The 58,867-nt window shown below is 38.1% G+C and overlaps 1 protein-coding gene across 1 annotated transcript; it reads right to left on the reverse strand.

The window, feature by feature from the left end:
* Positions 1–2,222: 2,222 nt before the first annotated feature.
* Positions 2,223–56,544, reverse strand: LOC309799142 (uncharacterized protein C1orf141 homolog; the record flags this gene model as incomplete). Its single annotated transcript, XM_082612142.1, is given in 9 exon segments — positions 2,223–2,258; positions 2,260–2,811; positions 4,540–4,693; positions 9,025–9,167; positions 16,608–16,652; positions 16,656–16,675; positions 32,268–32,380; positions 52,523–52,680; positions 56,331–56,544. Coding segments are annotated over 9 exon segments (1,296 nt in total). The 5' UTR covers positions 56,406–56,544.
* Positions 56,545–58,867: the final 2,323 nt, after the last annotated feature.

A 58,867-nucleotide genomic window follows, 5' to 3' on the forward strand; every position in this document is an offset into this window, starting at 1 on the left:
CTGCTAGCTAGTCCCTGGATACAGCACAACTTCCATTATTACCTTCTAACTCAGAGACTGGTTTCCAGCGCCATATTCAGATCTCAGCATCAGAATAGAAACCATGTCTAACCTTGCACCCTACATCTTGCAGATGCCAGCATCTATTTGGCTGAGGAGATAATAGATTAAATCTGAGAGTGGAAGAGAAAGGTGCTGAGCTTATGTCACCATCTTCCCAGAATCCACTGCTCCCTGCTGTCCAGCTATGTCAATGGCCAATCCTCAGCCAAATGGAATTTTTAAGTTGATTTAGTGCCTTTCTAAAGGATAAAACACACAAGCTCCAGCAGAAACTTCCAAAAATAACATACAAAATCCTCAGTTCTAATTTGAGTCTACTTTGGGCTGAAGTCTGGACACTGATTGTAGATAGGTTTAGCATTTAATTTAGAAAAGATGGTAGTAAGACACTTTGGGGAACATCTTTTAAGATGTTATGCTTACACTAAGAGCAGGAGGAAGGATGGGAATAAAAAGGGAATTTTAAATGAATGCTTACCATACTCAAGATACTCCACACTGTTGCTTTAATCTTAAAAATGATAATACAGTAAAATAAGGTATCGTTGTCCTCATCTTAAGGCAGGGATACAGAAAAGTGAGACTCAGATAGTTTACATTACTTGCTCAAGTTTACTCATAACTGCCCAAACCCAGGGCCTACACCTGTTTCTCTTGTACTGAATATCAGGGAACCCTACCATCATTACTTGGGCTATTATTAGGTATATTTTCTATTTCCTGTCATTTTTATTGTTAGTGGTTAAGAAGAGTCTGCGTTTTCTCTTCTGAGCCAGCAGGGTAGTTAGGGAAACTATTTTGCTTTGCAGTGAGCAAGGGAGGAGTGAATATGGGGGTGGGGTAGAGGTAGGGGGAGAATGGATAAGAGCAAGCAAAGAGAGCAAGAGGATCAATCCCTGTTTTCTGGAAAGAAAGAAAGAGGACTTCATGACTTTGAGTTGCTGCTGCTGCTGCTTCTCCTCCCCAGCCAGTAACAAAAAGAAAGGTAAAGAGCCAGGAAAGCTTGTGTGTTCCCACCCTACTACTTCCTACATACCTGAACCCACCACCTTATCTTGAACCCCTTTTCTCTTGCTCTTCCCTCATTTACAAAGTCTCCAGTTACACTATCTTTCCTTCATCTCCATTTTCTCTCCTTGTTATCCTATTTGAGAGCCAAAATCTGCCTCTACTGTGAAAAGATGCCCAAGAGTAACACTGATGACACACAATAAAGAAAACCTCCAGTCAGTGGAAACAGAGAAGCCTGAACAAGTTTACCTCCTTACCCTGGAAAGTTTCCAAAAGACCTTCAAAACCTTCCTTTAACTGAAATACTTCTAATTAACCTACTTCTCCTCAAGTACTAACAGTTAAGATTTTTTTTTCAAAGTCCTTAAACTAGCAGATTACCAACGAACTCTTCAAATGCAACTTGTTTCTAAGGTGAATTCCGTCTTTATAGTGTTTGGGTTCATGAGAAGTTAATGAGTAGATAAAATAGCAATATAATAATATATTTAGAAATTTTAATCCTTTAAGGATTTGCTGCCAAAATTATTTAGCTTATTAAAGATAAATTATTCTTTTAAATTATTTAACAATTCAGAAAAAAGTCAAAGTTATACTTGGTAAAGGCATTATATAGTAAAGAAGTTCCAACGTTTACTAACAAAAAGGTATTTGAAATTTTACAAAGTCTTTTAATTGCATAAATTGCTAATGTAATACTAGTTTCCAATTATTATCCAAAATGCTGCTACGACGATTAATTCCACATGCATCAAGTTAATGGTATATTTGTCTTGTTTGATATCCAATTATGGAGCAAGGTTATTGACGTTATTTGGCTTCCGATAGCAAATTTCCAGAGTCAGTCTATGCCATTCTTGGTCCTGAATCTATTTTACTGTAGGAATGCTGATGATTGAGGGATCTAATTGAGATAAGAGAAATTCCTGAACTAGTTCCTCTTGTTGATCATTATTTCCTAATTTTGTCCTCTTATTTACTAAAAATAGTATACCACTGTTTGTTTGTAATTCCAATTTCTATGCTTTGTTTCCTTCTACCATCCACTAGAACATTACCATTTAGACAAGAATTTCTTCTGTGATCTAGGAACTTTATTTGCTTCTTGTTATCCAAATTTTCTGTATAAACAATATTTTATGAGGTGCTTAATTTTTACTTGACAAGTTTAACAAATCATCCAAATGGTGTTACAGTATTTATTTTATGGACTTTGAGTATATTTTTTGAAGGCTTTGAGCAATATTTGAGAGGTGAGGCACTCAATTTGTTTATTGGTTTTACTGTAGAAAACATTTTTTCAAATTTGCCAGTTTTAGCACTCATTTCTTGAATAACAGTTTTATCAAGGAAACCCACAGATCTTCTTGTTAGGCTGGAAAAAGTCTGTGAAAAGTTATAGAGTTTATTCCAAGATATGTTTTCAAATGTGTGCTCGCTAGTTTTCTTCCTTAGTTTATCATCTACAACTCTACGGCTTACTTCAAAAGATACTGCTTGTATAGCTTTCTTCTGTGTTGTAGGCAGAGTTCTTTTGGGTTTGGAAAGAGTAATAGATTGACCTCTAGCTACAGATTTGAGCATTTCACAATTTCTTTCTAAAACAATATTTGATCTTTTATATGGGTAACCATTTCCATTTTTCATAGAATGGGGAGGAAGCCTGTTTTTTGTCAAAAGTAACATTTGTACATATCCAGTCTCATGGAAAATTATGGGATTTGTATCATTTTGTTCCTGTGGATTAAAGAAGAGAGTATTCATCATTAGTCTATTGAGGCAAGAAGGCTATAATTTTTAAAACATGAAAATAAAATCGTGAAGTATTCTAGAAATGACTACATAGAAGTTTTTAATATAAACAATAATGGTATTTAAACATATAAAAAAGATGTCCTTGTATGTGACACACTTCTTTCTCTTGACACTCTGTTGAGATGTTAGAAGTAAAATCTGAACTTTTGGCCTCCTAAAACCCTTTTTGAAATAGAGTGAGATATAAAGAAATGTTTGGTGTTGTCACTGGGAAATATGAAAGTTGGTGGGATGGAACATTGTTCTGTCATTTCTTAGGTTTCCATGTCCAGAAATAAGCAGCATACCAAAAAATGGATTGAGTCAAAAATCAAAAGAAATATAACTGATTATAAGCCAAAATTACAGTCTGAGTATCCTAATAAGTTCAGAAAATGTAAATTTTTCTTTAAAATAATTATATTCATTACTATACCCCAACATTTAGCACAATACTTAGCCCAATAAAAAGTGCTCAATATATATCTGTGGAATAAAATAGCCAAAGTAATAGACTGACTTAAAAATAGATTACTTTTATCACAGTAGTAGCAAAATCTGTATGTATGAGCTACTCACTGAACTCTTTTTCACATTTCCATTGTAAGAAAAAAAGATTAACTCCACAGAAACTCATCAAATATGAGTATTACTAGTATTTAGTTTGTAAACTTTAAGTCAATGATTTCTACTTAGATCTCTACTTTCTTTTAGAAATATAATTAATGAAGTAAGAAATTAGGATCATCTAATTGTATATTAGTGTCCTTAGTGTGAAAGGCATATTAATGCATATGATTACTGAAAAAATGACAAAAGATCTAGTTTTGCAATCCACTGGTGATGCCCATGTTACCTATTTAGTGATAGTAGTAGAGGTTTGTCAAATTTTTGGTCTGTCTAATCAATACCTTAGGGAATTTTCCACCTTCCGAGTCAATGTACACTTAGGTAGAGGCAAAAACTCGCTTTATCAGCCTCCCTTGAGGTTAGGGCATAGGTGTGTGACCTAGGCTCTGCCACTCAGACACACCTAAGACAGTCTTCAGTTCAGAAAAAGCAAGCATTTTGAAAAGTAGGCATTGTGAAAACTATTCTAGCGAGGATGGTGGGAGATATATCTAGCTGAAGGGCAGCACTGGCAAAGATCTTAGACACAGTGTCCCCTGCCCAGAGTCAGAGCTGTAAACTTTTATCTGTGACAACAGCATGGGCCCCAGTAGAGCAACCTGGGGCTGTAACAGGGTTAGTCCTGATTGGAGAGCTTTCAAGCCAGATTGTCTCTCCAGCATCCTAGAGACTCTGAGCTACCAGATGGCCTTTAATAAATGTATTTTCTGGTTGAAATAGTTAAAATAGATTGATAGAAAAGTGAAACATAATCCAGTCATTTAAAAAAATACCATCTTTATATTTCTTTTAGAATCAAGAAAATTTGATAAATCGTTCTTTATAAAGAAAAACACAAAATTTTCAGCTGGTGCAGAAGAATCCCCAGATTTGGGGTGGAGGTTCTAAAAAGAACACTAAGAATTTGTGTTGTTGTCACTTCAGAATATGAAGCCAAGAGGTAAAGAGAATTTATCAAAGATTCTGGGCACTGGAATATGACATTCCCACAAGTAGTAATAATACACATTTTTACTGAACAGTAGTAGATGTTTTTATTACCGTGTAAGAAGTTGCTGTCTTTGCTGGACTAATGTCGATTATCTTGGCATTTGGCTTTTTCAGTTCATCCTCAAAGCACAAGGGGAGCAAGCTTTTCTTTCTTACTGAATACTCATTTAATTGATCATTTCTGATGGATTTATTTTCTTTTGTACTAAAATCATTCATCTCTGGAGGAGATTTTATTCTGAAAATGAACACAAGTTCAGCATAAACGTTTATAGGGCTGATTTCAGCTTGTCTGTTCTTGTCTGCCTTTCCCATTCCTCAACATCATTACTGTTAGAGAACAAACGTATGGACACCAAGGGGGGAAAGCGGGGGCATGGGGGGGTGGGATGAATTGGGATTGACATATATGCACTAATATGTATAAAATAGATAACTAATAAGAACCTGCTGTATAGCACAGGAAACTCCACTTCACTGTACAGTAGAAACTAACACAACATTGTAAAACAGCTATACCCCAAATTTTTAAAAAATCACTACTGCTAACATCTCCCTCAAACCCTCTGCTATACTTTCAACCTGACAAGACCATCCTTTCCTGCTTGGTTTGTGGGGGAAAATAGCAAAAGCAGGGGTGGAAGCAAGACTGTAGTATGTGTGCCTCTTTGGTTTTTGAGTGGAGAGGAAGTATATTATGTAGGTTGAGGAGAACAACAGAGGAAGAGAGATACATTTGCCACATCCTTTGTTGAGATTCTGGGATGAAAGTGCTTTTCAGGGCAGCTTCCTGCCAACACAGGGTGACCCTAGCTTTGTTATCAGGATGAAATGGTGTGGTTAGGCAGAGAGAGGATATAGTTTTCATTCCAGATCTCCCTTGGTCCACATGTGACATGGACACTGAGATTAGGCTTGCAACAAGCTTGTCATTGCAGGGGTGCAGTGACCCATAGCAAAGGCTTGACTTGGGTGAGGTATAAATAGACAGTCTAAGAAGACATGAAGAGAGCTAAATGAGTTCTACCTTACTAGTGATAGTTGAGAGTGGACCCTATCCAGGTTCAGAGAGAATAGACTATGCGTTCATGAAGCACAAATGTCAGTAGCCACAGAACATCTAGGAATGAGATCAGCAGTACAAGGGCACTGACCAAGATCCCTGGCCAAGTACCTTTTCCTCAATGTCACAAAGTCCAGTGAGCCCCTCACTCATATACTAAGATACCATGGTAGAAAGAAACAGAAGGACTGTGTTAAACCTAAAGAGGCTGTGCATTTTTACTCCAAACAAAGTTTAAAACACAATGGATTAATATGAATTTTTTTCATTACACAGGGTTTGAGGATCTCATGAGAAGTATCAGAACTATATAAAAATAAAAAGCTACTTTTTTTTCACATCCATGTTGTAGTGTAATTAAATTTGTATCTACTATAAAAATGCAATTGCATTCTCTCCATTCATTTTTCATTGTCTTCCTCTCCATTTGACTGTGAACTTGCAGCAGATAGAGCATGTGCTCAAGGTCTGAATGTGACCTTGTGTCACATGTGTATGACCTTGTCTGAATGTGAATGTGACTAGCTGAGCAGTCTTAGAACAGTCATTGGATTGTAGTATGGGCCTAGATGGCCATAATAAGCCAGAATAAGTTCATTCTGGTCTACAAGAAAATAAAAGGCAGAATTCTTCTTCTTAGAAACATCTTTGAACAAAATAAAATTAAAAATTTTAAATAAATTACTTTTATTAACTTAATCTTCTAAGTGACCAACAAAATCAAATGATCCCCTAGGGTTTTTTTTTTTTTTCAGTTTGAGATGAAATTATAAAAGATTTTCATAAAAGACACATACATATTATGGTATTTAGAAAATACTTTATATAAAATATTTTTCAATGTAAAATAACATGGAAAGTACTTGGTATTCTGCTTGATCTGTAGTAGCTATTCAGTAAAAACTTCTTAAGTGAACAAGATAGAACTGGAAAAGACTGATATCAAGGATCTAATGTTTGGCTAACATAAAACTGGTCTTGTTGAAGAGAGGCATTCCCAAATTTGCAAATCTCTCTAAAATGTAAAGTCATTATTAGCCAGTAGGAAGCCTCAGATGGTTAAACACTTGGTATGGAGAGAGGTCAGTTAGCACATGCCAGACAGACTTTGCCACCTGGCATGAATAAAGTGTCCAAGGCAGAACTCTTCCAAATATGCCTGCTGGCCACTCCAGCATTACTCTACTTTCTTAAACATGTTCCCAGACACACATGCTGTTGGCAATAAATTCAGTTTTTTTCTTGTCCTCAAGTAGTTTGTATCCTAGTGCAATGTTTCCCAACCTTTTCCACATAATGACAGACATATTAGTTAATAGTCTTTGTTCAGTACACTGAGATAAACACTTGAGAACACTTGTAGCCTGGGTACCATGGGGCCAACTCCGCAGTTTTGAAGGCCGAAGGATCAACATTTCAGCACACCTATAACCCTCTCTGAGCACAAAATTACCACAGTTTATTGGTTAGGAAGCTCTGTTCTAGAGAGAGGAAATAGTCAAAAACCAAACAAACCAACCAACAAAACATATATATATAATAATTTCAACTACTTGTAAGTATTACAGAAAAATATAAATATGATACTTCATCTAGGGTGGCTATGGGAGACCTCTCTCAGGAGGGGATATTTGAGCTGAAATCTGAGAAAGGGAAGTAGGCATCCAGGTGATAGAACTGGGGGAATAGCAAGTGTAAAGGTCTGAGTATGAAACCAGCTTGGAATGCTCACTGGAAGGCCAGTGTTGCTGTAGTGTAGGGATTAGGAGAGTGGAGTAAGATGAGATGAGACAAGTGTCAGGGGCCAAAACATATAAGGGCACATGTAGAACAGCCCACAACTGCTATCAAGGAACATTTCAGAGAAAATGTGACATCTGAGTAGAACTTAAAGGATAATGCGGTAAACAGAGGGTTGCCTACTTAAGAGTCTTTCCCCCCCCTTTTTTGTTAACAGAACTCTCATCCTATTCATTTTTCTCCAAGCAACCCTGTCCTCCAAGGGAGGCTGAGCGCCTTCCTAAATCAAGAGAATGAATCTGGAATAATCTAAGCCTGTGCTTTTCAAAATGTGATCTACAACCCATCAATTTAGACAATAAATCAATTTAGCATCTCCTGACCAACATTTAAAAAAGTAGAATAGAATACAGTGTGTCAAATAGATCCTTAGTAACAATTGTTCAAAATACTGCAATCAATTTCAACTAACAGAAAGACAAATAATTAGGGGTCTATGAATCTGAATCTTCTGCTCCACAGGTAGATAGATTGATAGATAGATATATATAGATATCAATCATTGTGATATAAAAAGTATTTCATACTGTGGGTTGTGTTAAAAGCTGTTAATGATTTACTGGGTTTTAGATATGAGTGTATGAAGCTATTCTAGCCAAGAAGACACCAGGGGAGGCCTGCTGGATGGCTTTGGGGGGCATTTCCCTCATTCTAACAAAAAGGGTCAAAGAGGGACTTCCCTGGTCGTCCAGTGATAAAGAATCTGCCGCACAATGTAGGGGACGCAGGTTCCACCCCTGGTCAGGGAACTAAGATTCCACATGCCACGGTGCAACTAAGCCCATGCACCACAGCTACTGAGCTTGCACACTTCGACTAGAGCCCATGTGCTGCAAACTACACAGCCCTTGTTCCCTAGAACCTGTGCACCACAACTAGAGAGAGAAAACCTGCACGTCACAACTAGAGAGAAGTCCACGCACCACAAGGAAGAGCCTGCACGCCGCAACAAAAGATCTTACATGCCTCAATGAAGATCCCACATTCCAACTAAGACACCACACAGCCAAAAATAATAAATAAAATAAATCCTTAAAAGAAAAAAAGGGTCAAAGAGCTTTTCTCCTTTTCAGTGGGTGCTGTTACCAGTTATCTTGAATAGTGGTCACCATCTTGTACAGCAAGGCTAGGAGGACAAGCTAGTTGCTGAGACAGTAGAGGCAAGTTGAGGAAAAATGGAGAAGCTGGATATTTGATGGCATCATTAAACCCCTGAATTAACCTGGAGTTGCCTTACTGATGGACTTCTTGTTATTTGAGATTATAAATATCTTTTTTGTCTAAATCATATGTAGTTAGTTTTCTTTTAATTGCAGCTAAAAGTGTCCCAACTATTTAAGATGAATAGGAATCTATCAGGAGAAGTATGTTCTGAGCATAAAGAACAGAGTGGGTCAATCAGACAGTAGTTGGAACAGACTGTTTGTTGTGATTAGACTCAGTATAAGCAAAGGACAGAAGAGATGACTGGAAAGATATTATATGCCATACTAAGGAATTTAAGCTTTACCATTTTTGTTATAGAGTCTTCAGATGTTATTAAGTAGTGAAATAATGTGGTAATATGATTAGATACTAATATTCCTTGGCTAAAGATTTTCTTAATGCCTATATCTTAAAGTTAGATGCAGTTAATTTTCAGTTATTTCAATATAAACACACAATGTGTATACCTGTAAATAGAGTCTTTTTCATTCTTATAAGCATTAGACTGAATGCTGGGTACAGGAGAAAAGATTGTAGAACCCAATGTTCTTCTACATTGTTGTTGTCTATGCTGTGAATACAGTTCATGGAAGGGCTTAGCATGTTCCGCCTAAACATAAAGAAAAGAGCAAACTATCTTAGAAATTATTTTTTCCATGTCTATATTGATAAATAATTTGTACTTGATTATTCATATTTGGAATAGCTAATCATGATAACTAACAGCTGACTAGATCTTTAAATAATTTCAAATATAATGCTTATTTAATCCTCAAAAAAAAAAAGCCCTATGAAATAGATGTTATTACCACTTCATAGATGAGGGAACAAATCTACAGAAATTTTAAAATTTGCCTATGCTCACACATTTTACTAACTTTTATTTTCTTTGTCTCTAAAACTTAGCCATTATTTTCATATAAAATGTATTTCTCCAAATGCAGAGAAAGTCTAAAGTTTAAATACTAAGGAAAAAAAGCCCTCTTGGTTTAAACAGAAATTTTACTGTCTCATACACAGAGCAGGTACAGCAGAATAGTTCTGAGTAAAGGGGGAGAAACTGGAAAAAAGTGATCCAGCTTTACTTAGTGTCTCAGATTGTCTCTGTATATTTCTACTTAAATATAATTATTTAGATACCCAAAATAAACATGCATATGTAAGTATAAACTGCGTAACTTGTGACTGTCCATTAACCAAACAAAAAAATATTTGTTTAGTACCTACAATATTTTTTCACACTAGGCACAGAATATATTTCATTCTGGATAATATAAGATAAAAAATTTAAATATGACAAAAATCCAGGCCATAAAGAATTCACATTCTAAATATATATGATTAGCATGCATGAATCATTGGCAAATAATATAAGATAATATCACTAAGAACCAAACCAATCAATACAATCTTTAAATGAGGAGGAGTTTAGAAGAGAGGGCTGGAATAGACAGGAAACATTTCATCAGTGAGGAAGAACTTAATGCTGGGATTTGGAGATAAGGAAATATCAGGAGAGGCCAACAACATACGTCCAGGGTATTCATAAGACAGTCAACAGCATATTCAAAGCCAGGTGAGGCAGGGGAGCATTTATCATTTGTAGTGTATAAAGGTTAAGTTTCAATAGTCAAGAAGGATGGTTGTGAGAGGGATAGACTATCGATGTCTTCAGAGTCAAACAGATAAACTTTAACGTAAAGAAAAATGGCCAAAATTGACTTGAGGAGAAGTAGAAAATTTGAGCATACCAGTAATTCTTAAAAGAAATGTAAAGAAGTTTCAAATAACTACCTTTAAACAAGTAACCCAGCCCAAATAGATTTATACATAGGTTCTTTCAAATTTTTATGCAACAAACAATTCTTATGCAATATAATGTCAGTTAAATTAAAAAATAAATAACAACAAAGACTTTTCAGTTCTTTTTATAGTTGACATAGTCTTGACACCAAAGTCTGAAAAGATAATGCACCAGCAGAAGCCTACAAGCTAATTTCACATATGACTTCAGGTGATTTCACAAATTCAAAATAAAATACTACTCGAGGGCTTCCCTGGTGGCGCAGTAGTTGAGAGTCCGCCTGCCGATGCAGGGGACACGGGTTCGTGCCCCGGTCCGGGAAGATTCCACATGCTGCGGAGCGGCTAGGCCCGTGAGCCATGGCCGCTGAGCCTGCGTGCGTGTCCGGAGCCTGTGCTCCGCAACAGGAGAGGCCACAACAGTGAGAGGCCCACGTACCGCAAAAAAAAAAAAAAAAAAAAAAAATACTACTTAACGTTATACTAATGGAACAATTTGTAATGGCCAAACAAAATTATCAAGAAATTAAAAGCTCCTAATAGTTCTAAGTTATTATAATTTATCTCCCAATAGATCAAAGGAGAAAAATAATGTAATTATTTTAATAGCTGTAATATTTAAAATACATTTGATAAATTCAGTAAACATCATTGATAAAAACTGTAATAAAACTAGAGAGAATACTTTCTTAATATGATAAAGAATATCTTAGCAAAATTAAAAAAATTATACCCATATAAAACCAATAACTAATATTATGGTTAATGACAATACACTAGTGTGTGGCATGACAATAGTGACACCTATCAACACTGTTATTTATAGATGTTTAGGAAATATTGAACAATGCAGTAGGAAAAAATAAAAGAAGTAGTAAAAACTCTGGAAAATTCTTATTCAGTATGGCTGAGTAAGCCTCTATCAGAGCCACTCTCAGATAAAAACTATAAACTCTAGACAAAATACTCTAGAAAACACACACACATACACACACATAAGTTGCCTGAAGGTCTTGGAGAATTAACAAAAGCAGGTGACAAAGAAAAACATTGAAACTTGGAATTACTGACTTGCGTAGAGTGAAGTTTCTATTTTTATGGCTTTTAGTTTGAAGGCAGGCCAAAGTATAGGACATCTAAAACTCTGATAGAAAACTTAAGTTCTTTCTGGCCAGAAGAACCAGAGGAAAAACTTCAGGATGACCAGAACTTCTGGGAAATGAGAAGGGAATGATAGAAAGAAGAGTGCCAAAGATGATAGCCCCATCTTTTATGTATAAACCCTGTCTAAGTCTCTTGCTGACCCATGAATGATGCACGTTTAGGGAAAACTGCAAGCAGCCCAGCTAAGGATATAACAACTGAACTGAAATTTGAGCTGCTGCTATAGAGACAGAGTATATTTTGAGCGCAACCAAGTTAGCTGACTGCTAAAACAGTAACATCATTACTCTTTGTAGGAATATAACAGACTCTGGAGTCTCCACATTATAACAGTTGTGGTGTCCAGGATAAATCCAACTTAACATACAAAGACCAGGAAAATGAAACCTAGTCTCAACAGAGAAGGCTATCAATCAAAGCCAACCTTGAAATGACCCAGATGTTGGAATTATCAGATTTTATGGCAGCTATTATAATTATGCTCAATGAAAAAAGTAAAATATGTTCACAGTGAATGAAAAAAAAGGAAATCTTAGAGAAGTAGAAACTATTTTTAAAAATGGAAATTCTAGAACCAAAAATATATAATACCTGAAGTAAAAAAACTCACTGTTTGACTTTAAAACAGAATGGAGACATCAGAGCAAAGAGTCAGGGAACTTTAATACAGAACAATAGAAGTTACCCAATATGAAAAAAGAGAGGAGAATTTTTTTTTTTAGAGGGATTCAGAGACATATGTGTCCCTGTGAGAAAATAATAATGAAAAGTCTGAGCCTGCTCACTTACACTGTGATCTCAGGCCACAAGTCTCTGGACAGGAGGCTGGCTGCTGTAGGAACTCAATAAATACTTGCTGAACTCAAAAAAGAAAAAAATAAAAGTCTGATATATGTGTAACAAGAGTCCCAGAAGGACAGGAAAGGTAGAATGGGGTGGAAAATATTTAAATAAATAGTGGTCAGATGAAATATGATCTTAATTTGATGAAAGACATAAATTTATAAATTCCAGAAGCTTAATGAACCCTAAGCAGGATAATTAAGAAGAACACCATGCTTAAGCACATAATCAAACTGCTGAAAACCAAGTATGAGGAAAACATCTTTAAGCAGCCAGAGAAAAACAAGTTATACACACAGGGGAACAATTCAAAATACCCCTGACTTCTCATCAGAAACTATGGTGGTCGTAGATAGATATATATAGATATCAATGGTGTGAAGGCCAGTAGATATTGGAACATCATCAATATGCTGAAAGAAAAAACAATTATCAGCCAAAATTTTGTGTCAAGCAAAAATTTCCTTCAGAATATCCTTAAGACACTTTCAGGTAAAAGAAAACAGATAATTTGCTGCCAGCAGAACTTCACTACAAAATATACTTAAGGGAGTTCTTCAGGCTAAAGGGAAATGATACCAGATGGAAATATATCTTCAGGAAGTACTGAAGAGCATCAGATCTGGTTGTATTTGGTTGTTTTTTTACTCTGTTACTTTCTTTAAATCATATAGCAGTGTTGAAAGCAAAAATTATAATACTGTCCTATGGGGTTTATAGTAATACATGAAAACTATATTATGAAAGACAGGGTTAGTAAATGGATTTATACAATTTAAAGGCTTCTAAATCTTTATGTGAAATAGTACAATTTTACTCTAAGTAGGCTTTGAAAAGTTGATGATGTATCTTTTAATCCCTAAAGATACCACTAAAAAATCCAAACACAAAGAGGTACAGCTAAAAGTCAATAAATTAAAATGAAATGTTAAAAAATATTCAAATTATCCAAAAGAAGGCAGGAAAAGAAGAACAGAGGAACAAAAAAATGGAGAGACAAACAACCCCCCCCCAATATTAGTCTTAAAATCATTCATATCAAAAATTACATTAAATATTAATGGACTAAACATTCCAATTAAAAGAAATTCTCAGAATAGGAAAAAAGCAAGACCCAGTTATATGCTGTTTATAAGAAATGTACTTTAAATGTAAGTTGAAAGTAAATTGTTGGAAAAATATATACTGTGTAAACAGGATGCATATGGTGGCTTTATTAATATCAGACAATAGACTTCAAGACATAGTATTTGCAGAGATAAAGATGATCAATTCATCAGTAAGACATAAAAGTCATAAATATGTATGTACCTGATAACAGAGTTGTAAAATACATGAAGCAAATTGACAGAATAAAATGGAGAAAGAGGCAATTTTATAATAATAGAGGTTTTAACACCCATCTCTCAGCAACTGGTAGAATAACTAGCTAAAAACTCACTAAAGATACAGATGATCTGAACAAAACTATCACCTTAGCCTAATTTATAGGTATAGTTACATATGTATACATCTACAACGTATAGATATATTCATATATTTATAAATATATACTTATAGAATACACCCTATAACTGCCAAATACACATTCTATTCAAGTGTACATAATACTTTCAATAAAACAAACCATATGCTGAATCTTAAAACAAGTCTCAATAAGTTTAGAAAGATTGAAATCATACAGAATATGTTCTCTAACCACAATGAAAATTAGAAATCAATAAAGTAAGATATCTAGAAAGACTCCAAATATTTGGAACTTCTACAACACACTTTTGCAGGATTCATGTTTTAAGGAAGAAATCATAGAAGAAATCAGATAACTTTTCAAACTGAATGACAGTGTAAATATAAGATATTAAAATTAATGGAATTTTAGTTAATGGCACCATCATTTTTCCAGTTTTCTGAAAAAGAAATTTGGGGATTATTATTCTAAGCACCATATCCAGTCACTTAAAAATTCTGTCAAGTTTAACTACTTAATTTCTTTTTTTTTGTCTTAAAAATGTTTTTTTTAGGGCTCCCCTGGTGGCGCAGTGGTTGAGAGTCCGCCTGCCGATGCAGGGGACACGGGTTCGTGCCCCGGTCTGGGAAGATCCCACATGCCGTGGAGCGGCTGGGCCCGTGAGCCATGGCTGCTGAGCCTGCGCGTCCGGAGCCTGTGCTTCGCAACGGGAGAGGCCACAACAATGAGAGGCCCACATACCGCAAAAAAAAAAAAAAAAAAAAAAAGTTTTTTTATTGAGGTAACATTGGTTTATAACATTATATATGTTTCATGTGTACAGCATATATTTCTACTTCTGTATACCTTACAGTGTGCTCACCACCAAAAATTTAGTTTCCATACATTACCACACAGTTTCTTTTTATTTTTAATAAATTTTTATTTATTTTATTTATTTATTTTTGGCTGTGTTGGGTCTTCGTTGCTGCACGTGGGCTTTCTCTAGTTGCAGTGAGAGGGGGCTACTCTTTGTTGAGGTGCGCAGGCTTCTCATTGCAGTGGCTTCTCTTGTTGAAGAGCACGGGCTCTAGGCGTGAAGGCTTCAGTAGTTGTGGCACGAGGGCTCAGTAGTTGTGGCTCATGGGCTCTAGAGCGGAGGCTCAGTAGTTGTGGCGCATGGGCTTAGTTGTTCTGCGACATGTGAGATCTTCACAGACTAGGGCTCGAACCCATGTCCCCTGCCTTGGCAGGTGGATTCTTTTTTTTTTTAATAACAAATTTAATCAGTTATACATATACATATGTTCCCATATCCCCTCCCTTTTGCGTCTCCCTCCCACCCTCCCTATCCCACCCCTCCAGGCGGTCACAAAGCACCGAGCTGATCTCCCTGTGCTATGCGGCTGCTTCCCACTAGCTATCTAGGCAGGTGGATTCTTAACCACTGTGCCACCAGGGAAGCCCCACCAAACAGTTTCTAACTACTTTATTTCTCTCCAACCAGTGCCCTCCACTACATTCCCATTGCTACTACTTTGGTTCAGTGCCTCACCATCTCTTACCTTGTAGATTTATGGAAAAGATATAGCAACAGATGATATATTTGTCTAAGAAGTATTTTGGTAAAAGTCAAACAAAAACTCATTGAATGAGCAAGGCCTTTCAGGAGTCAGTGTGAATATAGATGAGGGGAACTGATAAAGGTGTTAGTAGTTTTAAAGGGGAGGGGGTTTTCTGAGTCAGTGTGATGGACCATGCTGTTTACAGCCATATCTTATTGAGAGCCCTTTACAATTGTGGTAAAGGAGTAAAAAAAAGAATCAACCTATAATAGAAAGAGAACAGGTAGGGGTGTGTGTGTGCATGTGTGTCAGAGAGAGAGAAAGAGAGAGAGAGAGAGAGAGAGAGAGAGAGAGAGAGAGGTGTTAGCACATGGGAGAGTTCAAACAGATTTCTGAAAGACATAAAGTTAATTGAAGCTAGTAGCATAGTAGTGGGTGGGTCACTAAAAAAAAATTATGTTATCTTTCTATCTTTTGGATGAAACTCCAAGCTTAAAGTTGGCAGGTATTGAAGATGGGAATGAGAACAAAAGTTGTAAAAGAGATACGTTAACTGAAATTCTGTTATGAAATTTCTGAGCCAGTTGCCAATTCCCCCATCTCCTAGTTACCCTATCTCACATAGAGAGTTACAGGAAATTAATCCCAGGCTAAAATAAGTGGCTTTCTCTTAATAAACTTCTGCTAGTATGGGTTTGGGCTCCCCAAAGTAAAGCTCTTCACATGTTAGCATCTGGAAGGAAGGCTACCAGGCAAAATGCCTACTCTCTGCCTTCTGATCCTAAAATAAAGCTAGCTGGTTGAGAACTCTACCATATACACAGAATAGTTAGTGTTCAATTCTGGAGAGAGACTTATTTATAAAATTAATGACAGTTTCATGGAAAAATTAACCCATATCTTTATTTTTAAATATGAACAAATGAAGATTTACCAGATATGATAAAAATGAGGCCCTGTCTTAACTGACCTTATGGTAACTGCTAGTACTTCTCACATTCAATAAATAATTTCCACTGTGTTGCCTGTCCAACAAATAACATATTATTTTCTCTATTATTGCCATATATAAAGTTTTGCATAATATCAGAGATGAAATCACTTTAAAATTTTATGCTTCTGAATCCTAAAATTCATTTGAATTTGGGATTTGTAGAAAAATATATAAAACTATTAGGGATAATCTGAATTTCTATTAAATAATTGTAAGCATGCAAATTAAACCTACCTCAGTTGTATCCTTAAGATAATGAAAAGATCTAATAGATCTTGATTATAGATATTCTTCTACTGGCTCTAAAGAAACAAATCCAAACATAAATGATATTTCTATACTGTTAGACTACTTCTAATTTAACTCAACAAACCATTTTCTCTACTTGTAAACTTTTTAGAAATGTAGTTTGTTAGAGCTAAATATATTCTAGAATAATTTGCTCTTAAAAAGAATTTCTATTAACAGAATATAATATTCAATTACTATTGTAGAATAAAGCTGTCTTTTCTTAGAAAAAAAAAGATTTCTAAATAAAACAGAATCATACTTGATAGTCAAATAAATCTTCTCATTAATTCCTTTGAAAAGAGAAAGATTCCCCTCAACCTGAATCCCCCATCTCCAATTATGAGTCTTACTAATTTGGATTATCATTTAATGGATTTTTTTTTAAGTAGGTATAATGTAGGGTCAAGCATGCAGACTTTGGATGTACGTAGCCTGGGACCAAAAACTACTTTTCTGTTTGTGAGTTATGTAGCTTTAGGAAAATCATTTAACCCCTCTGAGCTTTAGTTTCCCCATCTGTTAAATGGAAATAATAGTACTTATGTAACAGAGATGATGTGAGGATTAAATGAGATAATAGATGTGACAAACTTACAACTGGTATTCCTTCAATCAACAGTTATTTGTTGATCACCTGCAATGTGCCAGGCACTGGTGTTGGACTCTGGAACTGTGATTTCTGCCCAATGATGCACACATTTTATTGGATAGTACAGAAAAGAATTAAATAAAGAAACAAAGGAATGAACAATTATAAATTGAGATGCATGCCGTGACAGACATAGACAGATTTTGGTGAGGGACAGCATGAGAGGGAGGTATAATTTAGATAGGGTAGTTGCTAGGGATTGACTGTTTGTGTCTCTCCCACAATTCATATGTTGAAGCTCTAATTCTCAATGTGGTGGTTTTGGGAGTTGGGCTTTGGGGAGGTAATTAGGTTTAGATGAGGTGGTAAGGGTAGAATGCCCATGATAAGAATAATGCTCTCTCCGCCATGTGAGAATAAAGTAAGAAGGTGGCTATCTGCAAACCAAGAAGAAGACTCTCAACAGAACCTAATCCTACTGATCTCAGACTTCCAGCCTCCAGAACTGTGAGAAATAAATATTTGTTGTTTAAGCCACCCAGTTTATAGTACTTTGTTATAGCAGCCTGAATAAGAGAGAAATTGGGACTGAAGGTGGGGTGCTGCTGTAACAAATACCTAAAAATATAAAAGAACCTTTGGAACTGGATAGTGGGTAGAGACCGAAAGAGTTGTGAGGTGGATGCTAGAAAAAGCTAATATGGCCATGAAGAGATTTTAAAGGCAATTCTGGTGAGAACTCAGAAAGAAAGAGGAGAGCCATTGAGGAAGCTTCCATTTTCACTGAGACTACATGAATAACCATATGCAGAAATGTTGGTAGAAATACGGATGGTAAAGGCCATTCTGATGAGGTCTCAGACAGAAATGGGGAACATGCTATTGAACAATGGAGCAAAGGTGATCCTTGTTATAAAGTGGCAAAGAACTTGGCTGACTTGTGTTTGTGTTCTGGTTTTTTGTGGAAGGTAGAACTTGTGAGTGATGAAATTGGATAGTTAGCTGAGATTTCTAAGCAAAGTGTTAAAGAAGAGGCTTGATTTCTCCTGACTGCTTGTAGTAAAATGCAAGATGTGAGAAATGAATTGAAGACAAAATTGTTAAGCAAAATGGAACCAGAACTTAAGAATTTAGAAAATTCTCATATTACAAAAACTGAGAAAGCACATTCAAAAGAGAACACTAAGGCTGTGGTGCACTGACCATTTGATAAGGAGATAAGGAGATTGGTATGGGTGTGAAACATGGACCTAATCAGCCATCCCAGCAGAGACACTGCCAGTTTGAAGTGAAGGGGATAGAGACAGGATAAAATGAAGGAAGGCTGTCGGACTTCTTGGGTTTTACAGGATAGGACCACAGATGTGCTATGTGCAAATGTGCTATTCCTCAAGACAAGGGAAGAATGACCACAAAGGTGTCTCAAAGATCATCAGGCCTGCCCCAGTTTCAAAATGAGGCCACTGCCTCAGTTTCTGCCTATGGAGCCCTTGGGGGTGGGCCAACACTCTCACTCCTGGGGATGAAATCCTGGTCTAGCAGAGTCCCAGTGGGGAAGTGGGGGAGATGTGACTCCCACTCAGCAGAGTTGTGAGAGCAGGACCTCTGTCCCAGTGGGTCAGGAAGGCAGAGCATCAAGCCAAAGAGGATTATCCTTGAGCCTTAAGATCTCATGAAGTTTGTCTTAGTAGGTTTTAAACTTCCTTGGGACCAATTACTCCATTCTTCTTTCCTATTTCTCCCTTTTGGAATGAGAATATCTATCCTATTCCTGTCCCAACTGTATTTTGGAAGCACATAATTTGTTTGATTCCACAGGTTCAAGCTGGAGAGGAATTTTGCCTCAGGATCAATCATACCTTGAGTCTCACCATAGCTGATTTAGACGATATTTAGGTGAGACTTTGGACTTTAGTAATAACATAAAACTCAGTACAGTAGGAAGATAATTAACATGTTCTAGGATTCCTTTATTGTCCAGAAGGAGGGTAACAATATATTTTGAAAGGATGAATATTGTAATTTCTAGGGTAATCATTTAAAGAATAGAAACAGAATGCATAACTACCAAATTAGTAAAGGGGAAAAGTTTAAATTTTAAAAACTCAATCCTAAATAAGACATAAGAGGACAGAAGAAGAAACACAGAATCAACAGGAGAGATAGAAAGAACAAAATAGGATGGCAGATTTAAATCCAAAGATATAAGTAGTTACATTAAGTATAACTGGATTAAATGCTCCATTTGAAAGACAAAGATTACAGAGTAGATTTTAAAATCTAACAAATTGATGTTTATAAGAGTTAAGTCTCTTATGTAAGAGATCATAATGTTACAGAAATGTGGCAAAAAGATGATGGAAAAAGATATACCATGTAAATGTTAGCCAAAAGAAAGCTGGGGTAACTACAGTAATATTGGATAATAAAACAATCACTTTGTAATTAAAAAGGGTTCAATTCACTAGAAATATATAATAATTCTAAAATTTTATACAGTTAATAACACAGCCTAAACTATATTAAAGATCTGTAAAGCAAAATTTGATAACTCTACAAGGAAATAATAAATAAGTCTGAAATTTCTCAGCAATTGGCAGAATAAGCAAGCAGAAAAATCAGTAAGGATATAGAAGAGTTGAAAAACAATGAAGAAATTTGACCTAAAAGACATATATAGAACACTGCATGCAAGAGCTGCAGAAAATACTTTATTTTCAAGCACATACTGAACATTTACAACAATCGACCATATACTGGGTGAAAATACAAGCGTTAACTAATTACATAGGACTGACTGAAATCTTATGGAGTATATCCTCAAACTACAATGTAATTGTGCTAAAAATTTATAACCAAAAGATAATTAGAAAAGCCTCATATATTTTGAATTAAGACATAAACTTCTAAATAACCAATGGGTCAGAAGAAGAAATCATAATGGAAAACAGAAAATAACCATAATACTCTTGAAGAACAAGGTGGGAAGACTTGCTATACCAGATATCAAGGGTTATTTTAAGCTACAGAAATTAATGTTGTGTGGTATTGATATTGAAATGGATAAATAATATAATGAAACATAGTAAGAACTCCAGAACAAAGAGCCCAGAGCATTAGGGAAAGAATAGCCTTTTCAATACCACACTGGGATAGCTGGGTATTCACATGAACCAAAACTAAACTTGACTCTTACCTCACTCAAAATGTAATTCCAGGTAGACTTTAGACCTAAAGGTAAAAAGGAGAACTAAAATCTTTTGCAAGATAAATAGAAAAAGATTTTCATGACCACAGAGTAGGAAAAGATTTCTTAGATATGGTACAAAAAGTACTTATCAAATAAGAAAAGATTTGGCATATTTGACCTTATTAAAGTGGAAGAATTTTTGTTCATCAAAAAGACACCATAGGGCCTCCCTGGTGGCGCAGTGGTTGAGAGTCCGCCTGCCGATGCAGGCAATACAGGTTCGTGCCCCGGTCTGGGAGGATCCCATATGCCGCGGAGCGGCTGGGCCCGTGAGCCATGGCCGCTGGGCCTGCGCGTCCGGAGCCTGTGCTCCGCAACGGGAGAGGCCACAATAGTGAGAGGCCCGTGTACCGACAAAAAAAGAAAAAAAAAAAAGACACCATAAAGAGAGTGAAAAGAAAATCCATAGAAAAGGGGAAGATATTCACAACACCAACAAAGAACTAGTAAAAAGAATATATTTAAAAATCAGGGCTTCCCTGGTGGCACAGTGGTTGAGAATCTGCCTGCCAATGCAGGGGACACGGGTTTGAGCCCTGGTCTGGGAAGATCCCACGTGCCCCGGAGCAACTGGGCCCGTGAGCCACAGTTACTGAGCCTGCGCATCTGGAGCCTGTGCTCCGCAACAAGAGAGGCCGCGATAGTGAGAGGCCCGCGCACCGCGATGAAGAGTGGCCCCCGCTTGCCACAACTAGAGAAAGCCCTTGCACAGAAACGAAGACCCAACACAGCCATAAATAAATAAATAAATAAATAAAATTTAAACTGTTAAAAAAAAAGAATATATTTAAAAATCAACAAGAAAAGGATAAAAAACTAATTTTAAAATAAGGTAAAACTTGGATGATTTCCAAAAGTATAAATACAATTTGTCACTAGTCTATGAAAAAGTTCTCAAACCTATTAGTAATCACAGAAATGCAAATTAAACCATAATGATATACTATTAACTACCCAGTAGATTGCTAAAATGGAAAACTGACAATTCCAAGTGTTAGGAAGCAGAACAAAAAGAACCCTCACAAATCTGATGGGAGCATAAACTGGTAAAAACACTTTGGAAAGTTGACATTATTATAGTTGAACATAAGCATCCTTGGTAATGTAAATCCTAGATATACACTCTCAACCAACTTTTACACAGATGCAGCAGGATGCCTAAACAAAAATATTCATTTCAGCATTGCAATGACTGACAAACTAAAAACCCCAAATTTCAAGAGTAGTACGGACAAAGTGTGATATATTCATGCAATGGAATACTAAACAGCAATGAAAATGAAGCAACTACACCTCCACAGAACAATATGAGTGAATCTTACAAACAATGCTAAGAAAAAAAAATACAAATTAATGCATACGGTATGATTACATTCATATACAGTAAAAAACAAGCAAACTAAACAATATTCTTTAGAGATGCAAATAATAGATGGTAAAAATTTAAATAAAAGTAAGGAAGTGATTACCACAGAAATCAGGACAGTAGTAACTCCCAGGGACAAGGAAGGGAGAGGTGATTTGGGAAAGGTCAAGTGGTGATGTTGGCAATGCTCTATTTCTTGATGTGCAATATGGTTATATAGGTGTTTTTTAATAATTGGTAATTATACTGTACATTTTATGCTACATTCACTTTTCATAATGTATGTTATTTCAAAATTTTAAATGGTTTAATAAAAAAGGAAAGTGATTAGAAAGAGGGAAAGAATGAAAGAAGAAATACCTGTTGGCAAGCTACTATAGTTGACATACAAAGATGATGATGATTTGGATTAGGGTGGTGACAGCAGACATGGTGAAAATAGATTAATTCAAGATGAGTTAGAATGAAAAGAGCTTATTGACATATTGAACTTTGGGGAGGAGGGAAAGGAGAGATCAAGGATTGCTTCTAGGTTTTAGACTTGAGCCAGTTGGCGTAAATTGGTCCAATGTACTGAGAATGGAATGCTGTTGCGGGGAGGGGATGGAAGAGAATGTTTGAGAGGATGGCTAGGATAGGGAATCATGAGACCAGTTCTGGATATTAGGTTTAAGATGTAAGGAGAAGTTTGAGTGGAGATATCAAATAGGTAGTTCAGTGTAGGTACCTGCCCTTCAGAGGATTAGTCTGGATTGAGATATAAATGAAGGATTTAATGGTATCTCTATGGTATTTTCAACCATAGAGATTTAAAATACTGTTGGGTGATCTAATCCATAAGACTGGATTAGATCACCCAAGGAGAAAGAATGTAGAAGCAGAGGTAGGCTCAGGATTGAGCTCTGAGCAAATGCAGTATTTTAAGGATGGAGAAGAGAAATTAAAAAGAGAGACTGAGAAAGGATGAGACAGCAGAAAAACAGAGTTTTAAGCAGAAGGGAGTGATCAACTAACTATACTGGTACTGAGAGGTGGCAGAAAAATATCCTTTGGATTTAGCAACATGGAGATCACTGGTACTCTTAATCAGTGTAACTTCAGTAGAATGGTGGAGGCAAGACCAATTTGGAGTAGGTTGAAGTTTAAACAAAAGTTGAGGGAGCCCACTGCTGAGGACAGACCAATCTCTTTGAGGCTTGTGAGAGACGGTGTGCGTTTGAATGTTGAACGTAAGGAACCTAGTAAAAACCTAAAGAGCCTTGGAAGTGGGCCTGTGCCAAGGGACCCACCAAGAGGGGCTTCCATCCCCACAGCCAACACCCAACAGATGAGGGAGGTCAGAAGAAAAGAGTTCCTAATCCTATAACAAAGGCTGAATCAGGGGGACTATGTTGCTGGAATTTCATAGGCTGTCATTTTTCCTTATCTGGCAAATAGAAATAAAAGTAAGAGCCCGGAGGAAGATGGCGGAAGAGTAAGACGCGGAGATCACCTTCCTCCCCACAGATATATCAGAAATTCATCTACACGTGGAACAAATCCTACAGAACACCTACTGAACTCTGACAGAAGACCTCAGACCCCCCAAAAGGCAAGAAACTCCCCACATACCTGGGTAGGGCAAAAGAAAAAAAGAATAAACAGAGACAATAGGATAGGGACGGGACCTGCACCAGTGGGAGGGAGCCGTGAAGGAGGGAAGGTTTCTACACACTACAAGCCCCTTCGCGGGCGGAGACGGCAGGTGGCGGAGGGGGAAAGCTTCGGGAAAGCTTCGGAGTAGCGGAGGAGAGCACAGCAACAGGGGTGCGGAGGGCAAAGCGGAGAGAGATTCCGGCACAGAGGACCGGTGCCCTCAGGCACACACCAGCCCGAGAGGCTTGTCTGCTCGGTCGCCGGGGCGGGCGGGGCTGGGAGCTGAGGCTCGGGTATCGGCTTTCAGTCGGAGCGCAGGGAGAGGACTGGGGCTGGCGGCAGGAAGAGAGCCTGAAGGGGTTAGTGCACCACGGCTAGCCCGGAGGGAGTCCGGGGAAAGGGTCTGGAGCTGCCGAAGAGGCAAGAGACTTTTTTCCCTTTTGTTTCCTGGTGCGCGAGGAGAGGGCATTAAGAGCACTGCTTGGGGAAGCGCCGGAGACAGGCGCGAGCCGCGGGTAAGGCGCGGACCTCGGAGACGGGCGTGGGACGCTGGGGCTGCCGCCGCCGCCGGGCCTGTGTGCGAGCGCGGGTCACTGTCCACCCCGCCTTCCGGGGGGCCTGTGCACCCCGCCACTGCCGGGGTCCCGAGACCCGGGGACGGCTTTCCCGGGAAAGCGCACGGAGCGCCACGGGCTGCTGCAACGTCACGCTGGCCTCTGCTGCCGCAGGCCCGCCCCACACTGCGCACCCCTCCCTCCCCTCTGCCTGAGTGAGCCAGAGCCCCCGAATCAGCGGCTCCTTTAAACCCGTCCTGTCTGAGCGAAGAACGGACGCCCTCCGGCGACCTACGCGCAGAGGCGGGGCCAGGTCCAAGGCTGAGACCCGGGAGCTGTGAGAGCAGAGACAGGGAAATCTCTCTGTGCAGCCTCGGAGGCAGCGGATTAAAGCTCCACGGTCCATTTGATGTGCCCTGCGTCTGTGGAGTGCATGAATAGACAGCGAATCATCCCAAATTGAGGAAGTGGACTTTGAGGACAAGATTTAAGACTTTACCCCCTTTTCCTCTTTTTACAACGAAGTATCCCAAATTAAGGAGGTGGACTTAGAGAGCAAGATTTCAGACTTCTCGCCCTTTTCCTCTTTTTACGACGAATTATCCCAAATTGAGGAGGTGGACTTGGAGAGCAAGATTTTTGATTTTTCCCCCTGCTCTCTTTTTGTGAATGTGTATGTGTAATCTTCTATGTAAGATTCTCTCTGTATAGCTTTGCTTCCACCATATGTCCCAGGGTTCTATCGGTCCGTTTTTTTTTTTTCAATAATTACTTTTAAATTTTAATAACGCTACTATATTTCATACTTTATTCTATTTTACTTTACCTGCTCTTTCTTTTTTTCCTACCTTCCCTTCCTCCCTCCCTCCCTCCGCTCCTCCTTTCCTTCTTTCTTTATCTTTCCTCCCTCCCTCCCTCCTTTCTTTCTTCCTTCCTTCCTTTCTTCCCTTCTTCCTTTCTTTCCCTCTCTCTTTCTTTCTTCTACTAATTCTTTCTTTCTACTTTTTCTCCCTGTTATTCTGAGCCGGGTGGATGAAAGGCTTTTGGTGCTGCAGCCAGGAGTCAGTGCTGTGCCTCTGAAGTGGGAGAGCCAACATCAGGACACGGGTCCACAAGAGACCTCCCAGCTCCACATAATATCAAGCAGCGAAAATCTCCCAGAGATCTCCATCTCAACACCAGCACCCAGCTTCAGTCAACGACCAGCAAGCTACAGTGCTGGTCACCCTATGCCAAGCAACTAGCAAGGCAGGAACACAACCCCACCCATTAGCAGAGAGGCTGCCTAAAAACATAATAAGGCCATAGGCACCCCAAAACACACCACCAGACGTGGACCTGTCCACCAGAAAGACAAGATCGAGCCTCAACCACCAGAACACAGGCATTAGTCCCCCCGACCAGGAAGCCTACACAACCTAATGAAACAACCTTGGCCACTGGGGACAGACACCAAAAACAACGGGAACTACGAATCTGCAGCCTGCAAAAAGGAGACCCCAAACACAGTAACATAAGCAAAATGAGAAGACAGAAAAACACACAGCAGGTGAAGGAGCAAGATAAAAACCTACCAGACCTAACAAATGAAGAGGTAATAGGCAGTCTACCTGAAAAAGAATTCAGAATAATGATAGTAAAGCTGATCCAAGATTCTATTTCCAAGATCCATAATCTTGGAAATAGAATAGACAAAATGCAAGAAACAGTTAACAAGGACCTAGAAGAACTAAAGATGAATCAAGCATCGATTAAAAATACAATAAATGAAATGAAAAATACTCTAGATGGGATCAATAGCAGAATAACTGAGGCAGAAGAACGGATAAGTGAGGTGGAAGATAAAATAGTGGAAATAACTGCTGCAGAGCAAAATAAAGAAAAAAGAATGAAAAGAACAGAGGACAGTCTCAGAGACCTCTGGGACAACATTAAATGCACCAACATTCGAATTATAGGGGTTCCAGAAGAAGAAGAGAAAAAGAAAGGGACTGAGAAAATATTTGAAGAGATTATAGTTGAAAACTTCCCTAATATGGGAAAGGAAATAGTTAATCAAGTCCAGGAGGCACAGAGAGTCCCATACAGAATAAATCCAAGGAGAAATACACCAAGACACATATCAATCAAACTGTCAAAAATTAAACACAAAGAAATCATATTAAAAGCAGCAAGGGAAAAACAACAAATAACACACAAGGGAATCCCCATCAGGTTAACAGCTGATCTCTCAGCAGAAACTCTACAAGCCAGAAGGGAGTGGCAGGACATAATTAAAGTGATGAAGGAGAGAAACCTGCAACCAAGATTACTCTACCCAGCAAGGATCTCATTCAGATTTGATGGAGAAATTAAAACCTTTACAGACAAGCAAAAGCTGAGAGAGTTCAGCACCACCAAACCAGCTTTACAACAAATGCTAAAGGAACTTCTCTAGGCAAGAAACACAACAGAAGGAATAGACCTACAATAACGACCCCAAAGCAATTAAGGAAATGGGAATAGGAACATACATATCAATAATTACCTTAAATGTAAATGGACTAAATGCTCCCACCAAAAGACACAGATTGGCTGAATGGATACAAAAACAAGACCCATATATATGCTGTCTACAAGAGACCCACTTCAGACCTAGAGACACATACAGATTGAAAGTAAGGGGATGGAAAAAGATATTCCATGCAAATGGAAATCAAAAGAAAGCTGGCATAGCAATTCTTATATCAGACAAAATAGACTTTAAAATAAAGACTATTAGAAGAGACAAAGAAGGACACTACATAATGATCAAGGGATCGATCCAAGAAGAAGATATAACAATTGTAAATATTTATGCACCCAACATAGGAGCACCTCAATACATAAGGCAAATACTAACAGCCATAAAAGGAGAAATCGACAGTAACACAATCACAGTAGGGGACTTTAACACCCCACTTTCACCAATGGACAGATCATCCAAAATGAAAATAAATAAGGAAACACAAGCTTTAAATGATACATTAAACAAGATGGACTTAATTGATATTTATAGGACATTCCATCCAAAAACAACAGAATACACATTTTTCTCAAGTGCTCATGGAACATTCTCCAGGATAGATCATATCTTGGGTCACAAATCAAGCCTTGGTAAATTTAAGAAAATTGAAATTGTATCAAGTATCTTTTCCGACCACAATGCTATGAGACTAGACATCAATTACAGGAAAAGATCTGTAAAAAATACAAACACATGGAGGCTAAACAATACACTACTCAATAACGAAGTGATCACTGAAGAAATCAAAGAGGAAATTAAAAAATACCTAGAAACAAATGACAATGGAGACACGACGACCCAAAACCTATGGGACGCAGCAAAAGCAGTTCTAAGGGGGAAGTTTATAGCAATACAATCCCACCTTAAGAAACAGGAAACATTTCGAGTAAACAACCTGACCCTGCACCTAAAGCAATTAGAGAAAGAAGAACAAAAACATCCCAAAGTTAGCAGAAGGAAAGAAATCATAAAGATCAGATCAGAAATAAATGAAAAAGAAATGAAGGAAACGATAGCAAAGATCAACCAAACTAAAACCTGGTTCTTTGAGAAGATAAACAAAATTGACAAACCATTAGCCAGACTCATCAAGAAAAAAAGAGAGAAGACACAAATCAATAGAATTAGAAATGAAAAAGGAGAAGTAACAACTGACACTGCAGAAATACAAAAGATCATGAGAGATTAAGCAACTCTATGCCAATAAAATGGACAACCTGGAAGAAATGGACAAATTCTTAGAAATGCACAGGCTGCCAAGACTGAATCAGGAAGAAATAGAAAATATGAACAGACCAATCACAAGCACTGAAATTGAAACTGTGATTAAAAATCTTCCATCAAACAAAAGCCCAGGACCAGATGGCTTCACAGGCGAATTCTATCAAACATTTAGAGAAGAGCTAACACCCATCCTTCTCAAACTCTTCCAAACAATATCAGAAGAAGGAACACTCCCAAACTCATTCTATGAGGCCACCATCACCTTGATACCAAAACCAGGCAAGGATGTCACAAAGAAAGAAAACTACAGGCCAATATCACTGATGAACATAGATGCAAAAATCCTCAACAAAATACTAGCAAACAGAATCCAACAGCACATCAAAAGGATCATACACCATGATCAAGTGGGGTTTATTCCAGGAATGCAAGGATTCTTCAATATACGCAAATCAATCAATGTGATACACCATATTAACAAGTTGAAGGAGAAAAACCATGTGATCATCTCAATAGATGCAGAGAAAGCTTTCGACAAAATTCAACACCCATTTATGATAAAAACCCTGCAGAAAGTAGGCATAGAGGGAACTTTCCTCAACATAATAAAGGCCATATATGACAAACCCACAGCCAACATTGTCCTCAATGGTGAAAAACTGAAACCATTTCCACTAAGATCAGGAACAAGACAAGGCTGCCCACTCTCACCACTCTTATTCAACCTAGTTTTGGAAGTTTTAGCCACAGCAATCAGAGAAGAAAAGGAAATAAAAGGAATCCAAATTGGAAAAGAAGAAGTAAAGCTGTCACTGTTTGCAGATGGCATGATACTATACATAGAGAATCCTAAAGATGCTACCGAAAAACTACTAGAGCTAATCAATGAATTTGGTAAAGTAGCAGGATACAAAATTAATGCACAGAAATCTCTGGCATTCCTGTACACTAATGATGAAAATCTGAAAATGAAATCAAGAAAACACTCCCATTTACCATTGCAACAAAAAGAATAAAATATCTAGGAATAAACCTACCTAAGGAGACAAAAGACCTGTATGCAGAAAATTATAAGACACTGATGAAAGAAATTAAAGATGATACAAATAGATGGAGAGATATACCATGCTCCTGGGTTGGAAGAATCAATATTGTGAAAATGACTGTACTACCCAAAGCAGTCTACAGATTCAATGCAATCCCTATCAAACTACCACTGGCATTTTTCACAGAACTAGAACAAAAAATTTCAAAATTTGTTTGGAGAAACAAAAGACCCCGAATAGCCAAAGCAATCTTGAGAATGAAAAACGGAGCTGGAGGAATCAGGCTCCCTGACTTCAGACTATACTACAAAGCTCTAGTAATCAAGACAGTGTGGTACTGGCATAAAAACAGAAAGATAGATCAGTGGATCAGGATAGAAAGCCCAGAGATAAACCCACGCACATATGGCCAACTTATCTTTGATAAAGGAGGCAGGAATGTACAGTGGAGAAAGGACAGCCTCTTCAATAAGTGGTGCTGGGAAAACTGGACAGGGACATGTAAAAGTATGAGATTAGATCATTCCCTAACACCATACACAAAAATAAGCTCAAAATGTATTAAAGACCTAAATGTAAGGCCAGAAACTATCAAACTCTTAGAGGAAAACATAGGCAGAACACTCTATGACATAAATCACAGCAAGATCCTTTTGGACCCACCTCCTAGAGAAATGGAAATAAAAACAAAGATAAACAAATGGGACCTAATGAAACTTAAAAGCTTTTGCACAGCAAAGGAAACCATAAAGAAGACCAAAAGACAACCCTCAGAATGGGAGAAAATATTTGCAAATGAAGCAACTGACAAAGGATTAATCTCCAAAATTTATAAACAGCTCATGCAGCTCAGTAGCAAGAAAACAAACAACCCAATCCAAAAATGGGCAGAAGACTTAAATAGGCATTTCTCCAAAGAAGATATACAGACTGCCAACAAACACATGAAAGAATGCTCAACATCATTAATCATTAGAGAAATGCAAATCAAAACTACAATGAGATATCATCTCACACCAGTCAGAATGGCCATCATCAAGAAATCTAGAAACAATAAATGCTGGAGAGGGTGTGGAGAAAAGGGAACACTCTTGCACTGCTGGTGGGAATGTGAATTGGTACAGCCACTATGGAGAACAGTATGGAGGTTCCTTAAAAAACTAAAAATAGAACCACCATATGACCCAGCAATCCCACCACTAGGCATATACCCTGAGAAAACCATAATTCAAAAAGAGACATGTACCAAAATGTTCATTGCAGCTCTATTCACAATAGCCCGGAGCTGGAAACAACCTAAGTGTCCATCATCGGATGAATGGATAAAGAAGATGTGGCACATATATACAATGGAATATTACTCAGCCATAAAAAGAAACGAAACTGAGCTATTTGTAATGAGGTGGATAGACCTAGAGTCTGTCATACATAGTGAAGTAAGTCAGAAAGAGAAAGACAAATACTGTATGCTAACACATATATACGGAATTTTAAAAAAATGTCATGAAGAACCTAGGGGTAAAATGAGAATAAAGACACAGACCTACTTGAGAATGGACTTGAGGATATGGGGAGGGGGAAGGGTAAGCTGTGACAAAGCGAAAGAGAGGCATGGACATATATACACTACCAAACGTAAGGTAGATAGATAGTGGGAAGCAGCTGCAGAACACAGGGAGATCAACTCGGTGCTTTGTGACCGCCTGGAGGGGTGGGATGGGGAGGGTGGGAGGGAGGGAGATGCATGAGGGAAGGGATGTGGGAACAGGTGTATATGTATGACTGATTCACTTTGTTATAAAGCAGAAACTAAAAAAAAAAAAAAGAAAGAAAGAAAAGTAAACATCGTATTTACTTTGTAAGGCTGTAGGGAAAAGCAAAATAAAATAATGTTGGTAAAAAGACTTTATAAATTGTAAAGTGATATATAAATGTAAGTTATAATTTCAGAAATAACACCAGGGCCTTGCTACAGTATCATCTGCTTCAGCATGGAATTCAATATAATGCTGCTCTATTTGAACTGTTCAAAGGGGTATGTCATTGGCAAGGCTATAGCGTGTTCATCTTTGCAGAAATTTTGAGGTTAGTATCATAATGAAATTCAAAAGACATTTATTTTAGAATTCTAGTTCTGTTAAGTCATATATATGCTATTTCAATGATTTACATTTGTTTTGAGAAATATCAGATTTTTCCCTGTTCATGTGTTCTCCATTCCTTTCACTACCAGCCCTACTCCAGAACAATAAACTACAAACAGATATAGAAGCATCAATGGTCACCTTCATGTCCCAGTCCTCTTGAAAATATATAATATAATCAAAGGGATTGGAAAAGATCTATGGAGCTGGCTATAGTAAAAGCGACATATAGTACAGTGATGGCTTGTTTTATTTGCCATTCCCTCTCAAATCAGACAAACCCCTGGTATTTCTAGGGTATAGCTGAATCTTTTTTTTTTTAATCAAAAGCACATTTAGTAACATGATGAATATAATGAACGCTGCTGTATGTTGTATATGAAAGTTGTTGAGAATAAATCCTGAGTTCTCATCACAATAATTTTTTCTGTTTCTTTAATTTTATATCTATATGAGATGATGAATGTTCACTAAACTTATTGTGATAAACATTTCATGACGTAAGTCACGTAATTATACCTTAAACTTACACAGTGCTGTATGTCAATTATATCTCAATAAAACTGGAAGGAAAAAAAACCAAAAAAAAAAAAAAGTTGAGGGAGTAAGACAGTATATGTAAACAAATCTTTTGAGGAATTAGACTACAAAGAGTCACGGAAATGAGGCAATATGGGGCAATGTGGATTCAAGGAGCCTCAGTCAGGGTTGTTGATGAGCATGACACAATTAGATGGATTTTTTGATAATGCCAGGGAAAGAAAAACAAAGACAACATAAAACACTCAAATTTTCTGGGGATCTATAATGCTGTTTCCTAGCTCACAGATTCCTGAAGTTTCTAGGAAAGTGAGTTCCTTTACAGTCCCTGTAAGGTAAGTTTCTACTAAGTAAGGTGTACAAGCTTGAGTGATTTTTTAAAAACAATTACAAGAAAACTCAGGATTGAGCTGAAAGGAAATCCAGAGATTTTCTTTCCAGAAAAATAAACATAAAAATATATTCTTAATTTGTGAATTGTACAAATGTCTATTCTGACAGTTATCATCTCTTTCTCTTAGGAAATTCTTCTTTATAGCTCACTGACATCTTTCACACTGCAGTTATAACCCATAGGCTTTCAAGCAAATGCTTTCAACAGAAACATCAAATTATAAGAACTTATAAGACAAACATTAATAAATAATAAAGTATTTAATTAAAGAACTTCATTAATACATCAAAACAGAGGTAAATATACAAAGCATTACCTATTGACTTGATTTCTTGAATTTTTATTTTTGTTGGTACAAAGTGTGGTCTTAAATTTGACTTTTCAAAATCACTCTTTTTAGGTTCAGGCATACTTTTGAAGGAGACATATCTGAAAGAAATAAAATTAATCTAAATTAAAATAATCAGAAAATTTACAAAACTAATCTAAAAAATAAATTTGGAGAAATGTGGTCAAGTCCCAGTTATATAGATTTGAATGTTATTGTTTTAATATATTATAGTACAAAGTGTAAAAGATTGGGATTGATTACACAGGAGCTGAAAATATTAGTGGTAATCACTGGAAACAGAGAGAGAAAACTGCTCTTGTCATAGAATTGAGGGCACTCAGGAAACTATTGTTCACAAGCTAATTAACCCTTTTAGAAAAATACATTGGAAATTTGTTAAATGAGATACTGTGGACATTGCCAAGCCTAGCCATAGTGGTGGCATATGCAGTTGGGGTCAGCTCAGATTCCAGAATAGTATACCAGATAGGATCACAGAATCTATTTACTGTAAACAGAAATTATTCTCCACTAGATTCTTTAACTGACTATTGATGGTATGTAATTATAATAATTATATAATTTATGATATTTCTGACCTCTAAATGCTATGACTCAGATCTCAGACACTCACCTTTAGTTTATATCATCCAGTCTCCCACCTTTTATTATCTATAGGTTGATGTCCTCCAGATTTATAGTACAGACCCCAAACTCTTCCCTGAGCTCCAGATTTATATATGCAACTGCTACATGATTTCTGCAGTTAGATATATCATGGGAATTTCAAACATATTCAAAACCAAATGTTTGCTTCCACTTCCTTTCCAATCTGTTCCTTCCCTAGGTTTTCTCATTTCCATTCAGCCAGAGGCTTAGGCCAAAAACTCTGCAATCATCTTTGACTTTTCTTTCTCTCATTCCCCATTCCCGATATCTCAGCACATCTCATTGGATCTTTCTTTGAAATACATTCCAAATCCAACCACTTCCTTCCTCATCACATCTACCCTAGTCCAAGGCCCCTTCATCTCTCATCTGAACTACTTCTCTACATCCCTCGTCTCCTTCTATCTGCTGTCTCTGCTATCACTCTTGTGCCCAGCAGTATTTTCCCAATGCAACCATGGTGGCACCTGTAAAATATAAATGAGACTGTCATTTCCCTCCAACTGTTTCCTGTCACACTGAAATGAAATTCACAATTCTCATTGCAAGACAGAAACTTTCCTCCCAATTCTTGTATTTCCACGCAGAGGAGCTTCCATTGAACGCTCCTCCAGGCCTCTCTCTGTGCATCCCTTTACCCCTCTCCTCCACATGGAAGCAGAGTGAGTTTTTTGGATGTTTGGTTTAAGGAAAGGAACTTATGCTCCCACGTAAGTACCTTGACCCTTGCTCTTCCCTCTGCCTGTAATAGTCTTCCCCTAGGTATTGCAAGGTTTACTCACTTAAATCATAAGAGATGTATTTCATAAGTCTTTACACAAATTTCCATCTCTCCAGAAAGGTCTTTTTGTGCCCCCTCTCATCTAATATAGGAAATTAAGGGAATCAATCCTAATTCCGTTAATTTACTATATTTTTCTTAATAGCATTTATCACTAGTGAATTTATATTATACATTCATTTGCTTGTTTATTTGTTATCTGTCTCTCCACCTTATCCTAGAATGCAAATTGAGGTCAGGGTCTTTGTTTAAGTCACTGTTGTATTCCTAGCACCTAGAACAGTGACTGGCACATAGTACACGTATAATAAATATTTGTTGAATGTATGAATTGTTTTGGTAAATTTTGATTGAACTCTCTTATAATCTTATAATTTCCCATGAGTTTTCAGTTTATTCTCTTCAGGTTTTTCAATAAACAATCATTTAATCTTCATAACATAATTTATCTGTTCCTTTCAAAACATTTAAATTTGTATCTTATGTTGTTATTTAATATCATTGGCAAGTACTTCCAGAATAGTTTGGTATACTAGTGAGAATGGGCATCCCTCTGTTTCTAATTTAAATGGGAATGTGTCAAAGATTCCACCCTAATGTTGTTGGCTATATAGTCTTGCTAAGGAGATGATTTTTTTATCCTTATCTTACTAAGGTATTTTTTCAAATACATTTGCAGAATATATAGAGATGTTCAGATATGGATTTCCTTACAGTGAACCAAAGAGCATGGGCTTTGAGACCCATGCTTTGCATCTAGACTCTATGTAAACTTCTGCAGAATATTGAGTTTCTCTAAATCGCAGTCCCTCATATGCCAACTGAGGGTAATATTTACCTCTTGGGGTTGTTATAAGAATTATTTACGTTAGATAGGCACCCGCCACTCACTGCAGCCGCGGGGTGACGCCTTTTGCTCCAGGGATCTCCTCACTGCCCCGCGCCTTGGGACCTCCTGTTGAAGACATGGGCGTTATCGAGACCCAGCGGAAGCCAGAGGAAGGGAGGAGAGAGAAGGTGATAAATTCCAGAATCACTCATTCATCCCCACGCGGCAATTGCGGGGAAAACCTATGCGTGGTAGTGGATGTGGCTTTTTTTTTTCCTTTTCCTGCCCCCTCTCAGCCCTAATCCCCAGCGTCTGTTTGCTAACACAAATAGAACCTTCTGTTGGATGAAATAAAATCAAACACTGGGCCTTCAAATAACAAACAAACAAACAAAAAACATTAGATAATAGTGAAATGTAATAAAATAATTAGGAGGTGATGAGTTTTATCTTTTTTAGTATGTCACTGAATTTTTAGCTTACATATTTAATTTAAATAATGACTGTGTTTAATAACCATCTAACAAAATCCCTGAAGATTCAACAATCAGCTCTAACAAATTGTTGGGAACTGACTCTAGCACACCAGTGATCCCATACCAGAAGGAAAAAAAAGATTAAAAGAGGGAAGAAGAGGAGGCGCGCTAGAGGAAGACCACACCCATCTCCCACTTACACGTCAGGACAGGAAGAATCAAATTGCTGGCCATACCCCTTTTCATTTCAGGTCACTAAACTGGCTTATATGGGGGAAGGGGAAACCTCAACTAATACGTGGGATCAAAATACTAAACTGGTCAGACTTTTAATAACCAAAAATGATCAGAGTGAAATTGGAGAAATAAATATAAAACTGCTTTATGTTTTATGTTCCCAAGTTGAGAAAGGCAGTAAAACAGTTAAGCTAATATTTTTATTTTAGATTTTTTTAAAATCTATATTTATAAGCGAGATACTGCAATGGTTTTATATTCTTGTGGTCAGACTTGAGGTTCAAAACTATCTTTATAAAAAGAATTGGAACTATTCCATCTCTATGCTCAGAAACCATTTAAACACTTCTTTGAAATGTTGGAGTCACCCTGACACAGCTTCAAGACGCTGTTTGTTTTTTTTTTTTACTAAATTATTTTATTTCATTTATTTTTGGCTGCGTTGGGTCTTCATTGCTGCGCGCGGGCTTTCTCTAGTTGTGGCGAGCGGGGGCTACTCTTTGTTGCGGTGCACAGGCTTCTCATTGCAGTGGCTTCTCTTGTTGTGGAGCACGGGCTCTAGGCGCGTGGGCTTCAGTAGTTGTGAAACGTGGGCTCAGTAGTTGTGGTTCGCGGGCTCTAGAGTGCAGGCTCAGTAGTTGTGGCACACGGGCTTAGTTGCTCCGCGTCATGTGGGATCTTCCCGGACCAGGGCTGGAACCCATGTCCCCTGCATTAGCAGGCATATTCTTAACCACTGCGCCACCAGGGAAGTCCAAGATGCTGCTTTTGTAAAAGACAGTTCTTTGACAATTTCTCAAAAATTTCTAGTTATTGATTTAGTTACATTTTCTTTTTCTTATTGATTCTATTTTCACCATTCATATTTTCCCAGATTATCCACTAACAGACTCATGTTTCAAAGCAGCTCAGTTAGGGCTTCCCTGGTAGCGCAGTGGTTGGGAGTCCGCCTGCCGATGCAGGGGACGCGGGTTCGTACCCTAGTCCGGGAAGATTCCACATGCCGCAGAGCGGCTGGGCCCGTGAGCCATGGCCGCTGGGCCTGCGCATCTGGAGCCTGTGCTCCACAACGGGAGAGGCCACAGCAGTGAGAGGCCCGCGTACCACAGAAGGAAAAAAAAAAAAAGCAGCTCAGTTATATGAAGTACTCATTATAATTATTTTAATTTCTTCTATGTCCATCGTCATAGCTCCTTTCTCATTACTAATATTGTGCCTTTACGTTATCTGTTTCTTCTCTTCAGTTTCTTAAATTATGGTCATTTTAACGTTCTTTGGGGAGGTCTTAAACATGCTAATTTTGTAAAATGTTCTTAAAGATTCAGTGTGCTTATGAGAGGAAAGCCAAAGTCTGGTGGAAGTACTCGGAGATGACGGCTTTTTTTTTTTTTTATATCTTTATTGAAGTATAATTGCTTTACAATGGTGTGTTGGTTTCTGCTTTATAACAAAGTGAATCAGCTATACATATACATATATCCCTATATCTCCTCCCTCTTGCGTCTCCCTCCCATCATCTCTATCCCACTCCTCTAGGTGGTCACAAAGCACCAAGCTGATCTCCCTGTGCTATGCAGCTGCTTCCCACTAGCTTTTTATTTTATATTTGATAGTGTATATATGTCCATGCCACTCTCACTTCGTCCCAGCTTACCCTTCCCCCTCCCTGTGTACTCAAGTCCATTCTTTACGTCTTCGTCTTTATACCTGTTCTGTCCCTAGGTTCTTCAGAAGCTTTTTTTTTCTTTAGAATCCATATATGTGTTAGCATATGGTATTTGTTTTTCCCTTTCTGACTTACTTCACTCTGTGACAGTCTCTAGGTCCATCAACCTCACTACAAGTAACTCAATTTCATTTCCTTTTATGGCTGAGTAATAGTCCATTGTATATATGTGCCACATTTTCTTTATCCATTCATCTGTTGATGGACACTTAGGTTGCTTCCATGTCCTGGCGATTGGAAATAGATCTGCAATGAACATTGTGGTACATGACTCTTTTGAATTATGGTTTTCTCACGGCATATGCCTAGTAGTGGGATTGCTGGGTCATATGGTAGTTCTATTTTCAGTTTTTTAAGGAACTTCCATACTGTTCTCCATAGTGGCTGTATCAATTTACATTCCCACCAACAGTGAAAGAGGGTTCCCTTTTCTCCACACCCTCTCCAGCATTTATTGTTTCTAGATTTTCTGATGATGGCCATTCTGACTGATGTGAGGTGATACCTCACTGTAGTTTTGATTTGCATTTCTCTAATGATTAGTGATATTGAGCATCCTTTCATGCGTTTGTTGGCAATCTGTATATCTTCTTTGGAGAAATGTCTATTTAGGTCTTCTGCCCATTTTTGGATTGGGTTGCTTGTTTTTTTGATATTGAGCTGCATGAGCTGCTTGTAAAATTTGGAGATTAATCCTTTGTCAGCTGCTTCATTTGCAAATATTTTCTCCCATTCTGAGGGTTGATTTTTGGTCTTGTTTATGGTTTCCTTTGCTGTGCAAAAGCTTTGAAGTTTCATTAGGTCCCATTTGTTTATTTTTGTTTTTATTTCCATTTCTCTAGGAGGTGGGTCGAAAAGGATCTTGCTGTGATTTATGTCATAGACTGTTCTGCCTACGTTTTCCTCTAAGACTTTTATAGTGTCTTGCCTTACATTTAGGTCTTTAATACATTTTGAGTTCATTTGTATGTATGGTGTTAGGGAGGTTTCTAACTTCATTCTTCTTTTTTAAATTTAAATTTAAATTTATTTATTTCTGGCTGCGTTGGGTCTTCATTGCTGTGCACAGGCTTTCTCCAGTTGCCACAAGCGGGGCTACTCTTTGTTGTGGTGCGTGGACTTCTCATCGTCCTGGCTTCTCTTATTGTGGAGTACGGGCTCTAGGCGTGAGGATTTCAGTAGTTGTGGCACGTGGGTTGAGTAGTTGTGGCTTGTGGGCTCTAGAGAGCAGGCTCAGTAGTTTTGGCACATGGGCTTAGTTGCTCCATGGCATGTGGGATCTTCCTGGACCAGGGATCTAACCCATGTCCCCTGTGTTGGCAGGCAGACTCCCAACCACAGTGCCACCAGGGAAGTTCCTAACTTCATTCTTTCACATGTAGCTGTCCAGTTTTCCCAGAAAAGAGGCTGTCTTTTCTCCATTGTATATTCTCGCCTGCTTTATCAAAAATAAGGTGACCATATGTGTGTGGGTTTAATCTCTGGGCTTTCTATCCTGTTCCACTGATCTATATTTCTTTTTTTTTGTGCCAGTACCATACTGTCTTGATTCCTGTAGCTTTGTAGTATAGTTTGAAGTCCAAGAGCCTGATTCTTCCAGCTCTGTTTTTTTTCTCAAGGTTGCTTTGGCTATTCAAGGTCTTTCGTGTTTCCATACAAATTGTGAAATTTTTTTGTTCTAGTTCTGTGAAAAATGCCACTGGTAGTTTGATAGGGATTGCATTGAATCTGTAAATTGATTTGGGTAGTAATTTTCACAATGTTGATTCTTCCAATCCAAGAACATGGTATATCTCTCCATCTGTTTGTATCATCTTTAATTTCTTTCATCAGTGTCTTATAGTTTACTACATACAGGTCTTTTGTCTCCTTAGGTAGGTTTATTCCTGGTATTTTATTCTTTTTGTTGCAATGGTAAATGGGAGTGTTTCCTTAATTTCTCTTTCAGATTTTTCATCATTAGTATATAGGAATGCAAGAGAATTCTGTGCAATAATTTTGTATCCTGTTACTTTACCACATTCATTGATTAGCTCTAGTAGTTTTCTGGTAGCATCTTTAAGATTTTCTATGTATAGTATCATGTCATCTGCAAAGAGTGACAGCTTTACTTCTTCTTTTCTGATTTGGATTCCTTTTATTTCTTTTTCTTGTCTGATTGCTATGGCTAAAACTACCAAAACTATGTTGAATAATAGTGGTGAGAGTGGGCAACCTTGTCTTGTTCCTGATCTTAGAGGAAATGGTTTCAGTTTTTCACCATTGAGAATGATGTTGGCTGTCGGTTTGTCATACATGGCCTTTATTATGTTGAGGTAAGTTCCCTCTATGCCTACTTTCTGGGGGGTTTTATCATAAATGGGTGTTGAATTTTGTCAAAAGCTTTTTCTGCATCTATGGTGATGATCATACGGTTTTTCTCCTTCAATTTGTTAATACGGTTTTTCACATTGGTTGATTTGCATATATTGAAGAATCCTTACATTCCTGGAATAAACCCCACTTGGTCATGGTGTATGATCCTTTTAATGTGCTGTTGGGTTCTGTTTGCTAGTATTTTGTTGAGGATTTTTGCATCTATGTTCATCAGTGATATTGGCCTGTAGTTTTCTTTCTTTGTGACATCTTTGTCTGGTTTTGGTGTCAGGGTGATGGTGGCCTGGTAGAATGAGTTGGGGAGTGTTCCTCCCTCTGCTATATTTTGGAAGACTTTAAGAAGGATAGGTGTTATCTCTTCTCTAAATGTTTGGTAGAATTCGCCTGTGAAGCCATCTGGTCCTTGACTTTTGTTTGTTGGAAGATTTTTAATCACAGTCTCAATTTAAGTGCTTGTGACTGGTCTGTTTATATTTTCTATTTCTTCCTGGTTCAGTCTTGGAAGTTTGTACTTTTCTAAGAATTTGTCCATTTCTTCCAGATTGTCCATTTTATTGGCATATAGTTGCTTGCAGTAATCTCTCATGATCCTTTGTATTTCTGCAGTGTCAGTTGTTTCTTCTTTTTCATTTCTAATTCTGTTGTTTTGAGTCTTCTCCCTTTTTTTCTTGATGAGTCTGGTTAATGGTTTATCAATTTGGTTTATCTTCTCAAAGAAACAGCTTTTAGTTTTCTTGATCTTTGCTATTGTTTCCTTCATTTGTTTTTCATTTATTTCTGATCTGATCTTTATGATTTATTTCCTTCTGCTAACTTTGGGGTTTTTTTGTTCTTCTTTCTCAAATTGCTTTAGGTATAAGGTTAAGTTGTTTATTTGAGATGTTTCTTGTTTCTTGAGGTAGGATTGTATTGCTATAAACTTCCCTCTTAGAACTCCTTTTGCTGCATCCCATAGGTTTTGGGTCATCGTGTTTTCATTGTCATTTGTTTCTAGGTATTTTTTGATTTCCTCTTTGATGTCTTCAGTGATCTCTTGATTATTAAGTAGTGTACTGTTTAGCCTCCATGTATTTGTATTTTTTACAGATTTTTTTCCTGTAATTGATATCTAATCTCATAGCATTGTGGTTGGAAAAGATACTTAATATGATTTCAATTTTCTTAAATTTACCAAGGCTTGATTTGTGACCCAAGATATGATCTATCCTGGAGAATGTTCCACGAGCACTTGAGAAGAAAGTGTATTCTGCTGTTTTTGGGTGGAATGTCCTACAAATATCAATTAAGTCCATCTTGCTTAATGTATCATTTAAAGCTTGTGTTTCCTTATTTATTTTCATTTTGGATGATCTGTCCATTGGTGAAAGTGGGGTGTTAAAGTCCCCTACTATGTTTGTGTTACTGTTGATTTCCCTTTTATGGCTGTTAGCATTTGCCTTATGTATTGAGGTGCTCCTATGTTGGCTGCATAAATATTTACCATTGTTATATCTTCTTCTTGGATTGATCCCTTCATGATTATGTAGTGTCCTTCTTTGTCTCTTGTAATAGTCTTTATTTTAAACTCTATTTTGTCTGATATGAGAATTGCTACTTCAGCTTTCTTTTGATTTCCATTTGCGTGGAATACCTTTTTCCATTCCCTCACTTTTATTTAGTATGTGTCCCTAGGTCTGAAGTGGGTCATTTGTAGACAGCATATATACGGGTCTTGTTTTTGTATCCATTCAGCCAGTCTATGTATTTTGGTTGGAGCATTTAATCCATTTACATTTAAGGTAGTTATCGATATGTATGTTCCTATTACCATTTTCTTAATTGTTTTGGGTTTGTTATTGTAGGTCTTTTCCTTCTCTTGTGTTTCTTGCCTAGAGAAGTTCCTTTAGCATTTGTTGTAAAGCTGGTTTTGTGGTGTTGAATTCTCTTAACTTTTGCTTGTCTATGAAGGTTTTAATTTATCTGTCAAATCTGAATGAGATCCTTGCTGGGTAGAGTAATCTTGGTTGTAGGTTTTTCCCTTTCATCACTTTAAATATGTCCTGCCATTCCCTTCTGGCTTGCAGAGTTTCTGCTGAAAGATCAGCTGTTAACCTTATGGGGATTCCCTTGTATGTTATTTGTTGTTTTTCCCCTGCTGCTTTTAATATATTTTCTTTGTATTTAATTTTTGATAGTTTGATTGTGTGTTTTGGTGTGTTTCTCTTGGATTTATCCTGTATGGGACTCTCTACGCTTCCTGGACTTGATTGACTATTTCCTTTCCCATATTAGGGATTTCAACTATAATCTCTTCAAATATTTTCTCAGTCCCTTTTTTTTTTTCCTCGTCTTCTTCTGGGACCCCTATAATTCAACTGTTGATGCATCTAATGTTGTCCCAGAGGTCTTTGAGACTGTCCTCAATTCTTTTCATTCTTTTTTCTTTATTCTTCTCTGCAGTAGTTATTTCGACTATTTTATCTTCCAGGTCACTTATCCGTTCTTCTGCCTCAGTTATTCTGCTATTGATTCCTTCTAGATATTTTAAAATTTCATTTATTGTGTTGTTCATCATTGTTTGTTTGCCCTTTAGTTCTTTTAGGTGCTTGTTAAACATTTCTTGTATTTTCTCCATTCTATTTCCAAGATTTTGGATCATCTTTACTCTCACTACTCTGAATTCTTTTTCAGGTAGACTGCCTATTTCCTCTTCATTTATTTAGTCTGATGGGTTTTTACCTTGCTCTTTCATCTGCTGTGTGTTACTCTGTCTTCTCATTTTGCTTAACTTACTGTGTTTGGGGTCTCCTTTTTGCAGGCTGCAGGTTCATAGTTCCCATTGTTTTTGGTGTCTGCCCCAGTGGCTAAATTTGGTTCAGTGGGTTGTGTAGGCTTCCTGATGGCGGGGACTGGTGCCTGTGTTCTGGTGCATGAGGCTGGATCTTGTCTTTCTGGTGGGCAGGACCACGTCTGGTGGTGTGTTTGGGGGTGTGTGTGGCCTTATTATGATTTTAGGCAGCCTCTGTGCTAATGGGTGGGGTTGTGTTGTTGTCTTGCTAGTTGTTTGGCATAGGGTGTCCAGCACTGTAGCTTGCTAGTCGTGGACTGGAGCTGGGTCTTAGTGTTGAGATGGAGGTCTCTGGGAGAGCTTTTGATGTTTGATATTACACGGAGCTGGGAGTCTCTGGTGGACCTATGTCCTGAACTCAGCTCTCCCACCTCAGAGGCAGAGGGCTGGAGCATGAAGACCCTGTCAGCCACATGGCTCAGAAGAAAAGGGACAAAGAAAGAACAAAAGAAAGAAAGAAAGAAAGAAAGAAAGAAAGAAAAGAAAAGAAACATTAAAATTAAAAAAAATTTTAATTATTAAAAATAAAAAAAACTTTAAGGTAATAAAAAAAAGAAAAAGAAAGAAAGAAGAGAGCAACCAAACCAAAAAACAAATCCACCAATGATAACAAGCGCTAAAAACTATACTAAAAACAAACAAACAAACAAAAGACAGACAGGGCTTCCCTGGTGGTGCAGTGGTTGAGAGTCCGCCTGCCGATACAGGGGACGCGGGTTTGTGCCCCACTCCAGTAAGGTCCCACATGCCAGGGAGCGGCTGGGCCTGTGAGTCATGGCCGCTGAGACTGTGCGTCCTGAGCCTGTGCTCTGCAACAGGAGAGGCCACAACAGTGAGAGGCCCGCGTACCACAAAAAAAAAAAAAAAAAAAAGACAGACAGAACCCTAGGACAAATGGTAAAAGCAGAGCTATACAGACAAAATCACACAAAGAAGCATACACATACACACTCACAAAAAGAGAAAAAGGAAAAATACATACGTATCTATATATAAAAAAACATAAGGAAGAGAGCAACCCAATCAATAAACAGATCTACCAATGATAATAAACTCTAAATACTAAACTATGATAAACATAAGACCAGAAACAAATCAGATGCAGAAAGAAAGCTCCAAGCCTACAGTTGCTCCCAAAGTCCACTGCCTCAATTTTGGGATGATTCTTTGTCTATTCAGGTATTCCAGAGATTCTGGGTACATCAAGTTGATTGTGGAGATTTAATTTGCTGCTCCTGAGGCTGCTCGGAGAGATTTCCCTTTCTCTTCTTTGTTCACACAGCTCCTGGGGTTCAGCTTTGGATTAGCCCCCTCCTCTTCGTGTAGGTCGCCTGAGGGCATCTGTTCTTCACCCAGACAGGACAGGGTTAAAGGAGCAGCTGATTCGGGGTCTCTGGCTCACTCAGGCCGGGGGGGTTGTAGGGGTACTGAGTGCGGGGTGAGCCTGCGGCGGCAGAGCCCCACATGACGTTGCAACAGCCTGAGGCACACCATGCCTTCTCCCAGGGAGGTTGTCCCTGGATCACGGGACCCTGGCAGTGGCGGGCTGCACAGGCTCCCGGGAGGGGAGGTGTGGATAGTGACCTGTACTTGCACACAGGCTTCTTGGTGGCTGCAGCAGCAGCCTTAGTGTCTCATGCCTGACTCTGTAGCCGCAGCTCGTGCTGGTCTCTGGAGCTCATTTAGGTGGTGCTCTGAATCCCCTCTCCTCACACACACCGAAACAATGCAGTTCCAGACTTTTTCCCAGACTCCTCCCGGCTAGCTGTGGTGCACTAGCCCCCTTCAGGCTGTGTTCACACAGCCAACCCCAGTCCTCTCCCTGGGATCTGACCTATGAAGCCGGAGCCTCAGCTCCCAGCCCCCACCTGCCCAGGCGGGTGAGCTGACAAGCCTCTCAGGCTGGTGAGTGCTGGTCGGCACCGATCCTCTGTGTGGAAATCTCTCTGCTTTGCCCTCCGCACCCCTGTTGCTGCGCTCTCTTCCGTGGCTCCAAAGCTTCCCCCCAGCCTCCGCCAGTGAAGGGGCTTCATAGTGTGTGGAAACTTTTCCTCCTTCACAGCTCCCTCCCTGAGGTGCAGGTCCCATCCCTATTCTTTTGTGTCTGTTTTTTCTTTTTTCTTTTGCCCTACCCTGGTACCTGGGGTGTTTCTTGCCTTTTGGGAGGTCTGAGGTCTTCTGCCAGTGTTCAGTAGGTGTTCTATAGGAGTTGTTCCACATGTAGATGTATTTCTAGTGTATTTGTGGGGAGGGAGGTGAACTCCACATCTTATTCCTCCTCCATCTTGAAGGTCTCCCCCAACAGCTTTATTTATTCATTTATTTTTGGTCCTTCAGTAAATGCACACTTAACATAATTTTTATTTTTGCTCTTCTTTTTTTTTTTTTTTGGAGTATGGTTGCTCTACAATGTTGTGTTAGCCTCCACTGCACAGCAAAATGAATCAGCCATATACATACAGATATCCCCTCGCTTTTGGACTTCCCTCCCATTTAGGTTATCACAGTGCATTAGGTAGAGTTCCCTGTGCTATACAGTATGTTCCCATCAGTTGTTAACATAATTTGTAAAAAATAAATTGAACTAAGTTCTAGGTATTTGGTTTATAAAATTAACTTTACACAAATTCTGTCCCCAACTAATCATGTCTTTCTTTTCTAGTTTACATAGTCCCTTGTCATGGTGTTTTCTTTCTTTATAAAAATTTTATTATATGGATTAATTTTGTGGACTTAGTTTAGGTATAACTAAATTATAAATCCTGCTACCTAGAAGCAGATAGACTTATAGGATAGATAAAATGGGTATATAAATAGGCTCCTTCTAGGCTCACAGAGGCCTGGATAAGGATGCTCTATTATTCACTGAGGAATGAGCCACAACTACTTTTACCACTTAGTTTGTGAGAAGGGTCAAGTTTTCTCTCATTCTACCCACAAAGCTCCTTCCCTCCAAGTAAGTGTGAAGAACTGTGAAAGGTTGGAGATTTGGCCCTACTTACAAAGTAGCAAGTTAGCCTGCCAGTTTCATCGCTTCTGGCAGAAGACATGAGACTCCTGGGTCAGAGACAAAGGACAATTTATTATGCACAGCAACAGGAGTAGCAGTTCTCTGAGCCCCAATTCCACTGGGCAACAAGCAGAGGGCCAGATGTCACCTGCACACACACTGGGTTGTGTTACAGGAATGGAACCTTGAGTTTAGGGAACCCAAATCTTTTATAATGGACAGTAATATTCCTGTTCTTGTTCAGAAGAAGGCTCTTTCTCTGTCTTCTGAGGCTGTCTGTCATACAAATGTCCTTGAAAAGATAGGAACAAAGGCAGCTAGTGCTTCTGCTCACAAGATGTACAGAAATACAGGAGACCCATGGAGAATTTTCCCCCAAAAGTAGGAAGAAGGAATGGGAGGGATAAGAGCCTAGGAATAAAAATTGTGTTCCTAGCACTGGGTTTTCATAGAATATGAGGAATGGAACTGGAGTTATAAATTTGGTAGGTCAGTTCACTAGCATAAATTTATAAATCTGTTTTTTGTAAGTTGTATTGGTTTTGGGCTGCTCGAATTTTAAAAAATTCATCCTTTTCCCTCTCCCACCTTTTTTGTCTTATAGTTAGAAAAATTCCCTGTGAAATTACATCCTGTTGCAGTTGAGTTAAAGGGAATACAAGTAAAGGCCTTGATTTGTGCTGCATGGGCTGGAATTAAAGGAAGGCTGCTGCATGTGTCTGGGATGGACCATTGAAGTGGCACTGGCAAACAAAGGAAGAAACCCAGAGAAAAGTACAGCTCAGATGGAAGGATGGGGTTGAGCTAAAGCTGCCTCTTCCCAACTTGAAATCTCTTATGGACTACTTACCTGGTAGTTCTTTGGAATGTTTTATGTTTTTATAGAACAGCCACTTTGAGATGGAAGTCCAGAGTTTCATTCAGACACCATGGGAAAATTTCAAATGCATTTTTGTGTAATAAAGATACCCAGATTGGGTCTTTATTTTATTCATATTTAATTTAAATTTGGATAAAAATATTTCTCCAAGTCCCTCAGAAAGAATAAATAAGCAGTTTACATTCTAAAGTCTTTCATATCCAAAAACTTGTCTTTCTTTTGTTCTCAGATATAAATGATGATTCATCTGAATAGCAGATTCCTGGATTGCCATTTTGTTAGAAGTTGAAAATGGTTTACTATTTTCTAGCCTCAGAGATGCAGATGAGACATATGAAACTGATTTGCTATCCTTTCCTTTGTAATTAACCGTTTTTTTTCCTGTGCTTTTGGAATTGGGTAATTTTACCGTAAGTCTAGCACTTAGTAACACTTTTGATCTGAAGATTCAAGTCTGTCTAAGCAAAGGGCACTTCTTTTCTTATATTTCTTTGATTATTTCCTCACCATCTGTTTCTTACTCTCCTGCTTTATGTATTAAATATATTTTTTCATACTGAGTATCCTGAATGTATCTACATGTCTCTTTTCAAACTGATTTCCATTTTTTGGTGTTTTTATAAGATTGTGCCTGTATTTGATCTTCTAGATTACCAATTCAGTCTTCATCTGTATTCTATTTTTAATTTCCCTACTCAGTTTTTGATTCAAAAATGTCTATTTTTTTAAAATCCCCTTTTCTCCAGTTTACTGTCCTTAAGAGAGATATTTTCTAAAGTTCTCTTCTGTTTCCTCCCATAAATCTGCCTTGTTAGGAGTCAGGTACCTGTTCTGATTGTTTGGCTTCATCTCCATCCTTTATATGAGTCCCCTTAAATGACCTGTGGTTTCTCTTTACTCATTTCAGTGAGTGTGGGTTCCTGCAGCACCTATGAAGGTCAGGCTATTTGGGTCTCAGGTAGTATCAGGCAGTGAGAGAAGATTCTTTTGCAGTGATCAGTGGTAAACAAGCTGTCATGAGAGGGTCTCACATGACAGGTGAGGGAGTGAGAAATGAAGAGCCCTCCAGAAATGGTTCTCAAACCTCTAGTTGTATATTAGAACCATCCGGGGTGCTCTGAAAAAGCACCTATGCCCAGACTCTTCCCTATTAGTTAAATCATGATCTCTAGGGCAGGGCTCAGTGCATTTTCCAAACATTCTGAAGTGAGCAGCCACTGCTGAGAAGCTTTGCGGGAGAGTCTCAGGTTTCTCCAGGTATGAGCAATAAGTGGGAGCGCTCTTCCAGCTGCAGGGAAGAGGAAGCATCCAGCCCAGAAGTGAAGCTCTCTCCACAGAGAGCTGGAGGAGGCAAGGCTGTTACCTGCCCAGAATCTTCATGGGGCCTTTAAGGAGCCTGTGCCCAGGTAAGGGAGAAGTTGTGTGGGTAGCAGCAAGCAAGGCATGAATCTCTGTTTTCACTTACTTAAATGCCTCCTTCTCCTTCCTGCTCCTGTCCCTCCCCAACCCACCTACCTATTATAAGTCACACTTTACCTAGGATTTTATCGTCGAAATGATTGCCATATGTAAACATGGCTCGTGTATCTCATTATTTATTTATTTATTTATGGCTGTGTTGGGTTTTTGTTGCTGCGCGCGGGCTTTTGCGGCGAGCGGGGGCTACTCTTCGTTGCGGTGCGCGGGCTTCTCATGTGGAATTTGACCAGTTAAATTTCACTATAGGCTGTTACCATATTCTCTATATTTCATTATCTTTCCTGTATGCAAGTTTATCTTTCTGTCATAAAAATATTTCTGAAAGGAATATTATTTTGAATTTATTTTTAGGAAAATAATTCTTCTAATGAGAAGCCCCTATTAATCTAAATCTGTCTACTTACTCCTAAATTGTTTCCTATGTTTTACCATTTAATAAATGGTAAAGTTGCCATTTTCACCTGATAATCCAGTACTGAATGCTTAGGTATTGAAGAACTCACTTTGTTTCTCTTTAAACATTTTTTATGTTCCAGGTAATTTTCTAAAATGAGTATGGCTCTTCTGTAAAAGGTCCAATTATGAAAAGTTGCAAAGAATAGATTTGGTGTTTATTGACAAATCTTAAAGACTATATATAAATGAAAGGCAAAAGACTGAGACTTTTGAAGGATTATAAAACTCTCTCTGTATCAGGAAAGTAATCTTAGGAAGGTCCTTCCAGCAAATTCTGGGTATTTGTGGTCATCACTTTTTTTTTTTTTTTTTTGCAGTACGCGGGCCTCTCACTGTTGTGGCCTCTCCCGTTGCGGAGCACAGGCTCTGGACGCGCAGGCTCAGCGGCCATGGCTCATGGGCCCAGCCACTCCACGGCATGTGGGATCTTCCTGGACTGGGACATGAACCCGTGTCCCCTGCATTGGCAGGCGGACTCTCAACCACTGCGCCACCAGGGAAGCCCTGTGGCCATCACCTTTATCAGTTCCCTTCTATCCGAGAAAAATGCAGAAATCCTGAGATAATAGTTACATGGAAAAGATGACTCTGGGAGTAACCGAAAAAGAAGCCCTAAGCATTTTAATGGTTTTCAATCCTAGCTTTATGTAAGAATCATCTGGGAAAATCTTTAAAATAGTAATGCCTGGGACCTACTCCAAACTAAAGTTGAATCCAATTACTTTAAAGCTTCCCAGGTAATACTAACATGCAGGTGGGTTGAAAACCACTGCTCTGAAAACAAAGCTCAGCTACAAATCAGGTAGCACCAGGTTGAGCGCTGCTATGATATTCAGCAAGCCAAGGAGAAACATGGAACCGATGTCAGTGTTGGGCAGCATGGTTATAGTGGGACACAGTTAGAGGAGGGACTCATCCAGCTAGAGGATGATGACCCTGGACCATCAGTGTCAGCATCACCTGGAAACTTACTAGACATGCAAATTATTAGGCCCCAGCCCAGACCTACAGAATCAAAAACTCTGCCAGTGGGGACCCCCAATCTGTGTTTTAACGAGTCCTCCATGTTTGAGAACCACTGGGCTAGAGCAGGGTTTCTCCATCGTTAGTGTCCATGGGAATCACCTGGAGAAATCTTGTTAACTGCAGCTGTGGTCTGGGATGGGATCAGAAATTCTGCATTTCAAACAAGCTGCCAGGTGATGCCAATGCTGCTGGATGATGCCAATGCTGCTGGGTGGAAGACAACACTTTGAATAGCAAGAGACCAGAGATCAAAAATGAAGAGGCATACAGTTACCAGGAGTTACTATGGTACTGGTGGTGGTGGTTATGATGTAAGGTTTAGGCTAAGCTGAAAGCTGTGTGACTCAGATCTGACATCTTGGCTCAGTGTAGGAGTGAGGTTTGTGAGCACTGGTGGAGGCTGGTACCCTCTTATAATTAACGTAACTTATAAGACCGGGAGCTGCATGTCAAGATTTGGAGGAATTAAATCTGTGCAATATAGCCAGTGTAATCAGCATATCATTGTTGATATGGGGAAAAAACTTACCGCCTGGGCTTCCCTGGTGGCGCAGTGGTTGAGAGTCTACCTGCCGATGCGGGGGACGCGGGTTCGTGCCCCGGTCCGGGAGGATCCCACGTGCCGCGGAGCGGCTGGGCCCATGAGCCGTTGCCGCTGAGCCTGCGCGTCCGGAGCCTGTGCTCCGCGGCGGGAGAGGCCACAACGGTGAGAGGCCCGCGTACCACAAAACAAAAACAAAACCAAAAACAAACCACTTACCGCCTTATGCTCTGTTATTTAAGTAATCGTTCCGCTATGGCTGAAAAAGGACTCACTGCAAGATGATTGGCTTCCTAGAACAGGCAGTTTCTGGAGATACTATAAATTCTAATAAAAGGTTAGGTTCTCTGAGGAGCCTCCATAATTTTTAATGACCTCTTGTGCTATTTAATGATATTTCTAAAATCCAAATCTGAGTATGCACTGCCCTGTTTAAACCCTGCAGCAGTTCCTCACTGAAGGAGATTATCCAGAGTGCTTTATCTGGCTCATAAGGCTTTGGTGATCTGGCCTTTATTTACCCCTTTAGCCTCATTTCTTACCAATCCATCTCCAGTCTCTACCCCATATCCCTTTCAAGTCTAGCAACACTGAACTACTTTTGGTTCCTCAAATGATCTGGGCTTTCCTTTGCCTCTGGCTGACCCTTTGTTCATGTTATTGCCTTGGCCTGGAATCAATTTCTCTCTTTTAAATCTTGTTGCCTCTTCACTAACTCTCTGGATCTCACCTGGGGGGCCACCTCCTCTAGGAAATTTGCAGATCCTCACATTAGGAATCTCTCTGTGGCAACTGGTGTTTGACCGTTTGCTTATCTGAATCTCCATTGAAGAGATATATTTCACTCTTGCTGTCATATGCCTAGAGTATAGTAGTCACTCATTAAACACTTGTAGAATAAAATCAACAAATTAAAATTACAGTCGTATGGGATAGCAGAGCTACTGTTAACAAAAATTAAAATGAAGTTGTCTGTAGAATTCTTTATTTGAACTTGGTTTAGGGCCAATCATTCAAGCATGAGTGACAGTACAAAATTGCCAAAAAGCTACTTGAAAAGAGGCAAATGTTAGAAGTGGTCTTAAAAGAAAAACTCAGAGCCTAGATATGCTGCCAGTTGGACTTATCTGTATGTACCAGATCCTCTTAATTTCTTCAACCAAATTTTCTTTCTTTTGGCCTAGGTTACACCCTAATTCTTGTGTAAATTCTTGGCATTTTCCTGTACTTGTGTGTGTGTGTGTGTGTGTGTGTGTGTGTGTGATAGTTTTGGTCCTCTGAGCACCGAGCAAGCAAAATTTACTTGGTCTTTGAATCTTGAAAATATGTGCCTGTTTGTCTTTATTTTAGACTCTGATTTCAAACTTCAACTCAGCCAGACTTAAACAACTCAAAAGGAACATCACTCAGCTATTGATATCATCACTAAAGACAGGATCAATGATGCCTTTATAAACTACTTATAAACTACAGAAAGGAAAGGGACAGCAACAGTATCATCCTAGAAAATACTGTCATAAAACACACTGCACGTTATCTTTAAATGTGTCTAATGGGTCATTAGCCATATATTATGCTATCACATAATGATATACATATATATAAATTCAAAAGTATAAATATATACAAATATAAAAAATTATAATTACAATTATATAATACATAATATATAATAAGATATTATTTTTCCCTTCTCTACATGCCCAACTTCCATTTTATGTAACTTTTTCTATGTATTATTAAAATATTCTATTTTAACATGGATAGTTCTATAAATGATTTCAAAGTAAAAGTATTGGCTGTATCTACATAAAAACAAAGTAGTAGTGAAAGAAGTTTGTGATAAAGCTGAATTACATAAACCACTAATATTTATTTGTGTTAGGAACAAACTCCTTTTTCTTATGGCTGCACAATGGAAACATGTTCTGACATCCTGGTAAATCATAAACAACAAAAATCTGAGTAAACTGTATTTTTAGTCTAAATGATCTTGTTTTACTTTAGATTAAGACACATTTGTCCAATTGTCTTCTAGACACCATCACCTGGATGCCCCACAGGCATCTAAAACTTAACATATCCAAAATAAAGCTCAGCATTTCTCACTCTAATCTCTTATCCACTCCAATCTGCTTTTCATCCTATGATCTCCACCTAAATACATCTAGTACACCAAGACCAAAAGCTGGAAATCATTCTGTTGAATGTGGTAGTGATAAGAGCATAGACTCGGAAATCAGACTGCTATGTCTAAATCCAGCTTCTGCCACTTGTTAGCTTTGTGACTTTGGGCAAGTTATTTTACTTCATCAAGACTTGGGTTTGGCATCTGTAAAACTGCACTTAATACACTGATTTACTACAGAATAAATGAGGTAAGAGCACACTACCGCCAATGTCCAATTGATTTGAAGTCCTATTGATTCTACACCTGAGTATTTCTTTTGTCTGGGCTCTCCTCCACATTTCTGATGCCTAGAAAATTATATAGCATTACATACATACACAATGCCAGTGAAAGACCAATTATTACATATTCAGGCTACCCCTTGTAAGTACACAGAGAAACTGCCTTACTTAGTTTTCTAGGTCTACCTTTTTTTTGCAGTATATTGGTTAAAGTTTGAAATAAATCCTGACATTAATTTGAGGCAATATAATAAAGCTCAAGAAGTCTTTCTTTAAAAATCTGGAATTGTAATTACTATATACAATTATCATCTGTAATAGTGAAATATTATAATAAATATTTTATAAACTAGGAATATTCAGAATGCTAATCTAGCATATTATAACTCATAACCATTATGAAATATACCTGTTTGACAAAGCTTACATTTAATATAGATTGCATAATCTAAGACAAATATAAAATAATGCTTCAAAAGTTCAAACTGAAAGTTTGAGGTAGTTATGATGATTACCTTTTTGTTTTTTTAATGCCATATGATCTGTCTTTTGTGATCTTTGATTCTGCCTCAGATATGGAGGTAGCAATATCCTTTTCAAATTCCAACTGAAAATCAAATGTCAGGGGTATCACTGAAATCTTTTTCTTTACTTCACTCTGAAGGCAGTTTTTCTGCAGCAAATCCAAAATATAACTCAGTGAAAAAGGGAGCACTTTTCATATAAGGAAAATCTGGTATGGAAAGGACAAAATTAATCTCACCTCATACATACACACACTCACACACAGAATTTATGTGGCAGGCAACAATAGAAAAATAATGCAGACTGAAAATTGGAGGCCTTGTGTACCAACTCTTTTTCTATCTGTGAAATGAGGGTGTTGGACTAGATGATCATGAAGTCTCCCTCCAAAATCTAAAGTCCAGAATTTAAGAATGACCTATATATTTAGCAAAGACAATATTGATACATAGAGTTATTGGAACTACAGCTGGCAGCTCTCTCCAACCTGCTCTTCTCCCTGGAGCCACACACATGGTGGAACATGAGCCAGAAATAGAGTTAAGAAAGCAATCAAAAGAGAACTTTGTTCAAATATTTATATAGATGGACTGAAGAGGGAAAAGGGTAAAGCTAAAGAGTGAGTTAGGAGCCAAAAATCTTCTTTAATACATTCTGTCAGAGCACAGCACAGAGGAATAAAGAGAAAAAAACTTGAAAAAGAAGTCAAAGGATACGGGAACTTCTGTTTCTGCCAGTGAGGGATTAAGTGCTACAGGAATTGCCCTTCTGCTCTACACAAGTAGAAAAACCAGCCAAAGTATGTGAAAACAAGTACAATCAGGCATTAGGAAACAGGCAGAGCAGGGCCATGATCCCTGAAGAAAGGGAAACAAATTAGGTAAACCCTACAATAGCCTAGCTTACTTCTTGGAGGCAATTTCTGGACTGACGCACAAGGAGGGGAAACTTAAACCAAAGCTTGTGGCTCTGACCTTGTTGAGTCTGAGAGACAGACCCTGCACCAGCAATCACACTCTTGGGCATTCACCCCAGAGAAATGAAAACTTACGTTCATACAAAAACCTGTACACAAATATTCATAGCAGTTTTACTTCATCTTATTTTTTTTAGCAGCTTCATTTTTAAAAGTAAAATATTGAAAACAACCCAAATGTCCTTCAATGGGTGAGCAGTTGAAACTCTGTACATCCATATAATGAAATACTACTCGGCAATAAAATTTATATATTATTTATCATATAAAAGCTATTGCTGGGCTTCCCTGGTGGTGCAGTGGTTGAGAGTCCGCCTGCCGATGCAGGGGACACGGGTTTGTGCCCCGGTCCGGGAAGATCCCACATGCCGTGGAGCGGCTGGGCCCGTGAGCCGTGGCCGCTGAGCCTGTGCGTCCGGAGCCTGTGCTCTGCAACGGGAGAGGCCACAACAATGAGAGGCCCGCGTGCCGCAAAAAAAAAAAAAAAAAAAAAAAAAAAATCTATTGCTTCATGCAAAAACTTAGACGGACCTCAGGGGCATAGTAAAATAGTCAATCTCAAAATTTTACACACTGAATAATTCCATTTATATACCATTCTCAAAATTACAAAATTATAGATATGGAGAACAGATTAGTCCTTGCTGGGGTTAGAGACAGAGAATTGAGGTGAGGGCATGGATACAAATATAAAGAAGTAACATGAGGGAGTACTTTCATAGGATGGAAGTGTGCTGTGTCTTGATTGCGGTGATTTCCGTAAATCTGTAGTGGGATAAAATTGCATAAAAACTACAGACCCAAATGAATGAAGGTTAAAAAATGGTGACAACTCAATAAAGTCTGTAGTCTAGTTAACAGTAATACGCCCGTGTCAATGTTGGATGTGACTCATACTGGTTTTGCTATTGAACTACAACTCTGTAAGTTGTCACCGATAGGGTCAACTGGGTGAAAGGCACATGGAACTCTTTGTACTATTTCTGCAACTTCCTGTGAGTCTATGATTATTTCAAAATAAAAGTTTTTAAAAGATTAAAAAACAATTACCAAAGTGATTTATATACTATATTTCTTTTTTTGTCAATAGAAAGAAATAGATAATCCACCTTCATAAATGTATATGTATATATGTACATGTATATTTATATTATGGATATTTGTAAGTAAAGATAAATGTATGTATACATACAGATATTCATACTTGTATATCTTTGTAAGAGCACAAAAGATGTGGATGAATAAACTTCAACTGCTAAAATGTGTCTGTCTCAGAGGAAAGGACTAGAGGGAAGAGGCCAAAGACTATCAATATTTCTTTATATAATTTTCCTTTGTATAATTTTCTTTATACATATCTATACGTTGCTTAACTTGTTTCCAAAAATATAATTTGAAAATTAAGAAAAAGTTTTAAAAATGGTTATATATACTTTCAGAAGAATCTCCAGAGAATTTTCTATCAGTAACACATGAATAGTAACACAAAATGAGAAAATATGTGGAAATGCTTTGCCCAAACGAAGCTCCCAGGAAAAGTAAGAATTATTATTACTAATTATAACTTAAAATTTTATGTAAAAGGGAATTTCATGACAAATTTAATAGATTTATCTCTGATTATATTTTTTAAAGTATATTACAATTCATTTTAAACAAAAAATAAAAAAGCAACAAACTTTGGGGTGTCAAAGTCTAAAAGGTTTGCTTTAGTTAAGTTACCCCTGGTTTGCTATTCAAAATTTTGATAGCTATAACAGAATTAATTTATTCCATTTTTCAGTATTCCTTTATTTTCTGAATGAAAGGAGATAATTATGAAAAATTAAAAAGAAACCAAATTATTATTCAAACACCACCGTTTTCATTTTCAAATTGCAAATATGTTCATTCACTTAAGAGTTCCTCTCTGTGATGTCTTCCTTGATTTCTCAGACTCTATTGTTCCTTATATATGCCTCATTTATTCACATTGTTATATTATTTTACAGATTGCTCACATATAGTAAAAAATCTGGTGTTTCAGAACTGTATTCTTTATTAATATTTTATATTGAATTTTATAAGAGACTCACCCTTTTTAGTTTAATTATTTTCTATGAACTTTATTTCTAATTTGGTAGCTATACCAAATATTTTCTTCCTTTTAATGAACCAGCTAAACAAGTTTTTATGTTTAACAGGTTAGTAAGAACTATAGGAGTAGTCACATTTACTATTTGACTGCTTAGGATTCTTTTTTTTCTTAATTTACTTGTTTTATTTATTTATTCTTGGCTGCGTTGGGTCTTTGTTGCTGCGCGTGGGCTTTCTCTAGTTGCGGCAAGCGGGGGCTTCTCTTGGTTGCAGTGCACGGGCTTCTCACTGTGGTGGCTTCTCTTGTTGTGGAGCACGGGCTCTAGGCACATGGGCTTCAGTAGTTGTGGTTCGTGGGCTCTAGAGCACAGGCTCAGTAGTTGTGGTGCATGGGCTTAGTTGTGGCACATGGGATCTTCCCGGACCAGGGCTCAAATCCGTGTCCCCTACATTGGCAGGCAGATTCTTCACCACTGCATCACCAGGGAAACCCAGGATTTTTTTTTAAGCAGGTTAGATACATCATAACCAAATACAGCAGCTAGGTAAAAGTTACCTTGTATATTTAATTAATTCTTTAGAGTGTTACATAGATGACTCTTTCAACTAATATAATTATTTGTTTTTTACAAATTGGTTTGTAGCCTCATACTAATGCATCATTAACTAAGAAATAAAAAAAAAGTTCACATTTGAAATGATAACCTTTTAATGGAAAATTGAATTTTAGCCTATATTTTACAAACCTTTGCTCTTATGGCCAAGGGTGTCTTTGCTTGCTCATCCAGAATATCTAACTTCTCTAAGATTTTTTTTGCCATTGTCAGTCAGTAAATTCCTATTTTAAAAGGAGGGGGAAAAATAATAAATCTCCAAAGCAATTAAATTTAAACATATAATCAATTATTTAGGCATAAATTAAGAGATCGACCTTTACAATACTGTTTTAGGTAAAGAAAAGAACTGTATAGATCATGGAATAAACCACAGAATTGTAGAGGTACGCAAGTTTTTTAGATAGAAGCTCATATGATCAGAATTCCCAGAAGCATGTGGGCCCCAGGAATTTTTAAATGTATGATAAAGGTGAGTTGGAGAAACTTCAAGATTACTGTATGAGAACCAGATGTGACTCATACCTGAAGCAAGGGCACGCAGCTTGATTTATACCTATTTTCTTTTTGTCATGATTTAATTTTAATGAAAGTAAATAAGAAGAGCTCACATTTATAGAATTACATTCAAATTAAATTGGTCAATGATCCAAAACTGTTAATACAGCACTTAGAAGACAATCAGTCACACAGAAGGAGCAGCAACCAAACTGGTGAGGTTCTGTTGCCATAATAGTTCTTATTTTCCAGCTAATTAACTTGCTGAAAATTTCATCTGGGGTCAGATGGTCCACATTAGTTTTGGGGACCTGAGTGTTAGTCATCAGGACTTGGTCTAATTTATTTCCACTTTCAGATGAGAAAATTAAAAGCCACAAAGTACCTTACAATGCAATACAAATTAGCTAGGGGCAGAGTGGAGGCAAGGATCAGGAATATTAACCCAAATCTCCCTGTATTTTATTTATTTTTAAAATTTGAGTAGACATTTATGCATCTGACACATCTTTGCTCAGTGAATTGAATGGGCTCCAGCGGCATTTAAATGTAAAAGTTCACAGAAAGTATTTTTATTAATACTTTTATTAATACATTAATATTTCTAATGAACATCAATGTCAACACTAAGGTCCTTTCTAGCTCAAAAAAATTTTATGCGATGTCTCCCATATTGTATATTATTCAATCAATATCACACAGAGACAATAAAGCATGAAAAGACAAGAATTAAGAATCCTATGCCAAAAGCTCATATTATTTTGTACTTGGTTTCTTTTAGCTCTCTTTTCTACTTTCTTTCCTTTACTACCTATTGCCCTGGGAGTGAATTCCTGGTGCTCTGCTAGTGTCTTTCCATCCCAGCATGCCCTCAGACATTTTGCTACATCTAAATACTTCACCTCTGTCCCATGATGTAATCCAATGTGACAAAGGGCTTTTGTGGGCTATGAGGCTGTGGGCAGATAGCCTGCCTTGTTGTGAACCACATAACCTTGGGTTGCAGGTTGGAAAGGAGAGAGGCAGGGCAAGGGTGTTAGCACAGTGTGAATGCCTCAGACTCTCTGGGTCTCCTACAGGAGAGGAGGGGAGAGATTTTGGAAGAGAATAGAGATTATCTGGATGCTATATACTGTCTTTTCAGACTCAGGAACCACCCCTCTTATATAACCTAAAAACAACTTCAGGAATTTTAGTTTCTGTGTTTCCCTTAAACATAATATGACTTCAAGTATGGGGAAGGATGCTATATTTCTCACCAAAATTTATTTTATTGGGGACAAATGTTTCTATTTCTAAATGAGAGAGAGAGGTAAATAACTAGAGGAACCGGCATATTGAAACGAATGCATTTCCAAGTTTGGGGAAGGTAAAAATTACATGAGGGAACTGAGACATGCTGCTTACTGTGAAAGGGATGGAAAGCAGGTCCTTTTTTTTTTTTTTTTTTTTTTTTTTTTGCTGTACGCGGGCCTCTCACTGCTGTGGCCTCTCCCGTTGCGGAGCACAGGCTCCGGACACACAGGCTCCGCGGCCATGGCTCGCGGGCCCAGCCGCTCCGCGGCATGTGGGATCTTCCGGGATCGGGGCACGAACCCGTGTCCCCTGCATCGGCAGGCGGACTCTCAACCACTGCGCCACCAGGGAAGCCCCAAGCAGGTCCTTTTAAAGGGTAAAATGTCTTATGCATCTTACTTTTAGAGTCCCTCATCTTTAACAGCACATCAGACATTTTAAGCTATGCCACATCATCTCATTTTTTACACACACACACGCACACAGAGCTGCAATTTGAAAGAATTTTTATGTTTTTGATTTAAAATTATTTTGCTATGAGTAAGTTATTTAGCTATGATATGATTTCTGGCAAATCACTGTGCATATCATGGGTTTCTTTGAAGTGAAGAATACGGAATTTGACACTTAATGAAATTGATGGAATGTTATTAGTTTCAGTTTTGCAGTTTTATTTTCATATTTTGGAACCAATACTTCCTTTTTCAGTCTGCAAATGCTTTCATAGGTCTTTGGCAATGTGCCAATGGTTCCCAGTGGAGGAAGGGCACTGGGAGAAAGTGGAGGTGAGACTAACATTACAGACTAACTTGCTTGCTTTCATCATTATACCAAAGGCTCCAAGGACCTAGCTGTGTCTCTTCAAGTAAATGCTG

This window comes from Mesoplodon mirus (genome assembly GCF_964341445.2).
Source record: "Mesoplodon mirus genome assembly, chromosome: 3".
NCBI classification, from domain to species: Eukaryota; Metazoa; Chordata; class Mammalia; order Artiodactyla; family Ziphiidae; genus Mesoplodon; species Mesoplodon mirus.